At 39.9% G+C, this 51920-nt stretch overlaps 1 protein-coding gene across 1 annotated transcript; it reads left to right on the top strand.

Annotated features, from left to right (window-relative positions):
• Positions 1-5299: 5299 nt before the first annotated feature.
• On the top strand, positions 5300-30433 carry blacat1 (BLACAT1 overlapping LEMD1 locus). Its single transcript, XM_086168510.1, has 2 exons — positions 5300-5696; positions 20179-30433. Exon 2 carries the CDS (start codon positions 20210-20212, stop codon positions 20342-20344), a length of 135 nt encoding a protein of 44 aa, XP_086024636.1. The 5' UTR covers positions 5300-5696; positions 20179-20209; the 3' UTR covers positions 20345-30433.
• Positions 30434-51920: the final 21487 nt, after the last annotated feature.

The following is a 51920-nucleotide window of genomic DNA, read 5'->3' as shown; positions in this document are numbered from 1 at the left end:
CATATAATATAATATAATATAATATAATATAAGCTGAACTGGCCATGTGCAGTGGGTTTTTAGAGGCTTTGTTCTGAAAACAATATCATGAGTCAAGAGGCTAAATCAAAATACCAATACTGCAACCACCACACTAAAAAATGACCTGAAACTCTATAGAAGAGACTCAGCCAAAATTTCTTCCAGCGCCAAAGTAAAAATGTCATTTTCAACATGGAAAGAATAATCTGATTTCCTTACTCAAGTGACTGAAATACTGTGTGTCATTCATGTTTTCACTGAAATATAGTATGTAACGTGTCTGTGAAGGTCTTCAGCTATCGAGGTCATGATCATTCATTGTCACAACTGGCATCATTGCAACTGGGCAGTTTTATGTCAATATGTGTGTTTTTGTGTTTTTATGTGTGTGTGTTGTTTGGGGAGCAAAAAGAATTCAGGGGACTCAGTGAACTCTTGGTATTCTGTCCTTGGGATGTACTAGTCTTTACCTTATGGTGTTGCGGGGTTTTGAAATTAAATATCCTTGTGAGTTTTTCAGAAATACCAGTCATGTAATGTTGTTGATAAAAAAAGAAAAAAAAAAAGAGATAAATAAAAAAAGATCTATCAACTGGATAATGAAACTCCTTGCTCACATAGCTATATGAGGGGGAGCACCGAATCTGAAATGCAGTTGTATGTAGGGCATGAGAGGACTCAGAATACACCAGAGCAGTGGTTCTTAACCTTGTTGGAGGTACTGAATCCCACCTGTTTTACATGCGTATTCACCGAACCCTTCTTTATTGGATCGAGGATCGTTTCGTTGATGGGTACAAAGAACAGGCAGAGTAGCCTTTTCATCGAATCTGGCTCCCTTCACCTTGAATTCAGCAAGCGCTATGTTCTTGTAGTTCCCATCTCCATGCAGCTTAAGGAAGCCTTCCCTTAGTTTTGCCGGTGCTGGACTAGAATTGCTCATCTTGTCATTCCAAATCATGCAGTTAGGACATCGATTCCAATCACGTTCCGTCATACATGTGAATCCTTATTGTACGTATTCTTCCGACCGCTTTCTTTTTTTGCCCGACATAATTAGTATGAAGGGATTAGAATATTAAGAAAGAAATCACATGACGTACCATCACAACAGTCACAAGTTACTACAACTGAGCGCGCCAAAATCCCTGCAGCACGGGTCGGCCAAGCTATGTAGCGTGATCACCTGCAGCCAGTGACATCATCACCAATGTGTGTCTTGACCTCCGCCGAACCCCTGAGACTGACCCACCGAACCCCTGGGGTTCGATCGAACCCAGGTTAAGAACCAGTGCACCAGAGCAAATCTATGTGTGGACAAAAATGGAAGCAAGCACACTGCTCAGATGAATCCTCTAATGACGCAAACGAGAATCATAGGCAGGAATCCCACCATTGTCTTGGTGACTACATGAACCATGAACCCCATGTTCAGCTGTGAACACAGCTGGAACTCCCTGAAAGACACAGCACCCGCCTCACCCGCAAAGCGTCCTAGAATGTGAGCAACACCAGCCATCTCCGTACACAGACTGTTCAGCCTCCTGCCTTCAGGGAGAAGGTAACGAAGCCTCCCGACCTGCTCCATCAGACTCACCAACAGCTTCATACAGCAGGCTGTCAGGATGCTCAACTCTCCCCACTCTCCCACCCCCCTCATTTTGCCCCATCCCAAGATGCTGAACACTCTCTCCTCACTATCCCCAGGATACCACTCTCCTTCACTCTAAATACTGGACTCTGACAATATATCGCAATATTACCACTTTTTTCGCACTACTGCTATTTGATACTGTCAGAAAAAAAAACATCATGCTGCTCTTGTAAAAAAAAAAAAAAAAAAAAAAACAACATGCTGCTATTGTACCATTTACCATTATGGTATTACCTACTGAGCTTTTGCCCTAAACTATACAAAAACTATTTCAGTCTTCATGCTGTCAAATGTCTGTCTTCTTTTCACCTTTCCAGGAGTTTATGTATGTGTTCACTTTATACTTTATAGTTTAATGTTTACTGTTTAAGGTCATGTCACTGTGGGATTGTGAGAAACATATTCTCAATTCCTAGTACCTCTACCTCCTAGAACCTCTAACACCATTCCAGAAAGCCCTTCCCAGTCAGCAAGAGAAAGAATCAAGTGGCCCAAGATGACTGATAGAAATGAGTGGTCAATGTTGAGGATTCCCAGCCCAGTCTTTGTGGAATATAGTGACAAAGGTTGGACTCAGGGGCCACTTGACAAAAGCAATAGTTCATGGGCTTGGAAGCGTCTGAGAGAGCTTCCTGTTTGCTCAGGCATAAGAGGGAGGACACGAGCTAGAAGCCTAGAGATGAGGGTCGTGACCTTGTCAGTCATTGCTGACCCGCCACAGGTGTTGTGTATAAGGGTTGCACTCCAGAGAAGGTAGGGACCACCTGATGACTTCTCTTCCAGGCCAAGGCTTCACCCATTAGAAATAGGGAAATGTTTGCATCGCAGATGTATCATACAGCTAGAGCTGTCTTATTTTGAAATATCTTCTATCAAAGGTACTGTCATTTTTTGTTTTTCTTTTTGATTGCAAGCAGAAATGAGACCATTCACACAATCAATGTCACAATGACACAGTAGATATCATGTTATTGTCGCCGAACTGAAATAGCCGTTTTCATTTTGGCAACAATCTAATTTGATCATGTCAGTCATGAAGATATGGGTCACAATGCATCAATCTTCAACTGCCTTTTACTCTTATATAAATATGTGAAAAACATCTTTCTAAGCCCAATTGGTGACTCATTCATTGTTGCATACATCAATGGTTTAGCCACCAAAATAAATTCGTGGGAAAAAAATTTAGTTGAATCAGAAATCTGATATTTTTTCATTTCCTTGGCCAAATTGTGAATAAAACATTGGTTTTATATTCCAATACATTCCAATTTCTGCTACAACAGCATTTATCAACTCTATGGCAGTATTTCTTCAGCATACCAGTTTGTCCAAAAATTACTGGTCTGCGTTTGCTGTATAGATATGACAACAAAGGAAATACATTTTGAAAAGTATAAATAGACACAAAAAAGGTATGTACTTCTGCATTAATAAAACTGCTATCTCTGAGTCTGCCCAGCCTCCTACACAGAGGGTAAACAGATTAGAAAATTACTGGTTTGATTTAAGGCTATGTCAAAGTGCATTTGAGGTAATTACTAAACTCAAATGTGTTCTTAAGTTTTTAACATGTGTGAAAAATAGTGATTAAAACAGCATGACCAAGGTAATACTATAAAAACTCTGTCATTAATTTATATCATTTGCTTTGTCAACTCAGTTTTTCAAGTACACATTACGCTTGGGGCTAAAACAAATGGATACAGTTTTCTATGGAACTTTCCATAAAGCTATTACATCCACACATGAACCCACTGATACAACCCAAACACACACACACACACACACACACACACACACACACACACACACACACACACACACACACACACACAGAGTGAGAACAAGAAAGGGGACACCTGCTCGCCCGAACCCACCCCCATCTCTTTTCTTACATTAAAATTCAGTTCATGGCCCGTCTCCCTCCCTATGAGTAGGTTAGACGAAATCCAGTAAATGGAAAGGAACTTGGTGTGTGTGTGTGTGTGTTCCTCCTGTAGAAAGGAGGGGGAGAGGAGGTGGCACGCTTGCTGAATCACTCCCTACATGCACCTCTTTTTCCCATCTTTCAATCCATCTCCTCCGCCTCTCCCTTGCCGGCGGTATGTCTGTTAGAAGGACAGCCCCCATGCTCTGACACACTCACACACACGCAGACGCACACCTCCATGATGTGTCACTATCCATTCCACCTGCCTCTTCCTGTCATTCCCTCCTCAGCATGCCACCTACCTACACTTGTTCTCTTTTCTCCCTTGTTCTCCCCCTCATAATTTCCTCCCCCTTCATGCACTGTGTGTCACCGTAACAGAGAGAAAAAAAGGAGAAAATGCTCCGGCTGACAAAAGTGAGAAGAGAAAGGGGACGGCAAAAGCCAGTTAGAGAAGACAGTACAAACCGGAGTGCGTTTGGTGCCGGCCGATGCCTCCGTCCACCATGAGCTGGACTCTTCATTGATGGAATATCCCAGACGGTGGATGGAAGAAGGAGGAAGAATTGAAGAAACTGGAAAAAGACCGGGTATGGACACAAACACACATACATACACAAGACACAGAAACCACATAACACATAAAAGATGCTCATGCCAATCATTTTTCGAACAACTTCTTTGCCTTTTGGAGGCTTTTTTCATTCGGGTGTTTCCTCCTTCTCTTTCCAGCTCACTGTTTTATTTGCTCACTCCCTCGGCTGAGCCTCATCCAGAGGCTCTCTTTGGGACTTTGCCTAATTGTGAAAGTAGTCTTTCGGACTCAAGCAGGGAAGAGACTTTCTCTTCTCTCCATTTCATTTTGATTCTAATTAATTCCCCCCTGTGCAGACACTCAAAGAGCCTCTCTCACTCTCTCTCTTTCTCTTGCTCTCTCTCACACTGTCCAACTCTGTCTATCTCTGCCTCATGCTCTGCTTTCTCCCCCTCTCTCTCTCCATCTGTCTGCCTTTGAGAAACAAATAATTGGATGTGGAGATTGGCTTCTCTGTAGCTGAGCCGGAGGATTGAGGCTGCACGGCACATCACACACACACACACACACACACACACACACACACACACAAAAACACACACACATACACACACACACACCTGGAGCTTGGGGAGTATGTATTTAAGCGCATAAAAAAAATGAAGGGCAATGCTGGTATGAGTAAAGAAAAGGCTTCTGACAAAGTAGCCATGGTTTGGTGGCACCGAAGTTCTTCTAAATGGGGTAAAATATTCTCGACACTTCAAAACAAACGGTAACCTGTTCTGAGCATCGGAAGGAAATATCTTGTTATTACTTATTTCAGATACGTATCAATCGAAATAGCCCACTCTATTGATCAATTTGTCACATGCTTTGTCTTTTTCGGACATTGCAGAGCGGAGAGAAAATAAAAGGGTCGCTTGAAAAAAAAGTGAGTGGCTGCGAGACCTTTGAAGAGATTAGTAGCAGAGGTATTTCCCCAGAGAGTTAGAGCCAGAGAGAGCAAAAGAGAGGGAGATAAAGAGATGGTTTGAGGAGTTTGAAAGGACAAGAAGAGACGGACAGGTTAGCTGATGAACGGAGGGCTCTACCTACATAGGGTCATACACCTAGAAGAGACGCAGAGCTGATTTTGCCAGCTGAGTGCTTTTTCAAGTGGGGAATGGGAGAGCTTTCACACACACTCATCAACTTAACAAATTCTTTGCACTTGAGACAAGCGAACAAAAAAATGCCGCTTCAGTTGAATTCTTTTATCCTTTCGTTTTCTATTTTCCAGCCACTTCTTCATTTCTTTCATTACAGCCTCCTTCTCTCATCTGCTTCCCGCCCAACCGTCCCTCCTCCTCATAACCCTCTCTCCCTCTCCTCCTCCTCTAGCTGCTTACCACCTTCCAGTCCAGCTTCATTGTCCTCACACATATATACACGGACACGCACTCATCGCTTCTGTGTGCTTTGCGCATGTGCATGTATCGGAACGAGGACGGGGTGCAGCAGCCACTCGTTTGGAGGACACACACCGGCACAGCGCCAGGTTCTGTTCAGAGGTGAGTAGATTGCCTTTTTATTCAACACTTTTATGCAGCACTTTTCATGTAGTTTCAAAGTCTGACCCACCTTTAAAGTTGACATTGCTTGTATGGGGAGGGGTGGGGGGGTGGGGGGGTCACTGAGTCTGTGTGCGTGTGTGTGTGTGTGTTCAGGTTTGCGTGTGCACTGTGTACTTGAGTGCATTTTTGGAGGTGTCGCGTATGAGTGTAGTTTGCAAAAGGGGAGGTCAAAGGTGGTGGCGGTGGCATTTTGATGGGCGGTGGGACTGAATTTGAGAACTAAAATTGTTGCTTTGGATTTTTTACACTACTGGTGTGTGTGTGTGTCTGTGTGTCCGTGTGTGTGCGTGTCAGTGTGTTGTGTGGCCAGAGGGTGAGCTCAGCTTGGTCTGTACGTGCTCTGCTTATGAATTACTGACTACAGCTTGTGTCTTACCCTCCACAAGAGCCTTCCATCACAATATGGAGTGCTTTTATTCTGTCTTTTCTATTTTTCTCTTTCCTGTTTTACTTTTTCTTCACTGCATCTAATTCGACTTCACTGAGTTAATTGGTATGTCCCTCCAAAGCAAATCACCCTGGTAAATCAGTCTAATAAATGTGAATTCTAAAAGACCCAGTAGCCAGCAGTTTTATATTTTCAAATGATATGGCCCTCAATATCTTTTTACATGCCCTGCCACACATACACACAGACACACACACACACATTCCACTGCAGATTTAAATATTTCCCGGTGGGGTTGAGCAGAAATAGATCTAATTCTAAATCAGGAGGCAGAACTCAGCTCAAGCAGCCTCACGTCCGTCCCTCGCTTTATAGCCAGAAGCTCCAACATTTCAAGTCTATTAAACAAATAAATAAATAAATAACTTTCATGAACACTTGCTGTGTTACGATTTAATCAAAATGAATGCATGGGCTGCAATGGAGAGAAAAACAAACTGAAATATGGCCAGACCTCACCCTGATTATGTATGTTTTTCAAGCCGGAGTTAGTTTTTTTATCAGCCCTGTGATAAAAACACATGAATAAATTATAAATAAATAAAGTAAAAAAAATAAATAGTATACACACAAACCATTAAATGCCTAATTTGCTTTAGAGAAACTTGACTTTTGGTGACTTTAAGTTATATGGATTTTTCTGTTACGGCTCATGGCTGTTACAGTCGCTGGCTGCAGTGGAGAGAGCAGCAAGATTAAGCCTCTTAGGCTGGTTTTAAGAAATGAATCTGGAGTCCATGAGCTTCTTGTAGTTTTTCTCCCAATCCAAGGGTCCACCCGTTGTTTCGGGTTATCATAAATGACTTTGGAGCAGCAAAAGAGTGGGTCAAGCCTTGCCAACTGCCTTCATCGTTTCCAAAGATGGGGAAAATAAGGATTTGCAGAGAAGGACAAGGAGGAGAATGGTCATTTAGGGCAGTACCGTGGAATAAATGCGTGCTTTCAAGGGTACGTATGTGTATATGTGTGTGTGGGTGTGCGCGTGCGTGCGTCTGGTTTGAAACTGGGTGAGAGCCCTGATATCTACCTGTAGTACCACGTAGCCCTCTCACCCTGGAACTCTGTATCCCTTCATCTTTCCCTCTAACAACCCCTTCCTTATCACTCATGCAATGTGGAGACAACTCAGAACAAAGAAAGACAAGACATGATAGCTCTCCTTTCTATGCAGACAGAACCAAGGATTAGAGGAGAAGATATAATAAGGAAGCTGTGGATCAGTAAAGTGAAGGAAGAAAAATAATAATAAATAATAAAGTCCCGTCTCTGTTACAAATTTTATCTAAAATGCATAATGTGGCAAACTGTATACGGAAAGATGCCACAGAAGAGATTTTTGACCTTCAGTTCATTTACAGACCAAGGTCACAGAGTTATGTGTTAGTTACATGGTAAGTGCAAAGTGGATCATCCCTTGAACCAAGCATGAATCATTACTTAACCAAGGCTCAGGACTTTGTACCTCCCGCATGGCTAAATTGGCCATCACTTCGGAAAATCAGTCCTCTCCCACCTTCACAATGGTACTGACATGAACCACAAGTGGAATTGCTAATTATTCGGCAATGGTCCCTCTTGCTGTATTGGAAACAAGGTTGGCCAGCGTGATCAGCAGCTTCTTTATTTTAATTGGCCATCAATAAGCAATGCACAAAATTTTCTGGCAAAATGGGCCTCATTTGTTTGTTCCTCTTGTTTTTTTTTTTCTTTCTGAATAGTTATAGTCTTTTAGCATTTTCTCTTGTTTTTTTTTCTTTTGTACTGTTTTCAGTGTTGTGTTCATTCAACAATGAGAGTCAAATAACTATTGGAAAACCTTAAAGTTGAGGAAATAAGGTGAGAAACCAGAGACCCCTTCACATTCAATCTACAAACAGCAAAATGGCATTTTTTGAATCATAAATGAATAGATAGATTAAAAAATGAATACATTTAAATTACCTAATGTGAGGGTCCATGTACCAGCTGGTACCCTGTCCACCTATTGGTGGGTATTCAAAGTAGTTTACAAGAAACCACTTTTTTCCTCAAATAGCAATTGCAGCAGCCAATGTAATGCAAAAGAACTTTGATCTCTTGAACAGTACAAGTATCACAATTTAAATGAATGACTGAATGACTGAATGAATGAATCAATATGCATGCTTGAATGAATATGTGATACATTTGCAATAAAAAGAGTATGCCTGTGTGTGCTTGAGTGTATGAGTATCTTACAAATACAATTCAGACATTTGAATGTTAAGCTACCATATAACATAGCATACCATAAGATAGAACTAATCTTAAACCAGTCTATCAGCACAGCAGATGAGACAGACAGACAGATAGACAGATAGACAGATAGACAGATAGACAGATAGATAGATAGATAGATAGATAGATAGATAGATAGATAGATAGATCGATAGACTGTGTTATAATTGATATTGATATGTTACACATTTAATGGTATCGTAACATTCAATATACAAAACACAGCATCTTTAGCAAATGCAGCACATGCCCTTTAACACGTGTACAGTAGCTCTATGTCAGATTTGTTCAAATATGCGATAATACTTTGTTTGGGTTCGGGGAGATGACTAAACCAGACCACAGTTTTTAACAGTTCATTTAGTTTGTAATAATGTTTCATAAATGCCCTTCACTGCTATGACTTCCCCTTTTATCCAGCTTGACATTATTGCGATCTCCATCTTGCTTTCTCTTGTGCCTTTTTGTGAGGCAAATACCAATCTTCAGTAAGACATTTTTGTTTGTTGGGCCCAGTCAACCCCATGATGAACTCATCAGCACAACCCATAAGATGTGAACCCTGCTTATCAAATAGTGCTGTGTTAATAATGCACTCAGTTCAAAAATAAAATAAATTCACTACTCTAGTATTACTGGTTGGTTAGATAGAAATCTTTTTTTTTTTTTTTCATATTACTGATCCTGACTATTTCTTCCATCCATATGGTGTCAGAAGGTACAGCTCAAGAGTAATTTTTAGGAGTGAATGCATGAAAATGCTTTACAATCTTAAATGACAATAAGTGATACTGCCAACAATAATAACATAGGTTAATTAAATATACAATTAATTTAGAGTATATAACTTCATGTTAGCCTTCTACAATACAATTCAATCACCTCCGCGATTCAATGACTCAACAAAGCTTCAACCAGGGCCAGAAGGCAAAAGAAGTTGCAGGCTTCCATTATCTCTATCATGTTTAGCTAAGCAGCAACCGGATAAACACACTAAGGCAAGAACAAGCCGCGCTATGCTCAAAATCACAATGTAGAAGTGCAGACACTGTACACTAGTATGTATTAGCCCACATTAACTACTGTTGATCGCTACTAAATTTGCTTAAAAAGAGCAACACTTACAGCTCTGGAACATTTTAACCCTTACAGAAAAAAAATAATACACCTGGTCATAAAATGGCAACAGATCTGTTTGTTTCCAAACCATGATATTCTCTTAGATTCATCCTTACTATTCAATTGAATGACATTTACCGTTACCCTCTGTGCCCATAGTTGAACTTGGGTTATTAGACCCACAGTGTCCTGTCTTCTGTCACACTACATATTTCAGGAGGTGGTGATCCCTTACCATATTTTGAGTCACCCCAGGTTGCATTTGTCACACACACAAGACAAAAAAAGCATCATTATGCACCTCTTTGAAATGTAAAATGCAGGGAAATTTCGCACTTGGCAAGTACTTTCAGGAGCAGTCATTTAAAAAGAGTTTGCAGCCAGTGAATAAAACATGTATCAATTTCTCTTTCCCCAAATGATCACTCCTCCCCCACTCTTCTAAACACCTGCTCCCCATTTTTCTAGATTACTTTCCATTCCTTTTCCTTTTTTTGCCTTTTTGTCCTTTTTTTCCATCTGCCTTGTCCCCTCTCTCCTTCTATTTTACCTCCTTCCCCAAGCCTACCTTTCGCCTCCTTTATCATTGTCTCTGTCCTGTTACTTTCTACCAGTTCTCCTCCCCACTGCTGCCTTTCCTCCCTCCTCTCCACCCATTCTGTCTTTCCCGTCATTCCCAAGAGGTGATCCAATGTGTGCAAGCTGTTGCAGGCAAGGGCAACACTAGTGTACAGTGAATGATTTTACCAGGGCTACTGTGTGTGCATGTGTGTGCGTGTGTGTGCGCGCGCGTGAAATAGAGACTGGCTTTTGTACAAACACATACACATCTGCCTCGCAGACTCTGCAGGTGTTGCATCAAGATAAATGGCCCGTCATTAGCCAATCAGGTCAGGCAGTGGGAGGGCAATGGAATACCAAGATTCGAGATAAGCTTGTGGAGGTCAAGCTTTTGACAGTGAAAGTGTGTGTGTGTGTATAGTGTGTTGTATAAGAGATCGAGAGAGGCCTCCCTGATTAGATGTGAGCGCTCTCAAAGTTTTCTCCTCCTCCTCATCACTGCATGAACTTCACTTCCCTTCCCTTCCCTCGCCCACCCCTCATCCCCCCGACACTCCTCTGGGAATCAGAGTACTGAAGATAGTTATGCTGCCGTTTGACGGCCTAATTGGTATCATCCGTCCTATTGTTTTTCTGTTCACTGGTAACTCGTCACAGAGAGGGAAACGGAGGTTGAGGAGGAATTAAAAGAATTTCAGAAGTTCTAGCAAGGAGTAAAGAAGAAAAGGTTGTTGACGCATAATGCCATATTAAACACACACACACTGACAAAATTATCTATCTATATGTTTGTGTATGTGTGAGTGTGTTTGTGTGTGCGTTTGCGTGTGCGTTATTGTTAGCCCTCTTAATAGGTATGTAGTTATGTAGTTATGGTACTTCATTTGCAAATTATTCATATTCATTTCAACAGCAAAAGTGGTATAGAAAACAAGTACGGTACTGATTCAGACCCCCTAACGCCCTCTGTTTGTATGTGTGTAGCAGGCTTTCATTTCAGGATGGCCATTTCTTTCTTTGATCACTAATCCTTTTTCTGGCCTGACTTTATGTCCCAAGCTCTTTTTTCCTCTCTTTGCCCATCTCACCACTCTCCTCTCATCTCCTCTCACACGGACCGCTGCCATTTCGGCATTGTGAGCAGCTTACAGGCGAATATCTAGGGCAGGGTGTCTTCTCCTTCTGTCTTCTCTATGTGCCTCTGTTTTCATCCACTCTGCCTGTGTCATATATTTTTCTTGAGTGCTTCAAAAATCTCGAGCGTAAGTGTCATTTTATATCAAGAGTCTGTTTTTTTTTTTCCCATCCTTTTCTTTTTTTTAATTCAACCCTCCATGAAATGGAGAATTGTTGGTTTTTTTATACAATTTCAGGAAACTATTTGAAACACGAATACTAAAACATGATACTTGAATACACTTACAGTGCTAGACTGAACTTTATTTAATTTCCTCATTATTTTTATCATCTTTTTTTAAGATGTCCTATAGAAGGAGAACTGTTGTATGTGGCTTATATGAAAAAGAGTATACCATTTGATAACATGACTTGTTGCAACCCCCCACAAAAAACAATAATTTAATTGATCTGTTTGATCGGGTCTTTTTGGAAAGTATAGAAGATCTGAAATATTAAAAAATCTGTTTATCCCCAAAGAGAGAGAGAGAGAATATCTAACAATATAGATATATACATTAAAAAATAAAAAATAAAAAACTTGAACAGATTTACAGTTTTAAGCTGAAATATAATAATGTACCAGAGAAACTTTAAGAATAAAACAGGCAGAAACACGTCTTTGGTAAAACCCATTCGCATTAAGCGGTGGCTTCAGCTGACTCAGTGTTTATTAAAGCCAACATCCATAAGTGACTACAGACATAATCGTCTTGTTTTCTGTGCACATAATGCATGGTGGCCCCACGACAACAAAGATTTCCTCTGTGTTACTTCACACCGGGATGGTCTCGGGGAAATCAACACAACACAGAGAACTTTGAGGTAGTTGACTTACAGAACTGGATGTATATTTCTAATTGTCACATAGGCTGGTTGATTCTTGTTCCTTCCCAATGCCCTACAAAGCATTTTTGATGTGATTCTAAAACTAGTCTGCAGAGAAATGGGGTCATAATCTGTCTCACCTCCATCTTTCATCATGGCTCTGACCTCTCTGTCCCTTTCTTTCCAGCTTTCTCTTTCACGCTCTCTCTTTTGTTTCTCAGTTTCAGTTAATCTGTCCAACCAGCTGAGGCAAAAAATCTCTCAGCTTCGGCACAAGTACTCACAACTCTCTATCTCTCTCTCTCTCAGACACACACACACACACACACACACACACACACACACACACACACACACACACACACACACACACACACGTACACATACACTGTCAATTTGTATCTGTTTGTCTCTTTCTCTCTCTCAGTTCACAGTCCAGTGCCCTCCAGAATCATTGTTATTCAGTACATTCATAACTTTATAAAGGAGCTCAATGTTGGCTGGATAGTGCTGGTGCTAGTGAGATCTTGTAATCCCCCACGCTCTCTGCCCGGCCCATGTAAAGCCTTATTCCCAAGGGGGTACCTTATGGTTATAATTAACACTCATGTTGTAGAATACAACAGTGCTCTGTTGTCTGAATTATATGAATAAAAAGAGTAAGAAAAACAAACAAACAAAAAAAAAAAGCGATAAGTTTGGATTTTTGCAATTCTTTACTTTGATACAACAAACGCAGCTGTTTAAGTGCATCATTGATGCTAATGCTGCATCTTCCCTTTTGAGTGTAAGTTAGATATTCAAATTTGTGTCCTTGGGTTTGTAAAACTAGGACAAGGCAATGTATTTTTTATTTTATTTTATGATTTACGTATTCATGTAAGAGTTTGTGTATGTAATTATTATTTACTTTTTTGGGAGGGTCCTGTGTTGTTCTTTCTAAGATTACCTGCATATTTTTTTCTTGTTAAAAACAAAAAGATTAAAAAAATAGAATAAAAGTTTGGTAGTTTGTTTAACAAGCACAGATGAAAATGACATAATTAATTGTGAAAGTAATGTGATATTAGGTATTTTCAGTATCTCGTAGAATGATAAACAGTTCGACGTTGAGTACATGATTGAATGACTGGATCACAGATGTGTGTGTCTGTAAGTAAGTGGGTGTGCGTGTGTGTTGGTAGTTTTGGACAAATGTGTGTGTAGGGGGGAGTACAAAGCACTGGCCTGTGGAGTAGAGAGAATGCTCCTGTGTGTTGGAGTCAATAGGCTCTTTGTTTAGTGAGCCTGAGAGACAGTTTGCTATGAGGACAGACTGAGAATCCAATGCACTACAGTGTACCTGAACCTGCTGCGCGCGCGCACGCACACACACGCACACACGCACACAAGCACACACACACACACACACACACACACACACACACACACACACACACACACACACACACACACACACACACACACACACACACACACAGATACACGCACGGGTGCGCTGGATACCTTCGCTTGGTAGGACATCACTCTCCCTGGTACAGATCCTTTATCACCCAAACCTTTTTTTTCCTTCCCAAAACCTCATCTTTGTTCCCTTCCTTAATTGTTATTCCTCTCTATATTTGTTCATTTGTCTACACACCTGTATCATCCGATTCCGTGGCATCAGAAACCATCCCCCTCTTTTTCAAAACTCTCAGTTATCTAGGCCCAGGGGGTTAGTTGGTGGGATCATTTGTCTTACCTAAGACCTTGGACAGAGGGTGTTTTGTCTCGAGCTATGGGGGCAAGTGATATCCAGAAAAAAAAAATGGGGAAAAGGGGATGGTGAAAAGTTAGGGGGTAGGGTTGGGGGACTCCAAGTAAAACCAATGTGCATGTAGAGGAACACAAATCCAGGATTTCTTTTGGCAACCTCTTGATTTTTGGCGAAGATGGCTTGGAGTTGAGGCTTGATTTCATAAATAATAAAGATATTTATAGAGACACAGAGAGGTAAGAGAGAGAATCTTCCTTACTCAAACAAATGACGGACTACCTCTGATTGGACTATGTAAGTATCACAACTTCTTGAAGTATTTCTCTGACAATCTTTTTTTTGCTCTTGCAGAACATAAGAGTGCCATGTTTATAAGTTGTGTTGCTTTCCTTTGTACTTCTGAGTCAGGATACTTAAGGTCAGTCAGCCTGGACCATATCATACTTGAGTGTTGTTAAACCAATTACAGTGTGTTTTCCTTAATGGGGAATGTTCTGGACGGAAGGTTTCTGAAAGCCTGCTTATATTTCACGACAACAAGTCAGTCCCATGTCAGCATGAATCACATATAGTAAGTTTGTTTACTTGAGTGTGTGTGTGTGTGTGTGTGTGTGTGTGTGTGTGTGTGTGTGTGTGTGTGTGTGTGTGTGTGTGTGTGTGTGTGTGTGTGTGCAAGCAAGCCAGTGTGTCCAATTGCAGAGACGGTATAAATAATGGATAAAGGTCTAATAAGCTTTCTTTGTAACATCTCTGGGTTGTTGACCACTGGGATGAGCATTAGGATTCTGTCACTCAAACTCAAAGGCACATCACTAAGCTTATCCGTGGCTCAACACTCACACTCACAAGCACACACACACACCCCATCACACACATACAAACATATACACGTGCGGCCATACGTTGTAAACACCGATTGCCTTATCTCTGTGTCCAAACGAGAAGATAACAAATAAACCATTTTGTCTGTTTCTGGAGGAGGACCTCGATAAGACAGAAATCAGCTTACATTCGTACGCACAAACACACACACACAGACATGTGCACATGCCCATGCACACATATAGAAACAAACACACAACACACTGTCCACCCAAGAAAAACAAATGGATGATCTGCATCAAGTATAGTCCTTCCTAATATCATTGTTCTTTTTCTCAGGGACAAACAAAAGCTGTCAATAATCCATCCATCCATTGTCTCCTCTTTATCCTGCACTCAGGGTCTCGGGGATGGAGCCTATCCCTCGGCTCCTTCGTCATTGGTCAAGACTGGTCCAAGTCAATCACAGGGCCACATATATAGACATAAAACCATTCAAAATCAATTCAGAATTGAAACAGGGTCCTTTGTGCCAAAGCGTTAGTTCCAATGGTTCCAATTTAATATGAGCAAATGTTAAGATTTTATAAAAGAAGATTTCATTTATTAATTTACTTCTCTATTTTTTGCTGCAGAAGCAGATTAACCAACTTTTTGCAAACTACAGCAACATATTAAGATTGTGATTACATTATCTTTTGTAATCTAATGCAAAGTATATGACTAGTATATGGGGCCAATATACTAATCAAGAGTGGGTTTTTTTTCAGTAAATAACAAATCCAGCTTTATGTATGGCAACTTACAAGGTGTTTCAGCTGCTGTGGTAATTTTGAAGAAAGTGAAACATTGGGTAAGCAAATGTTCCCAGAATGCAAGGACAGAGAATATATTTTCACATTCAATTGTTTGTGTATGTGTTTGTGTTTCATACCTGTTAGATGCATTGTTAAAAGTCAAGCATTCCTGTCTCTAAGTGAGACTGGATAAACAGATAATTCCTATCTATAGTTGCTGATTTCATCAATGGTATGTCATAAGGGATAACATCCAGGCAAAAGTCATGTGCAGAGTCTTTGTATCATCTAAAATCTTGGTCATTATCCGAATGACTGTACCCTGTATGCCAGGAAATTAGAACCACAAACTAGACCATGTTATCCATAAACTGAACGAAAATGTTCACAATACATTATAAAGTTCGTCATATTCATTTAATACATTGAAAAAAAAAGCCTCACTAAACTGTTGCAAGACTATTAAATATGGCCATTACTTACATTTTGTAGCAAAATTTTAGTTGTTGTCATGACCCCAATACTGTCTTGTGACAACCGTGCTATGAACCAACTTTGATATACATTAGCAGTACAGTATTATGGATAATGATATTATGATATTATAATGATATTATCTCTGACATGAGTTCCTAATATAATTTTTGGGTCAATTTTGTCTCCAGTTGTTTTTTTCTTTTTAATGTTTTCTTTTCAAGCTGATTGTGAAAAAATGGCAAACACAGTCTGTTAAAGCTGTGCACTGCAACTGTATGGATATTTCAGTCAGAAGACTAAAGAAAGAACAGTTAAAATTACAAGTGATTTTGTCGTGATCATCATCAATCCACAAGAAATCAATACATTAGATTTGGAGTATATATACAACTCACTATTGGAGACCGTTCTACTGAATGTGCCAAACAGTGGTAGTGAAAATTTACAAATATAACCATGTTGATCAAAACACTGTGCTGTACTGTAACTGTTGTTACTTTATCTTTGTCTCTATTATTGTCCAAAATAATTTTCTAACTTCCATGCAGCTCTCACATGGCTGCCTCATGCATATCGCTGTATATGACATTCCTCTGACCAGTAGCTACCCATCCATGAGTGTATTTGTAGATGTATGTGGGCTGCTCTACTTCCTCTTTCCCTCTTGTTCCCTCACTCTGTTAATGTTGACTCATCCATTTTCAGCCAATTAATAATTCAGAGAGTCTGCAGGCTGTTTTTTCATCTGTCTCATCTCTGCACTTGCTTGTGAAACAACACTTAGTAATTACACACCACCAAAAGAAGATATAGACTCTGCTTGGGGAATAGGTAGGGGGTGAGTATAGGTTGAGGGTGTGGAAGAGGATTGGTGCACAAGCGATGGAGAGGGTTTGGAGCAGAGAAAAGTGTCTCAGCAATGTTGTAAATTCTCTGCAGGGCCTTGTAAGCTGTCAGACAAGCTGAGGTTGTTAAAAGGAATGAAGTAAGAGATCGGCACACTAGTGAGCACACACACACACTAACGGGATATCGGTTGCATAGAGCAAAGTTTACCCCCTGCTATCCGCATCATTCGCTGCTGTGTTTTATGGCTTTCTATTCCTATGTGATTTTCTCTGGCGTGTCACATAGGGTCCAAAGCCATTGGGTACAGAGCGGGAAGTCTGCACATGAGGATTAAATGGATGTATAGAAAGACAAAGGAGGGATAAAAGAAGGCAAGACGGAGTGTTTGCACAAGAACATACATAATCTGCATGATCATGAGGTTTTCCTTCCCTTGCTGACCATCCAGAGCCTGGCTCAGCTAATTGCCCCCATATGAGAAAGCCACATCTGTCCCACGAGCCAAATGCAGGCATGATTGCAGACATCTTATATTTGGGCAGTTTTTGTCACCAACTCTCCTTACTTTAACGCACACACAGACACACACAAACACACACCCACATGCAGTACACACTCCAGTCAGGCCTGCTGCTGCGCCTGCTGCTGACTCAGGCTGCTATTTAATGAAGCTCTCAGTTTCACCTTGCGTCTTCTAATCTCAGCGGTCGTTTGGGATTGGCTGGTACTGGCCCGCTACAGAAAATTGTTAACGTTCGTAGTTTAGTGAGCCTTAAGTCTGCTTCTGGCTATGTGTGTGTGTGTGTGTGTGTGTGTGTGTGTGTGTGTGTGTGTGTGTGTGTGTGTGTGTGTGTGTGTGTGTGTGTGTGTTAAAGTGATACAGAGAGGAGGGGGGAGCTGCAGAGAAATCTAGAGCAACTGAAGTGAAAATATGGGTGTTAGAAAATGTGTTTGTGATAACTGACCTATTGACTGAACCTCAGCAACTTTCTCCAAGAGTATCTTGCTGAGAAATGCACAAATAGGAAGGAAAGACACAAAGTGCCTCAAGGCTTTTATTAACAGCAGGTGGTGACATATTTACCTAACAAAATGTTTGCTGTGAGACTGCTGATATAACTGACAGTCACTGACAATTTGATGTCATGTGGTTACTAACTTCATGAAGGACAGGATGAATGGGTTGGATCATGCCAAAAAAAAAAAAAAAAAAAAATCGCAAGTTTTTCTTTCAAATTCTGAAGATGCTGTCTTTTAAATATATCAAAGTTCTTAACCCTCTCCAGGCAGATGTTGCAGATTTGCAACAGCCAAATATCAGATTTTTCCTGCAACTACAACTTAATTTGAGCCTGAGAGGGTTAAAGTAATGTCTTTACTTTTCCCTTCTGGTTCACACAAAATCTTTTATTTTAAATGTTGGTAATGTGTCAGCCCATGATCACAAATGTCTTGATCCAATATATTTATTGCCTGTTTCTGCATTTTGCACAAATGTCATCAGTGATGTTAAGGATTTGGTTAGAAGAAAATATCTAAATGTTCGGGACAAATGAATCAGAGCTAGTCGAAAATCTGTTAAAAGGGACAGTGGCAGAGTTAAAAATGGTTGAATCCCGTGGTTTATCTTGTTTGACTCCAGTATTGGCACTTTCAAATTGGACAAACTGAATTTATACATGTATATGTTTTGAAAAAAATACATTGTCCGACTTCATACAATTCATATTATTCCTTATATTTTTGAACCTTTAATGTTTTCTTACGGGATTGATGACCTCAGATAACCTTTTAGAAATGCTCTGATGGTCTCAACCATGAGGTTGAAGTAAACCTCAATCCAGCACTAAGTTAACTGAAATTTGTTTTTATGAAAGAGGTTCCATAAATTATGCTTTCATTTCATGTCTACAAATTGGTTTTCTGTGGGTTCCTTGTGATTGGCAAGTTACTGATTACTATTACTACTACAAGGTCTAGAACACCGTGCCACCAATCAATGGACACATGCAGATCCCATGCATTTTCTGAATCTGTCTAACAGAAAGTCTAGGGAAAAGGTAGAAAGTATAGGAAACATTTTCATCTATTCTTTTTTCTTTTTCTGCAATTTCACACAACAAAGCAGTATTTCTTTCCACTCCAGTGTTTGTAAGAGTTGGTGCGGTCATTTTCAGTTGGTGCACAAGGATGTTCACGGTTTTGGAAACCATTAAAAAAGTGCTTAAGACATATTTTACATTACGATCATAATAATGGTCAGAACAATTTAAGGTCATTTGAAAAATGGCTTAGACCATGCACCCTTTGTCCATAACATTAATCAAGTGAATGGCAGCATGATATTTTAAAAGGCCACACACTGAGTGGTCAATATGGGCTAAACGAGCTTAAAGAAGGGTATAACTGGGGAGGGGGGTGAGGTGATGACCATCCCTGTTGGATAGTATAACAGGTATCTAAAATTTGCTAATATCAATGCCTTTTGTAGTATCATTTTTCATTATATTACACAGTCTCTGAGTCACAAGTATGTACCAATTTTGCAGTTATGCAGGAGAAAGAAATCTTTATGTCACCAACCTTACAAGTGCTCAGTGTTTCCTTACAACTTCTTTTCTATGGGCTAAACCTAGATTGTAAATCAAAACCAACCACTGGAAATTGGCAATAACCTTGATCATCCACCATATTTCACTTTTTTTTCCCTAATTCCCACCTCTCAGGATGTGGAGTGTGATGAGAGGTACTGTGATATAGGTTTTATTGACTCCTAGGGCATTAACGTCAGAATAAATTTTCTGGCATATTTTTTTATTTTTTTTGAATTACCTCACAAACAGTTTCATAAGAGCAAGATGTGTCAGGAAATAGGTTTGTCATATTTAAGATCTTCTGCTGCTGAAACTGCAACCAAAAGCTATGCTATTAAATGTGACAAAAATAATAAAACCTGGGTGTGGGCATAAAAAAAATCATACATTCTTAGTATATGTTGTTTAAAAAAAAATGTGAATCAAATATGTTTTACCTATAAGCTCTCCGTAAGCACTTGTCATCAATTCCAACATTGTCCATTTTTCTATTACATTTCAAGAAGTTGGCAACCCATTTTAATAAATCAATAGGTCCTATCCTTTGCTGTAGTCTCATCTTCAAAGAGAAAGGGATGCCTAGTAAATGAGGGAAAAGTACAAAATTTTCAAACACCTTCCATCTTATATGCCCTTTTCCCTTCCCTCTCCCCCTCCTTCTCCCTCTCACTTTCCCTCTTTCTCTCCTTCCCCCTCTCCTTCTCTGTCCCTTTCGCTCTCCCTCTCTCTGCAGGTGTTCCTGGATGTGGTGCATCAGGTAGGCCATGCCCTTTACCTGCGCCTGCTTCTGTGGCCTCAACGGCTTCTGTCGCAGACGAAAGAATACAAAACCAGAGCAAGTGACAGAAGTGGAGCGTAAGGAGGTAGACCGATGGAGAGATCAGGAGACAGAGGTGTGACAGAAACATTGGGTTGTTTAAAGGATGTACAGTTTATGTGTGTATGTCTAAGTTGATTATGTTACCAGGAGGATAAATGCGCACATCTAGATTTAAATATAAGAATGTGACATTATTGTTGAAACTCATGAACCAGATACTCCATCTTTCCCAGGAGTAAGTGATTAAGGTGTCAAGTTCATTTTCTTCTCTGCCAGAACTCGGCGACCATAAAGTTGTCTCAAGCCATGTTACCTGACACTTAACCACTGCCTATACCAAAACCTTTTTTTCTTACAGTGGATAGTAAAATTTGCTTAGGTGAATATTGAGGAAAGTCAATTTTCCCTTCAGATTCCATTAATTTCTCGCCACAATCAATGCACTGTATAATGTGTGAAGGGTCAGCCAGCTCAAAAAATCCATTCAGTCTCTTACTGACACCTCCATCACTTTCTCTCCATTATCACAAGCTGAATTGGAAGCAAAGCTGCAGAGTTCTGCACCTCCTCACCCACGCTTATGTCAGATCAACTTAGTGGAACTCTCATCCAAGTGAGAAACTGTGTAGTCATTTCCAAAGTCACCCATGGAGCGCCGGAGCTCATCTAGGTTTTCTCACTGAGCTGAGCTCGATCTAAAGGCAAGCAGCTGTCCAATCAGCGGCTTAGCTGGAGTGTGAAGATAGAGTCATGGGTCAAAATGAGCAACAATGTTTTGTGAGATATCCCTTCACTGATGCTACTGCATCAGTGCCTCATTAATAGGCAGACAAGTAATTAGAAAACACGCAAATTCTGATGCAAACCCATTGATTAACGTCCTCCAGTGGGAGTGGAGTGTATGTCCATAAATGCCACTGCTGTGCACATCCAGCTGTCACCTGTGTGTCACTTTGCAAGCGTGTGCATCTCTTCTTGGCCGGAACAAAAGATTTTCAAACCTGAATCAAGTGGTGAAGATATCCATTCAGCTGCCATAGAGGTCCTTTTTATTTATTTATTTTTTTAAATGCACACACACAAAGACAAAGACATGCAGGTCTCATTAGTGTGTGTATGATTATGCATTGCACGTACAGCCAGGCAGTGGAGATCTAATTAACCTTTTCCAGCAGGAAACAGATGCCTGGATGTCACACATACACACACACACACACACACGCACACACATACTCACACACACAAACACACACACACACACACACACACACACACACGCACACACATACTCACACAAACAAACACACACAATGGCACACACACGTCGGCTGTCAGGGAAACAAAGCCAACGTCACGGTGTCACAGAAACAAAGCCCCAAAACGCACTGCCTGGCACTCTGTGATAATCTCCTTGTGCATATTTACATTCAAGGCTTAGAATATGCCTCAGTGCCATCGTCTCCACCCCGGCGCTCCTCCACCCATCCTCCCCTGCCCCTCTTCAGCTGGTTGTCAGACTCCCAAACCCTTTCTCTTTTTCTTCTGCATCTTTCTCTCCATCTGCCCTGAGACCCCTCTGACTGAACTCCTGCTCCCTTTCATAACTACAGCACTAAACATAGCCTTTCATGGCAGCTCCCGAACATTAGTACCCCACTCTCATCTTTCCTCCAAGTATCACTGATTTCTTCAGGCAGCCAAAAAGCTGCTTTATGACAGATTAATAGACAAGCCTGATTGTGTGTGTCTCTCTGTATAGAATAGATTGTCTGTTTACCAATTCTCTAATGCCGAACGGAAAAATTAGACAAAGCTAAAGCCATTTCACAGTGTAGAGCACCTATTATGATTCAATGTGTTACGACGTGGCCTTAATGAGAAAAAGCGAATGAGATGAGGGGCAATAGGAGGATGGGAGAGGAAGAGACAAAGGACGGTAATGAGAGTAAGAGTTGGAAGATGGGGGGTGCTAATGCTAGACAGAGCAGTCATACTAATTGGCTACAGTGGATAACTTTCTGAGGCATGTCTGTGTGTGTGTGTGTGTGTGTGTGTTTAAAGTAACTGCCTGATCTGACGGCATTACAGTCGTTTAATGCTCCCTCCATTTCACCTCTTTAATGAGAGGAATATTCAGTAATGGTGAGCGACTTTGAATCGTCATTTCTCACACACATGCACATGGACACACTTGTGCACACACAGTTTGGAGCTGGTGTGTGTCTCAAATAGCACCTAGTCCTTTATGGATCATGCCAGTTTTCAGAGATTGTAACTCAAGGACAAACTGGTAAAAATAGAGGGGTGGTACGACTTTTGCTACAGCAGAAGGGGTGGAGTGTGTGTATATGTGTTTGTGTGTGGGATGGGGTAGAGTACTGTCGCATTAGATTTGGGTCAGAAAACGGAGAGTGGAGGGTGGGGAGGGCTCAGACAGCAGGGAGATTTATCACTTGCTGCTCCCTGTATTTCAACACCTCCCATCCTTTCTCCTCTCCTCACACACATGCATGTGCACACACGCACACGCACACACGCGCACAAACACATAATACTGCATGAGATGTAAAGGTGAATGTGTGCCCTGGGAGTGTTGGAGAAATTGGCAACGAAAGCCAGTAAACCGCTGGAAAGACAAAGGAGAAATAAGAGGGTAGAAAAAAAGAGAATGAGGGGGAAGTGAGGCTTAAAGAAGCCTCGATCAAATAACATTTTAATATTAATCTATTTTTTTTTTTTTTGTATCTGAGGATTTTGCTTTACATTAAGTAAATTCCTATATAATCTCAGCAGGGGCTGATCTCTAATAGCAGAGCAGCTTTGTTGCCTCTAAGTCACTTGTGTTCCCACTTTAAAGAAACAGTGCCACATTTTATGGCACAACCTAAGTTCCGGACCTGTAGTAGTATCACTCAACAAGAAAGCAAAATGTATAGAGCTGTTCTGCTCTGAGTAAACGCCATGTTGGTCAAAACTTCATATGATATACCTTTGATTCTTCTTGACATGCAATGTAGTTCGATTAAGTAGAATTCATAAACAGTCCAAATCACAATGAATAAAACAAGTTTTAGATAAGAAAGGCAATTGGTAATTTTTTCCTCACATGCAAAGCAAATGCATGGATGATGGAAATATTTGAGTCAATGTAAATTACCTCAGTTGTCATCTTGCAAACAAACTGCACAGAGCTTGTCATCATTACGTCTCCAATGCGGCATCATTTTATTTTATCATTGTTAAAGAATTAAAAATCACTTGAATTTTCACAATGGCCATAATGCAAAATAATTTGGATCATGCAGCGGTTAAAGTTCAAAATCTTATTTCACACTACCCTGCCCTTTAGTAAGCCATGTTTATTGCTTTTGTTTCATCTCTGATGTTTTAATTATCAGAACATTTACATTCTTTCAGATTTGGAGACTTTGGTCATAGAATACAAGAACTAGATGCTACGATTGCAGACAAGGCATCTGCTTTGTTAGATGTATGCACCAAAATAAACTGAAATGTGAAACTATGTCTCATTATGTATTTCATCAATATATATTTATATGTGTTTGATGATTATTAAAAACCTCTTGCAGATTTTTTTTACTTCTGAAACCATGATAAACAGACTCTTATGAAAGTCTTGGTGTTTTTTTTTTGTTGGTTTTTTTTTTCAATTTGTTAAGTTAACTTTGTCGTTCCCGTGAGCAAAAATTGTCCCTTTTTAGTTATCTACGTGTCAGTAAATCTGCATTCTAAAAATGAGAAGGCATCTGTCCAAGAACTAAAAAGAGAATTTGCCAATCTTGGATAAGTGCTTCCCCAAAATCAAGTAGATTTTTTATTTTTGACAAAAATGTTTCAAGTTTATTTATCTTTTATACATCTTGCTTATGGCTTAAATTTCATTCCGAAAATCACAGTACACTGTATCATAGTATAGTGACGTGCAGAGAGGTTCATGTCTGGCGAGACACTGACGTCATCACAGTCAGATTTACGAACATATGAACCCTACAGAGTAACTTCACCATTTTATTGGTAGCAGTTTACGTGTTTTGTTTAAAATATCATATCAGCATTCTACACATATAGACATTGTATCAGAGAAAAAAGCACATTTAAAAAAAAACAAAACGTTATTATCTCTTACCTTTACGTAGAAATGAAGTCCATGCGCCGCTCCTTCTGAAGAACAGCATCGATAACTTGCTTGTAGAAGTCTGCCTTATCGTTCTTCAGTTTTAAAAGTCTTTCTGTCTCGATGGAAATCACTGCCAGTGAAGACAGTCGTCCATGATCAGTCCTGTTCCGACTGTATGTTTTGAGTCTTTTCAGTGCTGAGAATGACCGCTCCACCGATGCAGGCGTAGCGTTTATTATTATCTACTGCTTCGACTGAAAGTCAAGTTTCGAAAATTCTTTTCAGTTTAGCAATGTTATACTCCATTTTGGAAATAAGGCCAAGCAAGAGGAAAAAATATCTGGATGGCTGCATTTGACTTGCTAACTGTTTACTGTAGCTTGCCATTGCTAATTCTATTATTCTGTATCCGAGTAGTGAGAAGGATCCCTGCGATCACCAGTGCCTCCCATCACGAGGCACCGTTACTGCATGCCTCACTTAATGTCTCTTCGCAGTTGTGTTATGATTGCTCAGCACAAGAAACAAGTTACAGTTATTGACGAAAAACATTGTACACAGCTATACATCAGCTAAACTATGGAAATTTAGTTCATATATATTAAAAGTGTTTGAAAAATTTAATAGTGGCATACATAGAGTCAGCAATACAGTCTCAGTGCATAGCATGCCAGCACAGTTAGCATAATCATTGTGCAATCCAGTGGGCTCAGCTGTTGGCTCTGTCACAGCATGTCTCTTATTCATATTTGAATGGTAAATGTGATTTTTTTTTTCAGCGATTTTGAACAAAAAAAAAAAACTAAAAATGGTGGTAAATAGCTTAATAGTACAAATCACTGAATAAATATATAATTTATTTTTCCATTTCACATTTTTTTCTTTCCATGATGACAAGTGGGCCCCGGCCTCCCCTGCCTCTACTGACTGCACGTCACTGACTATATATAAATATATATATATATATATATATATATATATATATATATATTGGTATTAAAAAATAGGTCCTTAATTTTGGCCTCTCCCAAATTCCTTAAGCTTGGGAATACCTGCTGATAAGAAGAGCGGCATTTTAGGACAGACTCTGAAACATGACATCTGCCTGAGTTGTGACTAGTCTTGCTGTGGTCTATCTGCAATTAATGATTTATTCTAATTTAACGTGAAATTCAACCCAGAGACAGTATAGTTTATAATTGGAATGATCAACATTCGAAGTGATGGCACTTAAGACCTTAAAACACTTTATAGCCTTGACTTTGACACTTTATAGTTTTATTTGTATTTCTCATTCTCCCCACCCACCTTTTTTTTTTTACTGTTTATACAATTTCCTACTATTATTTATTATTGTTATGTTTTACTTGAAACTCTGGCACAACAATTTCCTTCGGGATAAATAAAGGTGTTCTTATTCTTATTCTTATTCTTATTTATTGGTTTGCCATTAAAACACACATATTACTCTTACTTGAGATGACAAAATTATAGATTCAAGTTGACATAAAAATTATTTTACACTGTCGATACTCTGACTTCCATTGTTTCCAAATGGGTAAAAGCTCATCTTTGTCCCCAAGTGTCCTTATATACAATACTCCCCTTGGTCCCTACATGATTTGTTTCCTTCCTCATCAACATCCGCCCTTTTTTCAAAATGTAGTGGAATGTCATTGTCCCACAAAGGCTAATAAGAAGCACTGATATGCAAACCCCTGACAGACAGTTGGTTGAATAAGAGTGGTGGAGCCTGGTCTTGCAGCTATCGTCAGTCCCTGAGAAACATAGGATGCATGGCCAAAAGGGATGCTGAGATTGAGATAAAATTGAGTGGAGGAAAGCGATATATATATTGTAATTGAGACTGTAATGTTTTTTGTCAGAGGTACTTGTCAGGGTCAAGCTAAAATGATGTCGACATGAGAGGAAAAGAGGCATGAGAAGAGAGCAGGTCAATTAAAGCAATACATCTGAGCAGGAGAACTGCATTCATGCCAACCTCACCTTATTGCCAATTTGTGCACAATCATCAAACACCAACATGCACAAGCCCCGCTGACTGGTGAGTGCAAACCAACTAAAGGCACCCATATGCAGTCAATCACACACATCCCTAGGCTCACGCTGACAACCCACCTGCACTCATTGATTGGACACATTGAGCTGCTTAACAAGATGTCAACACTGCACATCTTAGTGAAAAGATTGGAAGATAAACCTGCCACAGTTGAATATGTGATTTTCCTCATGCCTTGATGAAAAAAAGGTGGAGGGCTGATTAAGCAGCATCCCGCTGAGCCAACCCAGGGCCTATGCCATAGTCATTACCAGCCCTCACTGTCTTACCCCAACTAATCTTATCATGGTTTGCCTGCCAAACTCAACACTCTGATGGAGAAGCAATTCTGTTGCCCTCGAGAGAAAAGGTAGATGCCTGAGGAGTGATGAAATTAAGTCAAGTTAAATGTGCTTGTAAATCACTATAAAGGCGGCATATGGCAATCTGACATAGTGACTTGCAGCAAGGCATCGCTGATTTAAATTTGCTGAGGATATAATATAAAGCAGCAAATATCCTGCTGGTGAAAAGCGGTCACACTCTTATCCGCAATATTATATATTCAATCCAAGGTACTATCTGGTGAAAAAAAATCAGAATACAACAAAAAATTTGAAAACACACAGCTCTCTCAGCAGCCTGATATCCATGCTTTCTACTAAAAGAAACAAATGGCTGCTCTGTTTTCAGCTGAACAGAGAAAAACTTAAGTAATTGTCCAACGGCTGTAAACAGGTCACTGTCTCATATATCTGATGCAGAATCACCGTCATCAATGGAAGTGAAATCAATCTCTTGTTTTTTGTTTGTTTTTTCTCGTCCCTCTCCAGTGTCCCTCCTATATGTTACTCACAAACACTCACACACACACACACATACGAAATCACAAACACTTCTCACGCTGGTTGATACAGGAGTGGGTACTGAGCAGCAGTTGTGGTCTAAATGAGAGAATGATTTCTCGAGGGGTTGTAGCCCCTTGGAAAACCACAGTGTTGCGTTTTCCCACAGAGACCTCCTAACCAAATGTTTGTTGATGAAAGGTCTGTGTGAGCTTTAAAAACCATTTCATTTAGTTGTACTCAAGAACAATACTTTTCATTACTGGCTGATAGCATTCATTAAGAGCAATCCAGTCCTTAATGACCTGATTTACTGTGCACTTCATTCTCCTTGAAAACAAGAACATAACGGTTTTTCTCAGGCTTAAGCCCATTCCAACAATTATAAGAGGTACCTTATTTGCAGCAGAATTACAGTGTGTTTTCTTTGGATCTGACCTTTTCTCATCTTGTAGCAAATACACTTTGTGTTATTTTAGCCCTTTCTTAAGAATTGCTAATCCACTCTTATTGCCCAAACCAACAAAGAGCTGGAGTCATCGATCTGATGTGTGGCAAAAGCAATTGGGTACTTTGTCGATTGGTGTCGGCTTTACTGGATCCAGGCTTCTAATGCTGCTTGACAGGATTTGTCTTGTTTGCAGTATCTTGTGATAAACCTTCTGCTACAGAAACACATAAAAACGGCCAAAGGCTTATGTTTAGTTACAAACATAGTACCTTCCCAAGAACATTGTGGGATAGGGGCATTGACACGCCATAACATTCCATAGATGTGATCCGTGATGACATTATAGCTCTACCTCGGCAGGCTAATTGAGGTGCTTGATGCAGACATTTCTTTTGTTTTGGAAACCATTAATTTTGTATTTAAGGAAAATATGGAAGTGTCTCAGAATGACTGTACATATACTGAAATATCCATGGAGGCAGAGGGTGTTTGATGTGTGCTGGATATGTAATATTCATTCACCTCCATTCTCTGAACCTCCCTAAGAAGTCCCCCATAAAACATTTGATCAGTAGCTGAGAAACTTGTAGGAGGGAATTGCAAATTTCAAAATGGTGCTGAATTATTGACAAAAAATATATATTCATAACTTACCCTACGATCACAATTTATCTTCTCAAATACTAATGGAAAGAAATAGACACTGAACACAGAACTCACTGCAACATTATCTCACCAAATATATTTAAATTTGACACTTCCAAGTGCATTCAAATTAATTCATTAAATCCTTAAGATAACAGAAAGAAAGGAAAAAGTATGTCCGCATGCATCACAGGTAAATTCTTTATGTGAATTATTTGCATTGGTGTGAGGTGCTTTGGTATAGAAAGAAGAATGAGATTACGCCTTATAATGTTCTCCAGGATAATCTTCATGTCCATTAACACAAAGAATGTCTATAAGGATCATCTTTACAGTTTGAGTTGAACCAGACGAGACACTGACTCTATCAGTAAACCAATTTTTCTAAATCTTAGCAGTTTCATTTACCTCTTCATGGTAAAGCGATGGCTGGTTAATTTCTGGACAAGGCTGTATGTATAATAGATATCAGGCATTTCACTTTTATGCCCCAGTTTTACAGGAAATGCAATGTCGACAGTAAAAAAGAAATATTGTATCTGTTATAAAGGTCAATATATATAAGAAACGGAACTAAATATTAACAGTAGACTATAATAGTTTTGAAACTGGTGATCAATTGGCCCTAAACCACCTTTCTCATTACACAAGCACAAAGAAGCTGCTGTAAGTATACATATAAATGTTTTAGGGAGTAACAACCCAAAAAGTCACACACACCTTTCATTAACACTTATTTATGTTTTTTTTTTTTTTTTTTTTTTTTTTTATTCATTGATCCAATTGTATTCCAATCTAAAAGGCAATTTTTATTAAAGTAACTCACAAGTCTCTTCAGTAAGAGGGATGGTCTCTGGTCTAACTGGCACAAGCACTAGATGGCAACTAAACACACCCACCAAAGACCTTGCTGATGTAATTCCACTGTAACGGAGCTCAGACCAGGAAAAATGAGGGATATCAATACTTTTTTTTACATAAAAATGATGGGGGAGACAACTTTATGTTCTTCAGAAGTGTTTCAAAAGGTATGTAATTAAATGGAGGTACAGATGGAGAGAGAGAAAAACAAAGCAGGGGACTCTTGACAGAGAAGCATCGATGAACAGGTCGATATAGTAAGATACATAAACATGAGGTCAAAGAGTATCACAATGTGAGCTGAAAAAGAAAAGAGGGGAAGAGAACACAGATAAACGGCACCAGAAAGGTTGTCTCATTGACAAGCTCTCACTCTTTTCAAGAAATCCACCAATCAATGTTTCTTGACAAACACAAACACACATACGACCTGCAAGGTACTGTGTGTGTGATGGAGAAGTAGTAGTCTGCTGCAGAACAGTGTGTGTTTAAAATGCAGAGCACGTCAAGACTCCTAGGGAGCTCCTTTTGCAGCAAAGCCTCATTAAAGAGACACTTGCCTTAAAGCAAGGATATACTGCTAGACCACACACAAAAAACACACACACGTACATGCACACAGAGACACAAGTTAACACACACACACACACACACACACACACACACACACACACACACTACTTGAGATTCACTCAGACTAACACAAACAGACACACATGTAGAAACAGCCGCGGACAAATCAGATAGAAAGCACAGTGAAAAAATAAACATGGTGCGAGTGAAGGAAATGCAAGTGCTGCAGCAAATGCCCTTAACTTGCATCTCTCTTTTTCCCTTCTTGTTCTCTAGAACAATAAACTTTAATTTATCTTCTGCCAGTCCCCCCCTCCCCGCCCCCCAACCACTACCACTACCACCCCATCTCTCACTGATATAATATTCATGTGTTTTTGATTGTGTCAACTCTGTGGAGATTGGCTGTGCTGTACTGTATCTTGTGTGCCTTTTAAAAATGCATCAATGAATAAATAATGTCTGTAACTGCTGATTGAAAAAGCCATATTGCCATAAAGCCATGATGAAATGATAATGTAATATCTGTCCCCACGTTGAATAAAGCAAAGTACCCTTTCCTTTGAAAAATAAAATATGATGAACCTGAAGCCATACAACTGCACCTTACAACATATCTGATGAAACCCCCTTGTATGGTTTTCTCTGCAAAGTGTGTTTTAATAAAGATAAACTCTCTTTCTATACATCTGAGTGTTGTGTGGTTGTTTGGAGATATTTATAAAGTGAAACACGCTGTTTTCCACGAGCAGCTCCCCTGCTAATTGACAGTGATAGCATAGACTCGCCTCACAGGCTGAGCCTAATAAAGATGCATTACTACAAGGCGGCGGGAATGATGCAGATCACGTGTGCACCCCTCCATTCCTCTCCCCACACAGCCTGATTAAAATGATAAATTGCACCCAAAAAGAGGGAAGAGAAGGGGATGTAAATAATGAAATAAGCACGAGTGCAATGAAAAGTCAGGGAGAGACATGACAGAGAAGGTGGGGGAAGAGAATCAGCATGGAGATTGAGCGAGAAATCCCATTACCAGCAGTTCTGTGTCCAATGAATAAAATGTAAAGTTTAATATTCTTAATTCCATCAATTCTTAATTGTCCTGACATTTCATAAAAGCTCTGGCCTTGGTTTGACCCTCATTGTCAAATAGTAAATAAAACAAACTCATGCATGCACACGAAAGCTTGGCAAGAGGTAGCCGTGGCTCATGGCTTTGATACTCTCATTAGCATAGCAGCAGTCGGTTGACCATCCACAAATGATACAGTAACCCAGGCAACCAGATCTGGCCAGTCAAACTGTGGGAACCCAAGGCACAAAAGGAGCCGTATTTGCAGCATCACAAACATTTACACTCAGGGTGGAACTAAAGGTTTCTTTTTCTAATAGTGAGACGCTTCTTGTGATGTGACTTCTGGAAACGTTGTCCCAAGTTGATATTTGTAAAGGCTTTTTTATGAACAATGGCCCCAGCATGATGTTTCCTGAAGTGTTAAGGCTACTATTGAGTTCTGAACACATTTAAACCCAAAATTAATTCAATAAGGTTAAGAATGTGTTTCTCAGTTATGAATGGCATGCTTGTATAAGGATGTTCTAGTAATTACTGAATTTAAGTAATTAAATACACAGAGTTGTCACTAAGATGACATTTCTATTATGCGTTTAAAAATAATAAGCTTCCATATTACTAATGATGAAATGAAGAGGTTTTCATTAAAAAGTTTGAAATAAAATGCTATTTTCTGCATAAGTCTCGGTGACAGCTTTTTTTTCTCCTTCTTTTTGTCTTTCACATTAAAAAGGGAAACACATACACACAATTTTTGCAGTCAGAAAAAACTCTTAATAAACTTAACTTAAGCAATCTGGGTAAAATAGAATACCAGTTACATCTTTTTGTGTGTCAAACACACTGATACATGTTCAAATGGCCCTGATGGATATCCAAAGTAATATATGTATGGTTTTTTTTTCATAAATTGTAATAACAATTGTTAAAAACATGACTAAAATGTCTATTTCAATATTCTTAAGACTCAGTAGTATCAGAGGGTAGTCTGGACTCTCGATGTCAACATTTTGTGGCACAAACCACAGAAGCTTTTGGCTTTTGGATGGAAAATAGTGACTTTTGAGATTAATTAGGTCATCACTTGCCAACTAATTTAAATCCATAAAATGTTGAAAATTGAGTTGAAAAAAGAACAGTGAATGTGATTTTAGAATATCTTTTTTTTCCCTTAGAAACAGCCATGTTACTGCCTAATTTGACATTTTCTCTTTGTTACTCTCCATTTTAATTTTTTTCAACACAGGTCCGTGCGATTGACTTTTTTGAGCAAACTTTGTCTGCACTGTTAACTTTGGGTGAGCACCACTATGAGTCATCTGGCAGAAATAGCTTAGCTGCAGAAGAAACAGACTTTTTGCATGCGTGGAAGGAATCAATAGAATTTGCATTTGTCGACCTCACACTGTTACAGAGGTAAATGTAAATTTGAACTTAAGCTTTGTCGAAATGTCATCACATGAAATTGCGGCTGAGCTTTCATTCAATGATATAATTATTTATATTGTTTATTTTTTTGAAACTATAATCCCTATGAGAATTTTTTTTTTTTTTTTTTGTCCAAAAAACTTTTTTTTTTCCATAATTTGATATATTCAGTCATAACAAATTTATAAAGCTTAATTTGATATATTCAGTCATAGCCCTTTTTGGCAGGAACAGTCTATTTAAAATTAACCTTATTTCGGAGCAGGAAACCTATACGATATCCCCATCCCTCCTTGTACATTGTAACATGTCATATATAGGCTCACTGCAGATGGAAACGTGCCTGCCCTTCCTCCTTTATTGAAAGGCAAACCTTGCAGTGATTTTGGAATGCATATGGTGGATCATGCACAGATGGATTTGAGTTTTTGACTGTTTTATTGCACCTGTCAGTGACAGTCCCACCTGTCTCATTGATAAACACACACACACATACACACAAAAGCCATGGAGGCTGTAGTTAATTAGAATTTAACACATCAAACTGCAAGCAGTGTGTGTGGGGGGGGGTTAATTGTGTGGGCAGTGTCTCACTGCATAGCTGTTTGTGTTAACTCAGTACAGAAACACAAGCCTTGTATGGGAGCTTCTAATAATAGAGACGAGGACAGATTGGAAAAATCCGTTGCACAAGCGGAATAAATGTGCTTTGACTACACCGGGGAGCAGTGGGAAAGGATGAGGAAAAGTTGAGGAAACTAAAAGGCTTGTTTTTATTCACTATCTTTGTAAGTGTGAAAAGTATTGCTTTTCACTTTCCCCCTTTTGGGTGGATGTTGTTATGTTATGGTGGGATACTAGAGTAGCGTTTCCTTTGTGCTCTTTATATGCAGACCTTTTGCAGGCCTCCTAAAGACACAACTCTTTAATAAGCGTATCGATCAGTACCTCCCCCCACAGAGGGATAGGGAGGGTGGAGAAGAAAAGAATAGGCAAAAAAGCGATGAAGTCAAAAGCTTTAGAAAAGCCTCAGAATCACCAAGTGGGTCTTTTTCTGTAAGGACAGCAGGGAAGTCGGCTTTGTGGATGTAAAATTCAATTTACTTTTACGCAGATGGGCTACACTGTAGCCAGAATGGAGAACGGTCGAAAAGCTGCTCTGAATGCACTCGTCTTTGTTCTTGCACCGTGCACGTCGGGTAGCGCATGTTGTTGTGGCTGCAAATGAATCTGTGCTCATTTGTGTGCATGCAAAAAGAGACAGGATGCCGCAGTGTGAGCCACCCCAATATGAACCTTGGTTTTCTTCCAGAACTATCTTGCACCCCGGTCGCTGAGTCACATTACCTGTCCACCTCCTCCGAATCCTTAATCACAGGGAGAGGGGGAAGACAAGAAAAAGACATCAAAAGAAAGGCAACTTAATGCAACCTTGTGCAGCCATATTCCCTTACAATACCAGCTTCAAAATCATTTCTGTGGTACGCTTACAGTAAGTAAAATGTCTGTGCTACCTTTCCCACTTGTTTTTGCTTGATCACTTTCCATCCCTGAGCCCAACCCAGAGGTTTTGTGCAGCACTGCACACCCACAGTTTCACAAACACTCCGCTGCCACATCTGGTTATGGTGGCATATTCGCTGCTCGGATCTACGGATGACGTGGCTCCCATTAGGTCTGAATACATCCAGCTAAAAAATGGTTATTATCCATCCACAAAAGTGTGTCCGCCAAAGACTTACTGATTTGTTATTCTCTTCTAATTTAGGTTGTCTTTTACTTTAAAATAATAATAACGTTCTCTTGTCAAAGCGTTGACTTTAAGACTTTTGATTGATTTGATTGGATTCTTATTTCTTTGTTTTGCTCTTTTAAAAAGGGAGCCGCAGGCAAAACTAGTATAGTTAAATCAACCTTTTTTTTTTTGTTTTAAGACATCTAAGATTTGTCTATTGTCTTTGTTGGTTAGAATTTTCTTACTGTTTAATATCAGATATTTATATCTGTTTAATACAATAAGCATCTCCCACTTTTGTTGCTAGAATCCAACACTGTGCCACCTTAACACTGATAAATTACTATGTCTTTGAAAGTTCATGTTATTTAGTTTGGATGGATTCACTCAAAATTTGTGAAGCACCCTATTCCATCAGTGTCTCACCTTGAAGAATCTTGACCAGACGGTAAGTATTGCATTAATACCCAATATGAACCAATGCCCAGTATTCCATCTAGTTCTGCATAGATTTTGGACTGTCTGCACCTCTGACACAAGCTATTTCAGCGGACCATGATGAATATATGGTGGAGGTTGTAGGTGAGCTAAATGAGTCTGACTGACCAGACAGCTTCTACAAATCAGTGCACCGGGGAGAGAAACCGAACTGAGCAAGGCAGAAAAACAGATTTCTTTTCTTGGGCTTAAACTTTATCTTTGATGATATTTTTCGGTGCTGGCATTGATGTATGCAGCTTTTATCAGAAATACTGTAAATTAGAGCGAGCTGGATCGGTCTATACCTGAGAGCAATCTCCATCTTGAGACGATGTTTCCATGCCTTTTTTTTGGAATGGACCCCAGTTTTACATGGTCTTGTTATTGTGACTCCTTTTCCTTTCTCTTTTCTTTAATTCTCAACATCTCCCATATGCAGGAATGTCACTAATGTTCCAGTTTATACTTATCCATCCATTTTTTCCTACTTATTTACTTAAACATCTTATTTACTTATCAAATAATTTCTCAATCACCTTTACCAGCGTGAATGTCCTTCCATTTGCCAATCCATTGCCTCCACTTCTCCCTGCTGATGATGCTGTCCCCCCTTATAGTCTTGAGCTTTCGCTCATGATCAGTTACGAGTGGTGAAGTTCATGGTTGGTGAGGCTCGTCTACCATGAGGCAGGAGAACTGTGAGCCTCACTTAAATGATCGCTCAGCACAAGAAAGCTTGTTCCACATATACAGCTGTTGACAAAAAAAAAACACTGTACACTGGAAATGTAGTTCATATAGCAAAAGTATTAACTATTTTAATAGGGACATACAGAGACAAGCTGTCTCACTGTATGTTGCTCACTCCCGGCAGACCCGTGCGAACGGGAGTCCCCCGATGGGCGCTGTAAGATCCGTAAGAAGGACCTGGCGCATGTCCAGAGTCGCCACCGCCGATCGCCCCCTCAGACAGTAATACGGTCTTCGTGCAGAGCATGCCAGTAGTCAGCCATCTTGGCGGGATATACGTTCAGTCTGTGGTCTCACCGCATGTCTTGTCTGTGTATTTGAACGGTAAATGTGAAAATCCAGCGATTTTGAATAAAAAAACAACCCAAAACTGGTGAAGTTAAATAAAAAATATCTTTATAGTGCAAATCACTGATAAATTTTCATTTGCATTTTACATTTTCTTATTTCCAAGATTGGCAAGCGAAGTACAACCTGTCCTGGCTACCCTGACTGCACGTCACTGCTAAGTACAGTCTTCAATTGGTCACTGCCATCTTAAATTCAACATTAAATGTCATGTGGCATTACCAGCTCAAGTTATTTACTTTTATTTCGCTGCATGAAAAGCCTCTAGGCTGAGTGAGAGCAGAACAGCATTTTATGGAATGTGACCCAGCCCGTTGATACAGGTTCTTGGTAAAGTGTCCACACTGCCCTGAAACTGGGCAGCAAACAAAAACTATGAGTAAAACCAAACCTGAAAATGACGCTCAAATTCCTGAGTCTCCTGAATACCTATGTCTCCTTAGCGCTCAATTCAACATCCTGAAATAACCATAGGTGGCAGCAGAGGCTGCTACTGTCTGCCCGCAAGAAATCAGTTGCATACAAACTAGACGGGTTGAGAAAAAGCTGAAAAAACAGAAAGAAGGGACATTTTGTATACTATGAGAAAGAAAGGTAAGGGTCAATGAAGATATGAAAATAGCGAAGACAACTGTGTGTTTTTGTAGACGGAAAGGGTAGTGAAATGAAGATGAGATAAAAAGCAAGAGAAGCTCAGACATTGCTGCGATTGCTATGTTGGTTCTGTTAGCTCGGGAGAAACATTCAGCAAAGCAGCAATTTGTGTTTGTGTTTATGATTTCCATGACGAGCATCTGACAGCTATTCTTACTGGGTTTTTTAATGAGCGGGAAAAATTCCCACCGCATGCTGAGGTCTGTGTGAGCCTCGCGAAGAGTGACAGAACTAGTAGTCTTCATTTTATTATAACATTGACACTACCCATCTCTGCTGGTAAGGTGACAGGTTGAAGTAGAAAAAAAGCAACTCACTCATGATGATTGAAGAAATGTCAGAGTTAAGAGGGAGGTAAGAGAGCAGTGGGGAATCTATCAATTCCATCTCTGTCTGTCAGTCTCAATATCTTTGTGTGGATTCACCAGACACTGGGCCTCTTTGTCTGAAAAGATTTGTGTTTAACTTGTGTGTAGTTTCCACATGGCACATTATGTTGCCATAATATGTTTACTGAGGAGTTTTCATAATGCTAATTGCACATCCCATTGCCTCAGTGCCTATTTACATTTTCCCTGATTCGCTTTGGCTCAATTCTTCAATGAGAATTAGTAATCCTGTACAAGTGTATCCATAGGCACTATGATTAACATTGTGATGAATGGGTTATGAATGGTGAAATAAGACATTGGTAATAGAAGAAATATTTAAAACAATTGAGAAATGGCAACATAGCAGAGACCAGTACAGACAAGCTGATTCATGCAATCAAATCATATCTTATTATTATTAGAGATTATGATATTACACTTGAGACCAAGAGGACTGAGGCAACTGTTAAAACAACTCATTTTCTTTGAACATATAGTTTACAAAATTGGTGTTTGAATATGTGGGAAATGGATTCCTGGCACTTCATGACTGTTACACTGTGAAAGTAAAATTCATTTATATACTTTTAATACAGAGCCCCAGCTTAAAACTTGAACGTAGTAGTCTGGTGGTTGCAGGAATTATGTTATCAAATTTTTAATGACTGTTTTTTTTTTCCAAATCTATATATATTTAACCTGAAAAGAGAAAACATTGATTTGTTTACTAAAATAATAAAGACAATTATTGTTGCCATCCATCGTAATGAAGTTGCTCTCATACTGATTGATAGAATCAGACCTTTGTGCTTTTGCTTCCTGTCTGCAATGTGTGATGCACAATAAATATTTCCAATGACAATAAAATCTTGTAATTTGAGACTGTCTCGGATTACTGCTTCTGTGGCTCTGTTTGATGTTTTTCCTCAAAGAGAAATGCTTCCACAGGTTTAGTTATGAGCACTGAGGGAGTAATAATGTGTATGAATCACCCAATTACTTCCTGTGTTTTCAGATTAAAAGGAGCCTGTAAATAATAGTTTTGAAACAGGAAATTTCAATCATCCCATCTGCTACATAATCCAGTGAGAGAAGATGTGTTGTGTATGTTATACATAATATACAATTACCTTCAAGTCATATGAATGTAATATGAGTATAAACACAAACTTAGGATTTTATTTTATAATTTTACTTTTCTAAAGGGCTAGAAAATACACCATATTGATGAATCAGTGTTGATTATTGCCAGTCTGTACGGAGGTTTTGCAAACTGATAAACGTAACATCTGCATTGCCATGCTGACACATAGCTTATGGATGGATGTTAGAAGCCAGAACATTGATTTCACTGTGTTGCATTATGGACATTTTTCATTTTCTTATTGAGTACTCTACATCTGCTTTTCTTAAAGCTTTCTTTGACAAAAGCATTACGAAATACACAAATAGGACCCCAGATAATCAAGTGAGATTTATGTATATACATGTATCCATAGAGAGAGAGAGAGAGAGAGAGAGAGAGAGAGAGAGAGAGAGAATTTGGGGCATTTGTTCCGTATGGTATGCACCTTACCTTAGAAGCTTACACTTGCTTTGATAGTATCATTTATTGCTGCTGACAGCTCAGTTCATTAACATTAAATCCACTGACAGGTTGAGTGTATTGTACAACTCTGCATTTAAAAACCTCACTTCAGATGGACTGTAATATATTACATATTGATTAAACAATCATAACAAAATTTGGAATTTACTGTAAATGTATGCTGTTCAGTATTCAGAGTTTGTGATCAGTATTTATGAATCATGGTTACAATTGAAAATTGTTCTCATTACCACCTCAGTTCAGCTTCAGCTTCCTAAGTGAGCAATTAATGTTTTCTGATGACTGATGTACAATAAAATCAGAACATCGTCCTGATAAAAGGAAATGAAAAAAATGTAATAATAGCTCATTTCCATACTTCTCCAGGTAGCAGTTATCTCCCCAAAATATGCATAAAAAGCCTTTTTTAATACAATTTTACTATTAAATAGGTAAATTTAAGTAAAATGTAAATTTTGATTGGTTCACTTCACTAACAATTGTAGTCTTTTTTTTTAGGAGGGTGAGGGGTTATGATTGTCAGATCTGTGAAGATTCTCAGTCACTCTCAGGTGATTTTATATCCAGCAGGGTTCAATCAAGCGCCTCTGCAATCAAAAAGTCTGAGTGACTCCTGTGAAGTGGGTGTTTTTTTTTTTTCTTCTCTTTTTTTTTTTTTCCAACCCTTCAAAGTGAAACAGGTCACATGCATTTTTTCCCTCACCGGCTCAGTTACTGAAATAGTGTGAGTCACAATTTCAGGTGTGAATGAGTGTGACACTGCCTAGGAGGGACGAGTTGTAAGTGCAAGATAAGTGGTGTCAGACCTCCTGCAGTAATTGCTGGATAATTGGAATTGTCCACTCAAATACTATACGGTGTTACCTGCATCTTATTATCACAAGAAAAAAACAGTTTCTTGCTGAGGAAATATCATGCGATATCAGCAATAGTATTAAAAATAATAATGACAGTCTTCTGACAATCCTTTTCTTTTACTTTTGGTTTTTCCCTTCAGGGGACCCAACAGCAAATCAACCTCCTCCATCTAACCCTGTTTCTGCATCCTCTTTTCTCACACAGACAAACTTCATGTCCTCTTTCACTGCATCCATAAATCTTCCTTTTGGTCTTCCCATTCCCCGTCCCCCTTTCCTCTAGACCTCTAGGCACACTTCTAACAATGTAGTCACTATCCCTCCTCTTTACAAGACCAAACCATATCAGTCTGGCTTCTCTGATCTTATCTCCAAAAACATCTAACAGTTGCTGCCCCTCTGATAGACACATTCATCATTGTCACTCCCAAAGAACCTCAACATCTTCATCCCTGCTACATCCAGCTCTGCTTCTTGTCCCTTAAATGCTAAACTCTCCAAACCATACAGCAGCTCTGGTCTCACAACTGTCTTGTACATATTTTCTTTCATTCTTATTTTTCTTCACCCATTCTAACCTGCTTGAACCAATTTCTCCAAGTCTTTTCCACAGGCTATATTGCTTTGGATGGTAGAATTAAAATCCTCCACCTTCTTTATCTCCGCTCCTTGTAACTTCATCGTTCCAGTTTGGTCCCTCTCATCCACACACATATATTCGGTCTTGCTGCGACTAGCCTTTATTCCTTTCCTTTCCAGTTCATACTTCAACTTCTCTGGATTTTCCTGCACCGGCTCTCTGTTCTCACTACAGATCACAATGCCACCTGGAAACATCACGGTCCATGGGGAGTCCTGTCTTACCTCACCTGTCAGCTTGTCCATCACCATTGCAAAAAGGAGGGGGACACAGCTGATCCCTGATATTGTCCCAATTCCACCTTGAACTTCCATTTCAATCCTACAGCACACCTAACCACTGTCTTGCATCTCGTATACATGTTCTGCACCTGTCTAGGATACTTCTCTGCCACTTCTGCCCCACATCCTCATACAATAGCATAGTTCATCACTTTGTACCCTTTTGTATGCTTTTTCCAGGTCTACAAAGGCACAAATCAGCTCCCTCTGACCTTCTCTGTACTTCTCCACCAGCATTCTTAAAACAAATACTTCTCATCACCTCCATTGCCTGCTCCAATGTATACATTGACATCTGCACCAATTACCGCTCCCTCACCTCTGGGGATATTCTGCATCACTTCATCCAACTCAATCCAGAAATTCTCCTTCTCCTGGAAATCACACCCCACCTGTGAGGCATAGCTACTAACAATAGCATCACCCCTTCAATTTCCAGTTTCAGACTCATAAGTCTATCTCACACTCTTTCCACCTCCAGAACATTCATTACAAAGTCCTCCTTCCACATAACTTCTACCCCATTTCTCTCCTGTCAATACATTGACACTAGAACTTAAAACTTGCTCCTAAGCTTCTAGCCTTGCCACCTTTCCAACTGGTCTCCTGAACACACAGTATATCTATCTTCTCTGCATCATGACAACCATCTGACTAGCTTTCCCTATCAACGTCCCAAGATTCAAAGTCCCTGCTCTCAGTCCCAGACTCTCTTGCTTTTCCTCTTCTCCCTCTGCTTCCGAAGACACCACCTTTCAAACCAAAGTGCCCCAATTTCTACTAGTAACGAGTAGGTTGTCAGTATCAATGGTGGTCGTCATTGACCCAGGCTTCAACCAGTCCAGTATTTGTAGGTTTGGTTCACATATTCGGTTTTGGATCAAGTTTTACACCTGATGCCTACCCTGACGCAACCCTTTGAATAATCGGGCTTGGGACCAAATCACAATAGCAATCATCATCAACATTATTATTATTATTATCATTAATTATCATCATCATCATCATTATTTCAATTGTTGTTGTTGATCTTGTTTTCAATTGACAATATGTGGAATTAATTATGTATAATTTCAAACACTGCTGAAAAGATGAACACACATTTAGTGCATACTTTGTTGTATGTTTATTGACATTGGACAGTTATAAAATGTCAGCAGGGTCAGCTTTAGGTCTTGAAAATAAATCCTTTTTTTTTAAGTCTTTGGGGGGGTTGCTTGTAATCCCTCCATTGTACAGGCCTTTAAATTTTTCTACTGTTTGAAAAAAAAAGGCAGAATTTTTGAGCTAGCAACACTGTTACTAACAGAACTCATTTGCAACACCCACAGAAAACCTAGTCCCTGAAAAGGCCATTTATATCAAGAGAAAAAGTATATGGTCAATGGAAAAGCAAAACAATACTTAATCTGTTCTCATATCACAAGCACTTGTTCATTCGCTTTCATCAAAAAAAAATTCATACAAGTAACCAAGAGCAAAACATTTTTGTCGTAAAGTGTACTCATGTCATTTTTTTTTTTTATCTTCTAATCATGTATGGTTAGTTATTGAGCAGATCTGGCCTGAAGCTACATCACATTTCCACACCCTGTAAGAGCATCACCTCAAAAATACATCAGCTAGCCTTTTCTTTTTCCATCTATTCTTTTCTGATCCTTTGTTTCTGATAATAGTGCTGGGGAATCATGAACGCTGATAAATCTCATCAATGTGGAGCAAAGTGAAATGTAAATAGCACTACCCGCTCCTCTTCTATGCTATTTCTGCTCTGAGATTTGATCATATATATTTTTCTTTCCTTTGACTCTTTGTTATGTTTATGATTACTCCCCCCATAGTCATAACAAAAGCTCGGTAAGTTCACAATTCAGACCAATTAACCCATTCTGATGATGAAACAAAACCTTACATCTCAAATCTTTTCAAATATATCTTAAATTGTATTGGTCTCTGACTGTAAGTTTGCCAACAAATGGTCTTCTACCTGTTAAAACATAGATATTAAAACTTGGAACTTGGATTAAGGCAACTCTCTCTCCTCACTTGACTTGGTTCCTAGATTTTTAAACAGCAAAAACTTGACCAGGGTTGCAGAAATATTGCTGCTTTACAAATTAATTAAAACAAATGAAGTCCAAATCTTAACTCTCAGTCTGTTCTATGTAAAGACATAGATTTTTTTTTTTTTTTTCAAACAGCATATCTACACATTATTGATTCATTTTCTACCCCTTATCCTGTACTCAGGGTTATAAGGATGCTGGAGCCTATCCCGGCCAGTCAGTCGAGAGCAACCATTTACTCTCTCATTCACACTTCTTGACAAATTTCCATTTTTCTTATTAACCCTCTGCATGTTTTTGGGCAGTGGGAGGAAACCAGAGAATCCACCCAAACACAGAGAGAATCAAACAGGATCTTTCTTGCAGTGAGATGGAGCGGCCAGCCACTGCACCACCCTATCTACGCACAGTATAAATTGAGCTCTGTGAACCAGTTAAGAATATAAGAAGAAAAAAAACAATACAATACATTTTATTTAATAATACTATTTAATAATAATAATCATTTCGATTATTATTCAATAATATTATCAAATATTGAATTGTTATTATCATTATGCTTTATTGTTGTTGTTGTTGTCTTTATTATAATTATGTTGTTAGATTCCATTCCATCCACCTGTCTCACACACAAACCAAGGGCCGGGAGGGGAAAACCTCCAGAGACCAGACACTCTTGCCATGTTACTGGAGTGGCAGAGACACTTAATGGAAGCACGGGGTACTGCAAGTCCCCATACTTTCACACCAATACATTCAGCTGTTTTTGACTGTCATACAGGATTGCACATGACCGACAAGAAATTATGAAAATGAACTAATTGCTTGTGCTGGAATGACACTTGCGTCTTTTAATATTTGGAGATACGAAAACTGATGGCTACTTTTACTGGGGAGCAATGTCAACCAAACTTCACTAAATTCTCAACAGTTTCATTAGGCCACCCTGGGGTTTGCGTAGACAGCGTTGTTACCTAGATACCCAGACATCAGGAGTGTGAGCGTCCCCCGGGGAGATCGGGGCAGTCTACTTTGTGTGGTAGTACTGCAGTTTTGAGAGGAAATAAACGTTTATCTCCAAAGTAGAAGATTGTAACTAAAGTACGTTCAGACTCAAAGGGAGATTTTATTAAGACATATCTAGTCTTCTATTACATTGGCAAAATCTATATAAAAACTTTTACAAATGCACAAAATTTATATCTTCCTACCTTTGCATTCCATTTCTGTGAATTTCAAAAGTTGTGTAAAAATGCTAGATGGTTTAGCCAAATTGTTTGAAAGGTATCTGAAGACGATCATGTCATTGGTCTGGCACATTGATAAACTGCTGTCTGTTGGTCTGCATCTGCATTGTAGATCCATATACCTAACAGATGGTTTATTTAATGTTAGAGCAAACATGTTTATCTAAATCTAGAGAGGATGAGACCTGCTGGCATTACAATTCAACTCACATTTCTGCAGCTATTGGAGCAGAATCCCATTTTCTGTATACCTGAATGGGTTTACAATACCATGATGTTTGCAGATGACATTGTTATCTGTAGTGAGAGCAGAGAACAGGTTGAGGAAAATCTAGAGCGATGGAGGTATGCGCTGGAAAGGAGAGGAATGAAGGTTAGTCACAGCAGACAGAGTATATGTGTGTGAATGAGAGGAATCTGGGTGGAACGGTGAGGCTACAGGGAGTGGATATCAAGAAGTTGGAGGATTTCAGGTACTTGGGGTCAACAGTCCAGAACAGCGGAGAGTTTGGAAAAGAGGTGAGGAGACGGGTTTAAGCAGGTTGGAATGTGTGGAGTAAAGTGTCAGGGGTACTATGTGATAGAAAACTATCAGCCAGAATGAAAGGAAAGGCGTACAAGACAGTCGTGAGACCAGCGATGCTGTATGACCTAGAAACGGTTACAATGACGAAAAGACAGGAGGCAGAGGTAGAGGTCGCTCTTTGGGAGGGGCCAGGATCAGGAATGAGTCTATTAGAGGGACAGCACATGTTAGATGTTTTGGAGAGAAGGTCAGAAGAGCCAGATTGAGATGCTTTGGCCATGTACAGAGGAGGGATAATGAATATATTGGTAGGCGGGTGCTAGAATTGGAGCTGCCAGGCAGGAGGTCTCCAGGAAGAGCAACTAGAAGATTTATGGATGTAGTGAGAGGATATGAAGGTAGTTGATGTAAGAGAGGAGGATACAGAGAATAGGGTTAGATGGAGACAGTTGATTCCCCTGAAGGGAAAAGCCAAAAGGAGAAGAAGAAGATGAGTTTACAATGCATGGTCTGAGCAGACACCATTATTGAGAACCAGCAGTAACACACAATGCAAATCAATAAAAGGCACAATACGTAAAATCTGCGTGTCCGTCAATGATATTTCCTAAATACTTACAAGTTTAAGTAAGATTGAGAATAAAGTTAGTTAAATAGCCTAGATCACACACGCTTGCTTCCAAAATGTCAAAAGAAGTTTATATTTGTGACGACACCACAGACCAGCTGGCCTAGACACTGCAGGTTTCTGTGCAACATGTTTTTAAGGATATCAGCCTTCAACTGGCTGATGATGAGGTCGGAGTTATGATCCATTTGAAGCTTAAGGCATCAACAAAATGCCAGTACTTGAATATTTTCTGGTTCAGGGAACTGCCATGGGTTTAGATATCAGCCTGGAAATTTCTTGATCAGCCACATAAGAACATACCATTTCTGTCTTACACTCTGGGTTATATCATGGTCTCAGTTGAAAAATAAAGAAATATTATTAGTAGCATTGGTACTAAGATTCTAAGAAAGTTACCGCTCAACTGCTTGTCTGAAGGATCGCGTTATATCCTAATTTGCTTTTATTTTCATTAAATCCTCTTTTTTGACTGACTGTTTGTCTATTTAAAATAATAAAATAAGAAGCTATGGACGATAGAAGAGAGAGTTTTAAAGTAGTAGAACAATAGTAGGCATATTGTTGTTGGATGGAGCAAGCTAGAAAGATTAAAATATTTTTTCCAAGCATATATTTTTCTATTGACAAATAAAAGATAATGTAAATGAAGTAACTTGTTAAAGCACTGTTTTTTTTTAAGTTCAGTTCTTCTCTGACTAAATATAGAAGCTGATTTTGTTTTGTTTCATATCCAGAGGGTATCTGACATAACAGAGAAAGTCTGTGAATAAAAAATGTGGAGGCACAAAAAAAAGTAACTCTGGAGCATTCTCTCAACATATACCATGATGAGCTATCACAAACTCTGCATATGTAAAACTTTCAGAGACCAGTAGGGAAAAAGCTAATTTTCTCAATAAAGATATGCTTTCACCATGTGATGCTTTAGAATGGAGTTTTATGCGTATTGTCAGCAAGCCAAATATTTATATAAGAATTAATTACTGTGCATTTGAAGCCACTCAAAAGTTAAGCATATACAGTGATGCTGCAAATCCAATGATGTATATCCATAAATAATTCAAATGCAAACAAACCTCTCAAGATAAAGATAAACTAAATGACTGTCAGTCTGTAATTAACTGGGAAATTAAAAAAGGGTGGTATTAAGTACAATGTATGATAGTTCATGAGAAGATCTTGGGTGGAACTGTGTAGTCAAAAAGCTGAATAGCATTCATTTGTAAACACAATGCTTTTGTACAACTGCCATCCACATGTTCTCTATACAGGTATCTCTTGTCCTACTCAATATTTCCGTCTCATCTTCAAAAATATACATATTTCTAGATGTCAGTTTCATGAATCCCCCCCTAGATAGAACCTCTCCAGGTATGTCTGCTTCTACCAAACCAACCCAAACAAAAAAATACTTAGGAAGAAGTCTCAAAATTTTCTGTAGGTTGTGTATGTGTGAACATCCAAATGCATCCACGTTCTGGGCTCTGGGTAAATCCCACCTCTCAACTTACATCACTTATGATTGACATATGTCTATTCTCATGGTGTAATCAGTAAAAAGGAGCATTAAAAATGGATAGATGGTGTCTCCAAACTGTAACTAGCGCTAGATACATGCACCTGGCTCATGTTACAATTTGAGCCCAAGCCTGACAGTTCCAGAATGTGGAATGTGAGCTCTGTCTTTGAAAATAAGAATAAAGAGTGTCACAGTTTTCTGTCCATCTGCAACTTTGTTTTAAGCCCCGCAATCTCCAATGCACCTTTCCCCCTATTTCTCACATCTCACTGCCGTTCTTCTCAACACCTTATACATGAATTAATTTTGGGCTTTTTTTGACCTGCAGATGTCAACATAAAAGTAACCAAACCAGGGACAGAAACATGACAGTTTTGGGAGGGGGGGTTCTTTATTTTTCTTATATTAATTTTGGTTTGTAGTTGTATATGAATTCATTATAAACCTTAATTTGTCCCCATAAGTCAAAGATTGAAAAGTTTTTTGTTGTTGTATGCAACATAGTACAATATATAAAATAACAGTATACTCCGAAATACATACAGAACCCCAAATCCAAACAAAGTACTGGGATCCAGCAAAATATTTAAACTAATGTTTGACGTATACAATGTTACTATTTCACAAACACAACTTTGGCACGTTGACATGAATTCAATATTTTACTAGCCCCAATTCGAACCTAAGAAAGTTCACACATCACCTAGAACTGCACTATCAGGCGAAGACGTCTCTCTACCTCACCCACAAAATTAAGGGAAACACGTTGTCACGCATTCACCTCCTTTCCTCGATTTGGAACATCTTTGCCATTTTTTTTTTGTTCACTCTGATGTCACAGACAGCAATTAAAGTCACATTTTTGACTTTGACTTGACATGAAAGTATTGTCGCTTGTGATGTCCCAGGAGTATACATGTACAGATTGCTTGATCTAGAAACCAAACCTCCAGCATATCCTTAGCCAGAGGACAGGGTTGAGATGTGGGTTTTAAGTGCTGATTCTCAAGCGCTGTGCCTAGCAGACTTGTTGGAATGTTTCACTACTCATTACACAGTGGATTCACACTTTCAAGGACATAAAAAGACAGAGTCTATAATGAGACATCCCCTGTCACACAACAAACAGACAGGAATGAGATTTCACTGTCTTTCAGTTCTGATGCAATGCCTTATTCATTACATGGCGATTGCAGTGTTTGAAGAGTCTCTCTCTTTCATAGCCTCCAGGAAAGTGTGCATCTCTTACGGACAAGAACCAGAATACATTTTTTTCAGCAGACAAGTATCTCTTGTAAGGGTGGGGCAAGGCTTTAATGCATCAAAATGGCAAAGCTCCCTGCGAAAGTGGGTGTGTGCCCATGGAAGCAATCCCCTGACAGTTCCCTTTTGCCGAATGTTTGATTGTTCTTGTTTTGACTCTTTCATCCTCCCCTCTCTGATATATAGTGTGTACCCCATTCTTCCACCTTCATCTCTGTTTGTTCTGATAATGAGCACAGAGGCGCTCTCGACCTGCCCACTGAGAGTGACAGAGAGACACGAAATAGAGAACCGAGAACCGTGCTTTCATAGGAGACTCCTTGTGTTCCATTTTTGCCATAATGGCCTATTTGTGTACAACAATCTCACTCCAGCAACTTGCCTCTGAAGCCTGGTTTATTTTAAACAATGCAGCATATGCCCCCCCCACACATAATTATGCGTATGCACTCGTGTGCGTGCATTTTTTGTAACGTGTACACGTGCCTGTATGTGTTTTCCCAACTATGTGGGCGGCTGACTCTCGTGCCTCTCATCTGTCAGCTCAGCAGGGTTGCTATGGTAACGATAGAGGGCCAAACAGAAGTAATGAAGACGCTCTGAATCGTTGCAAGGTGACCTTGGAAAATCTAGACAAGCCAGATATGCAGGTAGGATCTACAAAAGTGGATTTTCCACATCATATTCAAGAATTAGTCACATCACTTCCATATCCAAGCCTTTTAGCTGTCTATCAGCACCAATGCCCTATAAACTAACTTGTGTGAAATATTTCAGAAAAACCCTGTCTCTACAGGTGCAGCCTTTGAATATTGACTACAGACAATGGCCTGGTTCACTTACAAAGCACAGCAGAGCGGAGGACACAAGTGTGAAATTAACAGTCCAATTTTAATGAGAGGCTGGCACAATGGCATTGAACACAGGTACAGAAAATAAGTGCCATTAGCTGATCAAATGAGGCAACAGAAATGCACAGCAGCAGCTGCACTCCTGAATGGAAAGGACCTGTTCATAAACCCATGTTGATGTGTGTATATACAGAATATATGTGTGTGTTTATGTGTGCGTGTGTGTGTGTGTGTGTGTGTGTGTGTGTGTGCGAGGGGAATGAGGAATTGAGGTCAGAGCAGGTGTAGACCTACTTTGACAGATTCGTGTTTGTTTGTTAATGTCAAGCAAGCACCCTTTAACACTCAGCCAACCCCCTCATTGTCTTGTTCCAGATAACCTCTGTGACCTTGTCTCAGTGTGTGTGTGTGTGTGTGTGTGTGTGGTGTGCATGTGTGATTGTCTACCTCCACACCAATCAACCACAGCATTGTTATTGATTGCATTGCACTCTGTCACCTCTCCACTTGTTTACTTGTTTTAGTGATTAGCCTACCCTGCTGCAAGCTCATCATGGCTGCATGAGAATGTGCTTCCGCTAAGGAAGGTCAGACAAGGTATGACGAAAATGAAGGAGGCAAGGGGAGGCATGAAATAGCCATGATGGGTTCTGCACCATAGTCTGAGGATTGTAGCAGCGTCTACATCCAGTGGTGCAGGGAAATGAATGCACCAGCACTTCCCAATAAAAAATGCAACACTGGAACAAAAAACAAAAGGTCAATGTGCTGGGGATTGTTCTATCATTTTCTGCAGTGATTCTGCCATCGTAATTAAAAATATGAAAAATATGAGAGAGAAAACAGAAGAACTGACTCAAAGAAAAGTATTGATTTATTATATTTCTTTTAACTGCCCTGTTTGTTCATGCAGTACAATCGGGTTAATCATGGCTCCACCTGGCAACGCAAAAAGCAGTTACCATGCGAAGCTATTGTGATTTTTTTTTTTTTTACACACATATGTATATATGCATGCATTTATTTTGTTTTATACAGCTGCTGATTCATCCCATTCTGTATATAAGAACCCGACCGCCGGAATTGGAAAGTATGATTCCGGGTGAGTCAAAGGCAGGGTGAGCAGGCAGGTTCCAATTACGGTGGGAAAGGTTCCAAGGAGAGAAATTTGGGCAACACGTGGAATCCAAGAGAGTGAAAACACAGGCAGACAACAGTGGCAAAGACTGGAACACCTGGAGGTCCTTAATAGTTGGAGTGATTAGAGCAGATAGGTTGCTGGTGTGAAGTAGAAGCACTCTAGTCTCCACACAGAACATCCTGTAGCCTGATCCGTCTCACCTAAAACCTCAGTAATCATGACAATCACCACCATAATTACTGGCTGTTAATATTCATGAGCTTTGCAGGGTGCTACTGATCAACATGTGTTTTCAAAAAGTCCTGCAAAATTGTGCTCCATAAACAGCACCTCTCAAGTTGGCAATAATTGGTCATATAGTTAAAGTATCATATTAATAATACAATACAATTGTTTGCAATGCACTTCAATATTGTACTGATGTATCCACACGCACACACACAACCACATACACATCTATTTATATATATATATATATATATATATATATATATGTAGACACATTGATGTGTATATAAGTTTCCCCGAAAACCTCAGCACTAATGCCAGCAGTCATGACAGTACACCTCCCCTCCCCCCAGGCAGACCGGGGACCACTCCTCTGGAGACCGTAACCCTCCCAGTCCACCAAGTACTGGAAAACCCAGCCGCGGTGCCAGACATCCAGAAGCCACCGTTTAGTAAATACAGGGAGGCCATCCATGACCTGGGCGGGAGGAGGGCACAACACACTGGCCACAACAGCCTTCACCTTGAACACGTGAAAAGTGGGATGAATGCACAAGGAAGGGGGTAGCTTGAGACAGAGGGCAGTGGGGCTTACAATTGAGTCAATTTCACAGAGGCCAGGCCAATGAAGTTCTGAGCCAATTTCCTGTACATGTCCATCAGGGGAATGTCCTTGGCAGAGAGCCAAACCCGCTGAGCAGGCGATTACTAGTGGGCTGGATGGCGATGATGATCAGCCAGGCAACAGTTGTGTTCAGCTGTCTGGCAGACAGCCCCTCCTGTAGAAGTTCATACATGTTGAGCTCTCTGCAGATGATGCTGAACAAAGGATACCTCATCCAAGACCTACTCTGGAAACAAGAGTGTGAAGAGTGTGGAAAAGAGATGAAGAGACAGGCCCAAGCAGGTTGGAATGGGTGGAGAAAAGTGTCAGGGGTACTATGTGATAGAAGACTATCAGCCAGAATGAAAGAAAAGGTGTACAAGACAGTGGTGAGACCAGCAATGCTGTATGGCCAAGAAACTGTTACAATGTCAAAAAGACAGGAGGTAGAACTAGAGGTTGCAGAGATGAAGATGTTGAGATTCTCTTTGGGAGTGACCAGGATGGATAGGATCAGGAATGAGTCTATCAAAGGAACAGCACATATTAGATGTTTTGGAGAGTAGTAACAAAATGATCCAGAGAAATATGGGACCAGGGGTGACCGGGGACCTCAAGTGGCTGCAGATGAGCAGATGGAGAATGATTAGTGCCCTTGCTTCTAGCACAGACCTGACAGGCAGATATGTAGTCCCGGGTATCAGAGTCTGACCAAGGCCACCAGAAGAAGTGCTGAAGCAATGTGATGGCCCAATGAACGCCAGGGTGACAAGTGAGAACTGCAGATCGAGCAGATGATCGGACAGAACGGCGGTCTGGTGGGCGATTCCCAGGATCTGGATCCGTGGTCATCCCCTGATGAATCTGACTCTCCACAGACCATGTTACACCATCCACTTGACAGGTAGGTGGAAGGATACGGGTTATGTCTGTGGTCTCCCCATTTGCAGCAAACTGCCTGGACAAGGCCTCCCAGTTTGATGTTATAAGAATCTGGACGATAAGAAATGGAGAAGGCAAAACAACCAAAGAACAAGAACTTCTCCTTTAGCTGAAGGAAAGCCTGATCTGCCTCTGGGGTCCAGGAAAACATGGTTTTGACCGAGTCAACTTGGTGAGAGGGACTGTAACCGTACTATAATTGCAGATGAAGCTATGATGGCAAAATCAAGGAATCCTTGGAGCTGTTTCCTGTCAGTGGGGGTAGGCTATTCCACTACTGCTTTGATCTTGACCGGATCTGTCTTCACGTGCCCGCCCTGGATGATCTAACCGAGCAATGGAGGGAACATGACACTCAGATCTGACAGCCTTGACATGGAGACAGTTCTCCAGTAGTCACTGCAGAACCATTCAAGTATGCTGACGGTGATCCGAGAGAGACTGATACAAAGAGAAATGAGAATATCATCCAGATAGAGGGACACAAACTGGTTGAGGTAAACACGGAGGGCATAAGTGCTTGGAAAACAGTGGGGGATCAATGAGAACAAAATGCATTACCTGGTATTCAAAATTGCCAAGTGAAGTGTTGAAAGCCATCTTCCAATCATCACCCTCTCGTCTCTCGTATTCTGACCAGTTGGTAGGCATTTTGGAGACCCAACCTAGTAAAAATGGTGGATCCCTGAATGGGTTTAAAAGCGGAGGAGATGAGTGGTAGGGGATATTTGTGATTGACAGTGATTTGACTTAATCCACAGGAGAAGAGGAGGGTCTGATTAGTCCAGTGGCAACAGAATCTTGGATGTACATCTCCATGGCCTTACACTCGGG

The sequence above is a fragment of the Fistularia commersonii genome, chromosome 21, assembly GCF_037954325.1.
Source record: "Fistularia commersonii isolate RoL2024-O1a breed Wild chromosome 21, RoL_Fcom_v1.0, whole genome shotgun sequence".
In the NCBI taxonomy this organism is placed as follows: Eukaryota; Metazoa; Chordata; class Actinopteri; order Syngnathiformes; family Fistulariidae; genus Fistularia; species Fistularia commersonii.
Note: the sequence above shows the minus strand (reverse complement) of the source record. Positions and strands in the feature narration are given on the sequence as shown.

What these genes read in the sequence shown, in the direction of transcription:
- blacat1 (XM_086168510.1), top strand. Translation starts at nt 20,210, where the DNA reads ATGCCCTTTACCTGCGCCTGCTTCTGTGGCCTCAACGGCTTCTGTCGC.